At 38.0% G+C, this 61,507-nt stretch overlaps 3 long non-coding RNA genes across 8 annotated transcripts; 2 read left to right on the top strand and 1 right to left on the bottom strand.

Moving 5' to 3' along the window:
* The first annotated feature begins 16,054 nt into the window (after positions 1–16,054).
* Positions 16,055–25,478, top strand: LOC135178176 (uncharacterized). 2 transcript variants are annotated; one of them, XR_010303404.1, is made up of 5 exons: positions 16,055–16,114; positions 16,936–17,010; positions 20,268–20,349; positions 22,583–22,608; positions 25,317–25,478. It is a non-coding gene; the product is annotated as an uncharacterized LOC135178176 (long non-coding RNA). The 2 variants fall into 2 exon arrangements; XR_010303405.1 differs by lacking the exon at positions 22,583–22,608.
* Positions 25,479–28,446: 2,968 nt separating this feature from the next.
* LOC135178173 (uncharacterized) lies at positions 28,447–57,606 on the bottom strand. 5 transcript variants are annotated; one of them, XR_010303398.1, is made up of 11 exons: positions 57,480–57,606; positions 54,596–54,727; positions 51,501–51,626; positions 51,122–51,293; positions 50,141–50,207; positions 48,968–49,127; positions 45,863–46,171; positions 42,880–43,019; positions 34,486–36,727; positions 30,415–30,475; positions 28,447–29,241 (listed from the first exon to the last, which is right to left on the bottom strand). It is a non-coding gene; the product is annotated as an uncharacterized LOC135178173 (long non-coding RNA). The 5 variants fall into 5 exon arrangements; XR_010303399.1 differs by having other exon boundaries at positions 36,625–36,727; XR_010303401.1 differs by lacking the exon at positions 42,880–43,019.
* LOC135178175 (uncharacterized) lies at positions 44,568–57,429 on the top strand. Its single transcript, XR_010303403.1, has 3 exons — positions 44,568–44,712; positions 53,497–53,584; positions 57,389–57,429. It is a non-coding gene; the product is annotated as an uncharacterized LOC135178175 (long non-coding RNA).
* Positions 57,607–61,507: the final 3,901 nt, after the last annotated feature.

Genomic DNA, 61,507 nt, shown 5'->3' with positions numbered 1-61,507 from the left:
ATTTGGTTAAGTTGTGAATTCTGTGGTGCCTAAGGAGCTGGAAATAATTTTTCTCTCTGTTATCTGTTTTGCCAATGGGTGATCTGTTTCTCTATATTGTTGAGCTTTTCAGGTATTTGTAGAAATCCTTATGCTAGCTGTGTATTACAGCTTTTGTCCCTATTCTAGTCTTGCTGCTTTGAGTGTCTAAAGCTTGTAAGCTTGTTATTTCTTTCTCAGACTTGCTGGGTTCTTTTTCTCAGGAAACTATTATTTGGAGGGGCTGACTTATTTCAGGAGACTCCTTTTGCTGTAATTAAAAAACACAGAGAGAGAAACCTGCAAGCTAAGACAAAGTTTCTTTGGTTGGTTTTTTAACATTTGGGAACACTGCCATATCAGTTGACACCTTTCTGCAGTGCAATGTCCTTCTGCAGGTATTACTGAGGGAACATATTCTGTGCCTATTTTTTAAGTCCTAGCACCCAGAGGGACACTGCACTCTGTAAAAGAAAATAAGGCAGATCTGTGTACTGAAAAGGCAAGAGAGCTTGTAGGCAAGAGAGCCGCAACGCAGACGATCACATCAAATTCAAATTTGCTGTATGATTATTTATTTCCCTATGGTGTCATACATTTGTTTTATAAATGTCATATGCACAAAGCAATGATGTGGTCTAGAAGAGGAGGGGAAAAAAATAGCATTATGCCCTAGAAGGAACTGCTCAGCAACCTGTGTCTGAGAGTAAGGCAGCCCTGCTACCATCTGTTGTGTTTTCAGTATGATGGCTATTGCCCTCGTGGTAGGTTATTGCAGGTCTCAGAGGGCTGAGCTCTCTTCAAGCCATTTTCTAGACAATAAAAAATATCTTGCATTTTCTCCTGTCATTGCACAAGCTGTGTTGTAAAGATTGCTTCAATTGCTAGATCACTTATATTATTTTAAGCAGAACTGATTTTGTTTTCATGTTGTATAGGCGCAAGTGAGCTCTCTAAAAGGTTTTTGAAGGGCTACAGCGTTGTGCTTTTCAGTACCAGGACAATTTGCCTGTCTTTGCATGATAGTTTGATATTGTTTAATATTTATTTCAGATATTTAGTCAGGAAAAAAAATCTTCTGATTTTAAAGACATTACTAAGAGTTGAATGTTACAAAACTATAAACCAGCATGCATAGCAGGGCTTGTTTTCAATCCCATTTCAGCCACTGATCTCTCATGATCTTTGTCAGGGCAAACCAGATGTTTCACGAAGAGAAAATTGACTCTCTCTAGTCACAGTATTCATGGCTCTGCTAAGTGTGAAAGTTGCCATGTACTGCTGTGATACTGCTCAGACAGTAATTTAATTTCTTTGCCAAGACTAACAAACAGGAAAGAAAAAGCCTCTATCTTTTCACCTGCCAATATTTGGATTTAAACTGTGGCTTTTTTTCTGTGGCAGAATTCCCCTTCTCTGAGTGAAAGAAAGGAAAAATACATTTCATGCCTCTATGAGGATGAAACACTGATTTTTTTTGGAAGAAAGAATGAATCTAGAACTTCAAGAGTCTTTTGTGACCCCCAGCCTCTAAAATAATGGATGAATGGAAAAGATGTCCTTATCTTCCACCTTCCTTTCCTTGCTTAAGAGAACAGAATGACATTCTCTCTAACCTGAAAGATTTGTTAAAGCTAGTAGATCTCTTGGAGGGAAAAGTGATTCTATTGTCCTGTTCTGGCAGGAGGATTAGGCTTGATGGTCTATGGAGGTCGCTTCCAAGCCCTAACATCCTGTGGTCCTGTGAACACTAAAGTGGGAGAAATTTCTTCAAGGGTTATCTAGCACTGGAACAGGCTCCCCAAGGAGGTGGTTGAATTGCCATCCCTGGAGGTTTTAAAAAATAAAGAGATGTAGTGCTAAGGACGTGGATTCGCACCAGACTTGATAGAGTTATGCAGTGGTTGAATTTGGTGATCTTAAAGATCTTTTCCAACCAAAATCATTCAATGAGACAACCAGCAATAGAACAAAGGAACACAGTCTCAAGTTTTGCCGGGGGGAAGTATAGGCTGGATGTTAGGAGGAAATTCTTCACAGAGAGAGTGATTTGCTGTTGGAATGGGTTGACCAGGGAGGTGGTGGAGTCGCTGTTCCTGGAGGTGTTCAAGAAAAGACTGGATGGGTCACTTAGTGCCATAGTCTAGTTGATTGGATAGGGCTGGGTGCTAGGTTGGACTGGATGATCTTGGAGGTCTCTTCCAACCTGATTGAGTCTATGATTCTGTGGAAGAGACTGATGGGGGTATTTATAGCACTTTCCTTAGATTCCTTCCATTAAAATCTGAATGTTTTGTAAAGTGCACTTGTAAATTTAGTACTTGCAGCTCAGTGCTGTTGAGAAAGTAGAAGGGTTGAGGAAAACCAGAACTTTTCACCCTGACAAACTAAAATACCTGTCTCCTAATCCAGCCTCTCTGTTTACCACCAAATGAATGCTATAACCATTGCATTGATTTGAAGTGTAATATGAAAACCTCAGTACCTCATTTAGCATCTTTTAATGTCATTCAACAGCTGAAAACAAAGCAGTCAGCATTCTATCAGGCTCTTTAAGTGTTTGGCAGACTAGCTTTATAAATAGAATTAACAAATACTTTTCAAGTTTCAGCACAAAGAAAAGTTTCCTGCATGAAAGAAGTAGGTTGTAAGTATGCTAAGATATTTCCTGCTAAATGAGAAATATGAGGTGTTGGGCTTTTGCTTAGGTAGCTTTGAGTTAGAGAGTATAGAGGAGCTAATATTTTCTTAGTCAACATAGGAGACACTTATGCTACTGTAGATGTACTGAAATAAAATATATGAGAAAATCAAAATCACTCCACATGTGGACTCTCTATTTCCCTGTATTTTCTTATGAGCCAGGTACAGATTCCCATTCCACTTTAGCAAGTGAATTTTAGTGTATTAAACTTTTCTTTGCAGCATGAGGAGAATTTCACTTTTGGGTAGAAGAGTAAAGTTAATAAAGAGAGAGAACTATTTCTCCCTGTGGTGGTACAATATGTGTATTTTGAACTTCAACCACTTTCAACTGCAGGAATGATTATCAGGTAGCCACTCTTCCTTCAGACACACAGTGGGACGACAGCGACAGTTCAGAAAACAACAGCCAGCTCCATATCTGATTTCCTTTTTCTATCCTCCAAGACAATAGTTTGGCAGTATGGAGTTGATGAATATAGAGAACATGAAATATCAGTGAGTGAATTATTCTTTTCATTACTTTGCTACTGATGGTATATAACTTAGGTAAAGTTTGTCCAAGACTAGCAAATATGTGATTAAATGGCACTGGTAATATTTTCTAGATGCAATGAAAAATCTGGTGTAGAAGTGATCAAAAACACCTGTTAAATAAACTAGTTCATCTTCTAAACGTGTACCTTTGCAGAAAACTCTCCTGAGAAAAGAGGTAGAAGATATCTAAAGAAGCATATTGGAATGCTCAGAGTAGGATTTTTTCATATTCCAGAATCCAGTCTGGAGGACTGACCTCAGTCACTTTATCAGTGTGCAGAATTATTTAATGGAGTTAAACGTAAAAGATGGTAGTGGGTACTAGCAAAACATCTTCTGTTATGCAGTGTTAAGTAGTCTGGAGATTGGTTTACGTTATCTGAGTCCCTGGTTCTGTCTTCTTGTCAAGTAAGGAATCTAGACACAGTAGGCAGTCATTGGAAAGATGAACAAAAATGCAGTGGTGACTAAGTTTATGTTTTTGTAAGGGCTTCTGCAGTCTTTTGCATTTTTGTCACTGAGGCTATTGACTTGAAAAGAAAAATTAACAATGTGATTTGGAAGGGGAAGGGTAGGGCAAGAGGTGGGGGAGGAGGGGAAAGAGAATGGGAGGAGGGGAAAGAGAAGGAGAAGAGGAAGACAGAGGGAAAAACAAAGCTTTTCTAAAAGCTATCCTGTCAAAGTGACTTTAAGAATCTGGACTAGAAAGCCTTTTCTGTGTTACAGATTTTTTTTTTTTCATGTAATTAAGAAAAACCTGTTTAAAGCAAACCTTCTGAAAATGGCTAAGGGCAACCATCAACTGTTATGTAATGTCTTTGAAATCCATGTTTTGTAATTAATTCATTTTAACTGCCCATCTGTTTATCCCCAAACTCATTTTTTTCCCACACATTCAGTCTTATTTACCCTTTTACCATTTACTTTGCAAAGTTTTTATTCTGGCCTTTTTTCACAAACCTAGTCTGCTCAGAATCACTTCATGTCACTTTCTCTCTTTGTCCACTGTCTGTAGTTTTCTCATTCTGCAGATATGTCCAAGGAAGAGACTGCTGATCTGAGGAAATGAAATGGTATTGAGACTGATAAATGCACTTGCAAGGAGTGAGAGAAGAGACCCTAAGAGTTGTTGTAATTGTACTAGAGGAGAGAGAGAGAGCACTATGTGCTTGTGCACTCTTCCTCCAAATTTATAAAAGAAGCATTTTCAGTAACTCACTGCTACTTTTGTTTTCTGGTGTCACTGAAGAGAAGGAAGCATGATACAGCAATTCATGGTGCCCTTGTTATTGACTCCTATGTGTGTATATTTGTGTGTATATGTGAGTTTAAGAGGAAAGAAAAAGGGAGAGGGAAGGCTTACGGAATTAAATTGTTAGTTATTTTAATGTGTGACAGTGAGGTTTTGTCTGAACCAGAAGTACAACCGAAGGTAAAGATGAAGCAAAACCTTCCACTGACTCATACGTACATGTAAAACTGAAGATTTTACCTTAGTGAATGTTTTCTTTTCAAATGAAAAGATCTTTGCCTTTACCAGAGGTATTATTTAGAAACAATCTATAAAATGTTGTGTTGTTTGGACCATAATTTTTCTCACTTCCCACAAACTATATAGATGCAGTGTTTGGAAACTTTGCTACAGATTTTCCTTTGAGTGTCTCGGCAGATACAGGAAGAAGCAAGTCCGTGTAAGAAGCACAAATCCATATAAGAAGAGTGACCTTTAGTTAGTTTTTATGCCAAATATCATCTCATGTGTGTCTGTACACACTCTATCACTGCTTGAGATATTATGTACTTCTACCCTTTGCCTTCAAATATTTAAACTTTTTGCTCAACAGATTTACTGCATTTCAGGTGCAGACCCAAAGAGGCTTAGAGCAAGAGAGCTCCTGAAGTACATCTCATATTATCAGGACACATCAAAATGACAGCAGGTGAAGTTTTTTCCTTAGAATGATTCAAGGAAAAAAAAAATCCATCTGGTCGTATGTAGTCATTCAATAGACAATTTTCTTTCTTTCTGCTTAGAACATCACCATCTTGGCCATTTCAGAATTATAGCAAACACCTTGTTTGGTACTAGCACTGTACCAAAAGCTCTTAGAGGCAGTTGCACAGTAAAACTGTGCCTCAGTTGTAATTGAGAGGAAGAAAAAGCATCAGTTTTAATAGCTTGGTTTCTTGGGATGGAGGAGGAAAGAAGGTCACTGAAATAAAGTTTTTCTTTGACACTCAGGAAGTACACTGGCAAGTGTAAGCCCTGAATGTTGTCCAAACGTTCAATTTACAGTTTCTTTTTCTGATTATAGGTAGATTCTGCACTTCAGCAATATTTTCAAATCTTCGTGGCATCAAACTGTTTCAAGATGATTTTTCTCCTACCTATTTAGCATTTTTGTCTTTGGGAAATGACACTTCTGCCTTTTGAAGAGGAGGCCACATTTATATACAACAAAATGAGGGGAAAAATATTCCTAAGGTCTATATCATTTCAGATTGTTTTCAGATTTTACAGAGGTAAAATATTCATAACCTCAATATTGATTAAACTGCTATGATATTGCCATTGTTATCCACAGGTTCTTTGCTAGCTTTGCTAAGTGATGTTGAGCATTTCTTCTTGCTAATACTTAAGGCTACTTATGAAGGAGAATGCAAATCAGTTCTGGATCTTCAGTGTAATGACAGAAGAAAACCCTTTCTGGAAACCAAAACTAGTGCATGAGTATCAATTTTGCCAATGGCCACAGCTATCCATTGCCATGCTTTCTTTGCTCTTCTTTACACAAATCCATTTAAAAATCCTACTAAATATCTAAACACAATTCTTCATACACTGAATAAATAGAGGCAAAACAACTGAAAGCAGCTGCATCTGAGCAGGAAGTAGCAGCTGAGAGTGTATAAACTCTGCTAGCTAAAGAAGGAGTATTTCAGTAATCAGAGGGCTGGTTTTGGTGATGTCCCTTTCAGCAATCACACCTGTGTACCCACAGACTCTGAGTAGCATCCCAAGCATGAGTGACCTGTCTCTACAGCTGTGACAGTAAAGAGTCAGATTTGCCATGGCAGGCACAAATAATGAAGAATTTTCTAAAGGGCACAGTGTCAGTCCTGTTCCTGCGTAGACCAAGTGAGACATCACCAAAGAGGTATTTTGGGAAACTCCACCTGCATCTTGCTGTCAATGTGAACTGCACATTTTGGAGTCTATTTTTTGTGCTATAATATGCCTCTTGCGAGTGTAGAAAGAAATTAGTAGCCAGAGGTAAAAAAAAGGCTGCAAGAATGAGTGTTGGAATAATGGCAGGTTAAAAACCATCTCAGAAAACCCACTGCATAGTGAGAGAGAAATAATGCAGAGGTGATTTAAAATAAAAAGTGAGTATTAAAAAAAGAAACAATATTACAATGACCTCCACTATATAGTTCTTTGAACATGGCCTTTTGTTAGGCTTTGGCAGCAGCACAATCAATTTGATCTCAGCAATCAAGGGAAAGAGGCACTTTGTTTCCCCTAATTAAACAGTTTTCTCCCATGGGCACAAGATAAGTCAATAGATTTGCAGCCATGTCAGTGGGATAACTTTGCTTAATAAAATCTAGCAAAAGATTTCAACAAAGTGCTGGACCCTTCAGTTCTTGATTCTCCCTTATACAGAAGCTGCAAGTTACTGAGGCCAGGTGATGCTACTTTGACTCTTTAGGCAGGGGTCTCAGAAAGATATAAAAGGTAAAGGTCACTCAGCAGTGCAGGTGCCAGAAGTGGATTAGTACTCTGCACAAATTTCTGCATGAGTCCATTAATCACATTGAGGGACACCTCCATTATTAGTGGCATTATAATGAGGAAAAACTTGGTACCTGATTTCAGCAATTGGCAATGCTTGTGGAGATTTTTAGTGCATAGCTAATGAAACGTGAATTGTTGGAAATAGTGATGTGTGGGAGTCAATTGAGATGTGGTTATTTCCTTTCCATTTTTGGTAGCAATTAAGTTTTCAGGTGTGATATTAAAAAAGGTGGACATCAGTATGTTCTCCAAGACACATTAGAACAACTATTTTCATAGCACCTCTTAACTTGCTGCTGCAAGATTTACCAAGTGATGGAAAAACTCAATTAATGTTATCTGGGATGAATGAAACCCAGTGGTCTGAGTAGTGATGTTCAGCTTTTCCACTCTAATGGGATGCTGTGAGCAGCAGCACATGCCACTTTTCCAGTCAGCCTGTGAGATGGCATAGTCATGGAAAATGGAAGGTACAAGCAACCTAAGAGGGCCTTGTGGACAAGCTACTGCCTGTGGATCATAGCTTGGAATCACAGACATACACCCTGGCAAGACTATTCATGTGGTTTTGAACTGCTGAATTAATCTGTGGCTTTGATATCAAAGTGAGTCTCTCATTAATGTAGGGCTTGAAAGAGAAAAGAGAGAGTTGAAAAGGCTCTGACGCCACCTTTTCATATATGATGTTAGTTAAAATGCGTCCAAATATGATTTTGCTGAAATTTCTGGCAAAGAAATTGGTTAGCTACTGTAGCCAAATATCTTGCTTTAATTTTTTACTATTTGACTTCTTTTTTTATTTTTTTTTTTGGTCAAGAATTAGTCATGATAAAGACTTAGTGATGAATACATTGTACAAATACAAAAATACTATTCTAAATCCACCTACAGGAGGAGTGGCTTAGCAATACAATAATGTGATGATTTTTCCTCCCTGGTATGTATCAAATGCAGTGAATATTTTGTGCAGATAGACCTATTCATTCTGCCTCAGAGCTGAGTGTGTTTTTAGAACTACCCATATTATGCTTATTCTCTTCTGATTCCCAGTCTTTACCTTCTGCAGCCATTACTATACATCAAAAAGCTGTCATCTCTATCGGTGATGTTGGTCATTAATTAGACTGGAATTAGATAGAGTGTCGTATCTTTGCTCAGTTCAGCCATGAGCTGTAACTGAAAACCTAAGGTAGACTTTAACAAAAAACTGGGGGGAGTTGTCATCGTTGCCCATTAAGATCAAAAAAGCAAAGCTCTAATAGCTGGCTCTTTTTTCTTGAATTCTCACAACCTTCTTGACATGAAAAAAAGCAGATTTACAATGCCGTGGTAGGCCTGATGGGTCAGAAATAGGCTTATACATGTAATAGCTTGCCCAGGCATCTTGTGCTAGTTTGAAGCTAGCTAGAATGTTTTTGTGAGAACAACTAGATTACAGGTTGTAGAAGGGAAACAGTAGTGATGTCTGCTTCACTCATAGGCTTGCTGAGATGCATAAGAACAAGAGTATAAACATAGATAAGGGAATTGCTCTCTGTCCAGGCTCTGGGTTGCATCTCTCTAACCTCATCTTCTGCCTTTCTGATTAATCCACTTTGCTTCCTAACGCCCTGGCCAACCCTCCAGTCTTCCTTGGGCACAAGGCAAAGTCTGAGGTAAGCTAGAGAGGAGTGGGAGAAGGTAGAAGGGTGGTTAGAAGCCCCTCCTGGTTTCTGGGAGGGCTGTTGTGTTTCTGTATTACCTTCTATCTTGTATATTTCTGTATATAGCTCTATATACTGTAAATATCTGCTTGTATGTTGTGCTAAGCTGTAAACATAAGCTTCACTCAATTTCTAGAGCCAACTGAGTCTAGTCTGGGTGATTTCCATGGTGTGTGTGTGGTGGGGCAGGTAACACCCAAGCCATCAGACATGTTTTTCCCCTGTGGTACGCAAGGTGCACACACTCAGCGTGTGCCTGCCGCACGCAAGGCCTTTGCTTTCCCCACAAGCCTATAGTTTCACCTTACATGGTCAGGCTTGGCTAACTGCCATTCTGATTGGCTGTTCTGTGCCCACAGTCCCGTTGGTCTCAGCCTACATGGGTAAGAGAAAGAAATACTCAGGTAAATGCAGTGTGCTCTGCCGTTCTATTTGTGCCTGCCGTTGCCTGCTGCCATTGCTTACTGCCTTATTGTTTGCCTGGAAACTCCACTGCTGCAGGTTTACCAGGGACAGGCTCTAAATGCCTCCATGTGTTCAGCCTGCATAGCCTGCATGACATTGTGCTGAGACTGCACATTGCAAGACAGCTTGCCTGTGCCTGAAAGTCCCCTGCCAAGACGGGAAGTCCTGGAGATGCACAGATCATCCAGAGGAGCCAGGAGACAAGGTCAGACATTGCCTCCTTTCCCCAGCACGCTGAAACCTGGGAAGAATCAGAAGTCTCAGTGGTTGACAAGAAAGACAGAAATAATGTGTACTTTAAAGTGTCTGGAAATCAGAATGTTTAAAGCCCCCAAATTTCTTCCACCTGAAGCCTGATCAGTATCTCCTTTGGCAGAGTGGTCCTTTGGTGTCAGTGGAAAGATCTACTTCAATCCACACACTCTTGTGAATGAATGGTTGCTTTCAACATGAAAATAGTTTTCATCCCTTTTCTGTCATTTCTAGCATTAGATTCTGGAGATGGAGTTCACTTCTGTCACTTCTGTTACACTACAGCAGATTGTTCTTCTACACTTGAGACTTTGTTGGAAGTGGCAAGAGGGCATACATGAAGGACGGCAGAATAGAAAGGTTTGTATTCATCCACCCCATGTTATTGACAGATGTAGGCTTGTTGTGTCTTTAGTGTTGTTGAGCTAGAGTATTCCTCAGATGCCAAAACTGCACAGAAATGAAATGGACTCACAACTGGCATAGTGCTATGCATGACATAGAAACCATCATTTTCACAGTGTGCCATCAATTTTAAACTCTGTATCGCTTAGCCTTACACAGGGGAGGCTTTCTTGAATAAAAATTCACCAGCAATGTGGCATTATTTATGGGATTGTTCACATATTAGGAGAAAAATACTGTAATTTGTGATACTGTATTCAGTATTATTTTTATTAATGTAGATAATTATAAACTCCTAGAGCAGAGTTCAGAAACCTATATACTCTATCAGTTTTCGCATCTAAAGTTTCATAGGCTTCATGTTTACTTTTTAAATGTGAACTTCCCCTTAGTTTTAAAAAGAGTGAGGTGTGTTTACTGTTCTACTTGTTAAAAAAAGACGTTACAATTTTTTTTCTGGCAGTTTGTACAGCTGCCTTGTCTAATTCTTCACAAAGAAGGAGGTATGGCAAGCTTGTAAGTAGAATAATTGTTCAAGAATAAATATTTTGTGGCAAGCTTGTAAGTAGAACAATTGTTCAAGAATAAATATTTTGTTCTGTCCATTTTAGAATGGAAACATGAAACAAAATCTTGTTTTTAAAAGCTTCAGTTCTGGAAAATCTTTCCAATGCTGCAGTGGAAATGGCTAAATGTATTCTCGTAGGCTATCTAACATTTTACTTGAAGAGAAGTTAAACTCTACATTAGTAGAAGCCGTCATAGCAAATGAGAAAACTCGCTGTGTGCAGTTTATCACAGGACATTCTTTTCCCTGCAGGGGATGTTTCAGTAGATGGAACATCTAACAGGTTTCTGTACACCAAATTCTGAAGCTTGACATGCCCCTGCATTGCAGAACTCGGAAAGGATGAATTTCATGGCAAAATAACAGGCAGAGAAAGGTATGCATATTTTATATATCTTCCATGAAAACTATGGATTTTCATAATTAAGCATCCATATTAATCAGCAAGTATAAGTCTTCTCTGTTTGGATGCACTTATAAAATTCTTCTCTATAAAGGTCTCATCCAAAAAATATAGCCCACAGTATGTACTGCTTTTTGTGTGTGTGCACAATCTTCTTACAAATCTGCAATGTTCTTTAAAGGCAACAACAAAAAAATAAAACCTTGCCTACTTGTGTTCCTATTGCCTTCCATTCTTGAAACTGACAGCCCCTAGGTGAATAAAAAGCAGACTTCTTGGTTAGGATTTTGTTACAGACTTGCCCATTCATTCTTCATTTTAGAAACAAAAACCTGAACTCTGAACACACTCCTTTCTGTTAGACTGTAATTTGTATTTGCTTTGCAACACATAATGGGGACTGTGGCTATTATCAGTGTTACATACACTGCTGTCTGTCTCTCTAATTTTCGACTTGTGCCTTTTGAATGTTGCTTTCTAAAAGACAGATTGGGCAGTTACATGACCTCTCTTCTGCACAGAGGCTGTTTTTGCAAAATCTGTGATAATTCTTGAAAAGGACTCATATCCACCTTGCCTAGTTGCATAAATCTCTTGTAAAATAAGTGGTGATAACAAGCTGATTTAGATCCTGAATCTGCTAGCTCTAGGATTTTTTTGTTATGTAGTATGTTGCTTAAATCTGCAGTCCACCTGTAAGCTTGAATTAACAAGTTGAAGTATGTTATGTCTGACACAGAAACACATATGTTAGAAACTGTGGTTCAAAGTGATGAATATTGTCAGATACTGAGTTTTTTACCTCTGACTTCTATATAGGCATATAGATACAATTTCCTTCTCATTGAATTTCCTGACTACTTCTAGCTTTAGTAAACCTTTAGAGTAATGCAACAGCCTTACTAATACAGCTTCCACTTAATACTAATCAGATTTTTATAGCTAATTTCCTCTGCATAGACTGGAAAATAAGACACTTAATATAATCTCAACATGTATTTATAATTTAATTATTCTCTAGACAAAATGCAAAATGTAATAATTCCACAGCTAATTTTATATGCTATCCTACAATAACATTAAACATGCCTTTATTGGAGAAAGCACTTTCAAAATGGTTTGATTTTATGTGCGTGTAGTTTGTGGAAAAAAACCACCAAAGCCCCAAAGTGCAGTGAAAACATATCTGTCAAGCTGGATAATTTTATTTTGGAAACAAAATGATAAATGCTTCTGAAACATTAAATTTGAACCTGCTGGACATATGTGATATGGCTGCTATTTTCTTGGTGTAAGTAGTAGAAGAGAGCAGACTTTGCATCTGAAATAGCAGAGCATCCCTGCTGCTTGGAAAAATCTACCCAGCTGATGAAAACAGAGCCTCTGCTTTTAACAATGTTCGTAGTGTCAGTCCTGAACGATCTCTGCAGTGTTTGAATTACAAAAGGTACAATGAGAGTTGCAATAAAAAAAACAGGACAGTTAAAAAAAAATACTGCTTTTAGCTCTGTCTTCCCCAGGGTATGCATGATCAAACAAAATCAATTTGAGAGAAAACTGTAAAGTTCCATAAAGTGCACTTCAGAATAAAAAAGGTAAAGTGTTAATCTGCTAAAGGTATGTAAGTCTGTAAAGTCCTGTCAATTAATTAGAAGAGATGAAGTATGCAAGAATTCCCTGTTATTGTACAGTGGTCACACTTGAGATGACATTGGCTTTCAGAATTTGCTCACATCAGAGAAAAAACTGTGATAATCCCCAACGTGAGCTGTCCCTGGCATCTTGTATGTCTCTCATACCACATATGACTGATGATCAGGAATAACACTTAATACAAGCTGGTAGAGGTTCCTGAAGAAGGAGATGATTAAAATGGGCTAATTTTTTTTCCTGATTAAGGAAATCTGGAGATTTCTGGAAGATTCAGGGAAAAAAATGAACTTTCAAACGGCAAGTAGCATGGCTACTAGCGTGTTACAGACATAGCACTAATGCCTTAGTTTCCTAATTGTAAGTAGAGTAGTTTTTCCAGAGAATTCATTCCAGAGGCTGGACAAATTTTCAAAGGGGCTGAACAGAATATTGGAGAGAAATTTATTCTATTGCATTGTTTCTTCAAATTTCTATAGAGTTTGGGAACACAGAGTGTTCCTTCTTCATCTTCTGCTATTGCACCCTCTTCTGTTACTTTTCTGGCCTTTGCCTTTGTTTTTTCCCTGTGCTGACAGATTGTTTAGGCTATCACAGTGGTGCAGTGAGGGGAGGTAAGGAAGTGTGGTCTTCAAGTTGCAGGTTTTGTCCAGATGCTAGTGCTATTGAGGAGGAGGATAGTTGTACTATTGTCTAATTGTATATGGGCATATGTGTTTTGCATATAGTTATTACCTTTTATATTTAATGTACTTTTGTATTTAATCTATAGTTTTGTAAATAATTTCTCTTAGCTTCCAAATTCTTACTCAATATGGGGTAAATCTCCAAAGTCTAAGTGGTGTAAACGCACCACATAGTATCAGGAATTATCTATCTAGTACACGTGCTAGAACACAGCCATTTAAATAAAAGAGGATATTACAGTGAAAAATATCCATGATAAAACTGGCAGACCCAGTACCATTCAGTTAATACAATTCATACAGTTGAAAAAATACTTTTTCTGCACTTAAAATATTGTACTATACCTCCTTATTATGCTAAGACAGATAATTAATATGATGAGTAATTGCTCTTAGTATTTTTAGTAAGTATTATTTCAATGCAATTATTTCAGTGATTTACACTGCTTGAAATAATTGCATTGCATTAAATTAAGAAATATTAAAGTTTTTTTTCTAATGTTAGGTGCCAAAGATAAGCAGTAAGTCTGGTTGTCATCTTGTACAAGCTGTCATATCTAATATTTTTTAAGTTTGGCATTAGTTATTTTTTTTGGACAAAGCAACTCAGACTTACCTGAGACTAGTTTACTAATTGTATGCCCTTCAACTGTCTGATAGAGGACAAAGACTTACTTTGTGTAAATATTTACACAATATTAGATGCAGAAGAGTAGGGGTTTTGTTGCTAAAAAATAGCTCTGTGCTTCAGAGGCTACAAGGAGGCTAATCAGCTTGTTCTCTGTTTTCTAGAGAGTAAATATGCATATAGCTTTCTGTGTCATAAATCAGAAAGGGTTATGGATGTTCCATGTGGTTTAGCATGTTAAGTGGCAAAAATTAGCACAAGGAAGTTCAATGGGACATACACATTATTGTTCTCCATGTTATTAGGTGATGGGAAGCAATGGCATTTACTGTGACCTAAGTAGCTGTTGGCTGTTGCTAAAAAATATGTAACCAGTTTCACCATTTTTTAACCAAAATTTGCACAGTGGCAAACCTGTGCATGGGCACAGCCCTGCTCTTTGAATGGATTACAACAAAGGTCTGTACCAACTCAGAGGCCTCTTCATTTCCTCTTTTGGTTGTATCTGTGATGAACTTCCACAAGCTGATATGTTAGATGGGGGTCATTTTCTTCTCAACCATAGATATTTTTTAACGCATTAAATGTATTGGTTAACAGATTCTGAAGAAAGCTTCTGTGAATGTTCCCTGTGCCTAAAGGAAATGGGAACAAGTTGATTCTGTATGAGAATGACTTCTACCTAAATGTTCCAGTATAACAGAGGTGTCTTGGTCCTTTGTGTTTTACAGCACCCTTCATCAATGAAGACTACAATGTTTTAATATTTCTAATGCAAAAGTCTGTTTTCATGATCATCTTTAATCTCTGTTGGGAATAGTAACATGAAATGTAGTGATTCTATAGAATTGCCTGAATATTATACACTGGAACATAAGCCATGGACAGGCGAGAGTGCGTGAGCTCAGTAAGTGCTGAGTTGAGATAAAACAGAAGGTTGGGATGACCTTAGAGAATGGTGTAACAAATATAAACAAATGTAAGTCTGGAGCCTGTGGTTTTTGCCTATCTCTGCTGACTTAGATTGCTTAGACATGATGTACGTGCTGCTGAGAGAGTATGATGAATGCCTACGCTAATTAGTATGCAATTTCTAACACAAAGACACGTAACCAATTGCAGTTCAATACAATTTGTAGCCTTCTGATGAAATGTATAAAAACACATGTTTGGAATGCAATAAATGGGTTGGATTGGCTTACATTAAGCATTGCCCCATCTCTTCTTCTGACGCCTCTGGCATCCAGCCCATGGCAAAGCTCTAACAGAAATTTCCACTGAAACCAGACACTATTTACCTTGATACAGCTATCCTGTTTAAACCCATATCCTACCTTTCAGTTTTCTGCGTTCTTTGCTTTAGCAGTTGAGAGATTTATGCATATAATCGCATCTCAGAAACTGATTTTCGCAAGGCAAAAATGCAACTGTGAGAGCGAGTGCTCAAAAACTATCTCTGCATCTGTAAGAAGCCAACATACAGAGTATTACAGGCTGTATATTTAAACCTTGCCCTCAGTTGAATCACACTTCCCTTAAGAGTATTTACAGATGCAAATTATCTTTAAATTAAGATTTTTATTCAGTGCTACTGGATGTTAAATACTTCCTGCTTCTGCTGCCTAAGACTTATTAGCATTTAGTATGCTAAAGAAACAAGTTTAAAACAAAGTTTGATGTCTGGATATTTGCTGACATCTCAATTAAGGAAGACATTTTGAATTGCAATATCTGTCTTTGTCTTTGATCATATCTAATTGTATCTGAGCAAGTCTGGGACTTGTTTGACTGGATTTGTCTGCCTCAATGAAAACACAGCTGATAATATAATGAGGTAAAAATGTGCCATAAAAAACTGAAGTGTTTCTGCAAGGGTGTAGGTAGAGAAGCGAAATGGCCCTCCACAGTTACCTCACCAACTGAAGGAATTTGAAAATACTGTTTAGATGTCTACAATTTGTCTCATATTAGAGGGAAAGTGTATTCCAAATATGAGCAATCAGAGCGTCATCTGCTTTTGGGACATATAGTTAACAGTGTTGCACAAACAGTTAATATGAATTAAAACACTGCCAAATCTATATTCCAACAAAAGAGATCAAGACTGTTTTTCTGGCAGAACACTGACTCTTAGTAATTTACCTTAATATTCTATTTATATAAGAGCTGTAAGTTTTAGCATATGTGATTAATGAAGGTTGATTTGACTACCCTCTTTATTTCCTGTGCCTTCCACAGCATTATAAAGGTGGCAGATTGCTCATCAAGAATCCTTGACACTTTGTCCAAACTCAGAGGTGAGTTTCTGAGAAATTATAATTACCTGTAATTCCAACAATGATCTTTTTGGCTGTGAGTCACAGTTAGACTGTCCATTGTTTCCAAATATCTTCCTTACAAAATTACACCAAACTAATAAATAGCCTTCCACTACTCAGAAAGATGTTTCCTCTCATAGTTTTAGCTCTGGCACTGCACCAGTCGAATTAATGAAACTACAGATGGCAATAGTTCACAGTGACTCAACTCTATGTATCACGTAGGACCTCAGACCATTTTCTTCATTTTTAAATCACATTTCTATATTCAGTGCTGAAGTACTAGATTGCACTTGCAGCTCGTGCTTACAGATTCAGATCATATCCACTGATCTTATTTTATTCTGAGCTTTTACAAGAGTCTTATACTGTTAAAAGATCATATCTCTTGAACAGATGCTAATTAATCTGAAGCAGTATAATGCTGCTGTTATGTCAACTGTGGTACTTAAGCAATCCACTAACCAGATAAGCAGCTGCTACTTCTGCTATGTCTGAGTCATTGCAAAAGCAAATGCATAAAATACATTTCTGTCATTGACTTTGGTTACTTCATGGAAGATGCTGGTTGGTTGTCATGTACAAGAATATTGGCATCTGGCCTGTAACTCATCTATGAATATGCTGCATCCGGTAGGATAGAATTAGTTTTTCCTTATAGCAGCCTTAATAATGCTGCACTTTGCATTTGCAAGTAAAACACTTGAAAATACATCTGTGTTTTAGCCGTTGTTGAATGGTGTCTTCAGCAGTCCTTTCCAACCCAAGGCATTCTGTGATTCTATGATTTTGGTTTTCAGAATTTGCATTTGGCCCTAGAGATACATTTCTTCTGACTAGATGGATGAACTGAATGGACTTGATGCTCCAGAATGGTATTATCATTTAGTTTCCATCCCTTTCATGTTGTTTGCCTTTATTATAGTTTATTCTTTTTTTTCCATTATTTCCTGCATTTCTCTGGATTGTGAGTCAATTAATGCTTTCTTCCTTCTCACATTACTCCCTGTTGTGATCTAAGCAGTGCGGGTCAAATATTTCTTAAGTGATTCACTTCATTTTGTTCAACTTTATACTAAACAAAAAGCGTTTGTTGATCCGTGCAGAACCCAAGAAGTTGTAAGAGATCTTAATGCCTGAAAATGGTGCATGAAGAATGCTTCTGTCCAGAGCCGAATAACAGGATTACACCTTTGGGCAGTCTCATCTCTTATCTTCTATGGTGAATATAGGATTAAAATTTTACAAACCCTCTTTGGCCTATGTAATCAATGGCCTGTGCTAATACAAGAGTAAGCAAGAAATATCCTAACTCTATTGACTGATTTGTTGATTGATTGAAAGGGGTAGGGATGGCACTCATTAATTTTAGACAGACTAGGAAATCTTTTTCCGATTCTCAGTCAAGCACTGTGAGTTTCTGTGGAAGATGCTCATCTCCACAAAGGTTTGAGTATAATTTGTTCTCCAAGGAGTAACTAACCTTCATATATATTTGCTGAATGTGCACATGCAAAATGTCTGTGAAACAGACAGCAGGATAGTGGCTGTGAACAGTGTGCTTTTCCAACAGAACCTTAAACACACATCTGGCAGTCCATCATGTATTCTGCCAACAGCTGAGCAATACCTGTCCAGACTTCGTACCCTATAATAATGTTATTCTTCTAAGTGCTTGTATAACTGTTTTGGAGTGAGTTCATGGTTACAGCTATTGCTGCCATCCTTGGTGATCCATTTCACATATTAATCACCATCTGTGCAAATACATTGCTACTTAAGTGGGTTTGATGCCTATTCTCTTCTTAGCTTCAGTTCATACCATCCTACTTTAGATGCTGCATCTTCCTCACTGAATAACCCATTGGCACCAACCTTTTTTAGGGTTGCCTTTTCAGTACTTGGCAGAGCCACATGAACTGACACATTTTCTTGTCAATCCCATTTTTTCAAGTGTAAATTAACTTAATTTTCTTAATCTAAGACCTTGTTGCTAGTATCTCAAACATCTCCTACATTGCAAAACATTTAAAGTCTAAGATTATGTGATAGACCTGGTGAAGAAGCTAAGAACAGCTGCTTCAATATATTCTGTTTCCTGTCTGTTATCTATTAGTTGATGTTCTTATCTGAATTTCATGCATCCCTGAGTTGCAACACCTAGGTTCTCAAGTACTGCAAGAGCAGAGGTAACCTTTTTGAACTACCTCAGAGTACCACTTTATGCATATTATTTAACTACCTGAAGGGACATTGTAGCCAGGTGGGGGGTGGCCTCTTCTCCCAGACAACCAGCAACAGAACAAGGGGACACAGTCTCAAGTTGTGCCGGGGGAAGTATAGGCTGGATGTTAGGAGGAAGTTCTTCACAGAGAGTGATTTGCCATTGGAATGGGCTGCCCAGGGAGGTGGTGGAGTCACCATCCCTGGAAGTGTTCAGGAAAAGCCTGGATGAGGCACTTAGTGCCATGGTCTAGTTGACTGGCTAGGGCTAGGTGCTAGGTTGGACTGGATGATCTTGGAGGTCTCTTCCAACCTGGTTGATTCTATGATTCTACGTTGTTTTAGTTTTTATTTTATAGTTTAGAGAGTATTGAATGAAAATGAAGGTTCTGGTATTAAACTGGAACAGAAGATATAGTCAAATCTCTTCTTAATATATGAGGTATGAATTACTATTTTCCTTGTAAGCAAATAACTTCTACAAAATTAAGAAATAACTTTTACAAAATTGAACACTTGGTTGGTTTCCAGTTTATATCTTACTTTTGTTCTCCTTGATTTCTCTGTATAGCATATTTCAATACGTAATCTCCTCCTTTTGATTCTTGTTCTTCACACTGCTCACTCTTTAAGGTTTTATTCTACTTTCCTACATTTTCCCTGCTTGTATATTTTTATTCTCTCTTCCATTCTTCAGTTCCTTTCATATATTTCTGCTTTCTTTTCTATTTTTCACGATATTTAACAACTCTTGTTTTTCTCTCCACTTCTTTTTCCTTGTTGCCATTGTCAATCCGCTTAAAAACATCTTTCATTAGTTCTGTATTGGTTGTGCATTATGTGTCAGGAATACATTTCCACTTTCTACAGATGCCCTGCAAAATTCTCTCACATCTGGGGAAAGGAGGAGACAGTTCTCCAACAAAGACTACTGATATTTCAATGTTAGCTCAACATACTAAGAATCAGTTAATCAATAAATTTTATTCAGCATTTTCTATGTGAGGATTCAGGTGAATTTTATTGCTACCTCTCCATTTTTGGGACACAGTGATAGTGGTCAGGAGATGACCATCTTCCACAATCATAAAGAGTAGGTGTTTGATTAAGAACATTGGTGTCATCACTACATATTTTCATATAATATTCTACAGAAAAGAGCAAAAGCTAAGGGGAGAAACAATGAAAGGTAGTTCTTTTTTTTTTTTTTCAGAAACCCTTCAAAAGTAAGTACTACATAAGCGTCACAGGGGATATTATGGGTACTGGACCAGGCATCAACTACAAAAGGGAAACAAAACACCAGACATGTCCCCCACTCAAAATTCCACAAAAAAGCAGTGCTCCATTTCTGTCTGAGCTGAGAAAAAGTTCTTTCTTGACTGCAAATGTTAAAATATTTTTATCATCAAACGATTGCAGAGCTCTTGTGCAATAACTCACCATTCGAAATTCATGTAGGTAGAGTTCAGAGCAAATAAGAATAAAGCCAGTTTCTCAGTTCTTCACTTAGATGAACATGCTCTCTGAAAATTTGACAGTATAATATTCCCCCTTGTTTTTTGTTAGTCAGTTGCTTCTCATCCATTACTGGAAACCACTACCATTTGAATTTTATATAGCAGAACCTGGTCTTAATTTTGCAAGAAGCCAAAGGCAGTTTTTTAACTGGTTTTTGGATTGTGAATGTCATCTGTATTCACCTGTGGCTAGGCAACTTGGGTTTTCACTTGCACTGTAAATTTGTTGTTTGTTGGTTTTTTGTTAAAGAAAGGAATAATGTGTTCAAGACTTTAGAAATGTAAGATGCCTACAAATATGTGGCAAGTGGCACCAAAAGTCCTTGAGGAACACATATTGAATTGGATTTATTGTACTAAACTAGCTTTACACTTGTTTAATTTTGCAGAATTTGAAGCTGCTGAGTGCTTGTTGGCAATGAACTTCAAGTGTTTCCAAAGGTCAAGAACAATCTTACTTCTAAATGGAAGGTAAGAGAATGACATTTCATTGGTTGCAACTGCAATTTTTATTTAATTTTACTTCTTACAAAATGTACTGACATACTTTTTGTGTGCTGAGCAATTGTAGTTTGAAATCACCACTAAGATTTCCTGCCCTTGACTTGATTTTAGCTGTGGTGTGTGGTGTTCCTTATAATTTCTTTTTTTCCCACATAAAATGACAGCTGTGCTATGCTAGATCAGGATGAAGGTACAGAAGTGGGAAAGCTGTGGAGTTTTTTTTCTAGCTGCTTTTCATGCAGTGGCGAGCATAGTTTCTGATGAATAGGGGAAAGAGGGAAACACACTTGGAGATTGGCTTTAGCTTAATGGTTAGACTGATTATGAAGATGAGTAGATAAGGTTCATGCTTGCCTAAAGAGAAAGGATGTTTTTTTAACACGCCCTGGAGGTAAAAATGAAAGAGTAAGATGTAATATTTGCAGATTTTTGCATATTTTGGTAAAGGAAATTGAGTTTAGACATAAGAAAAAATACTTTACAATGGCAGGGATTAAGTACTGGGACAGCATCCCCAGAGAGGATGCAAAATTTCCATTGTTAGAGATTTTCAGAATGACTATCTGAAGTCCTGAACAGTCTTTGAAGTTAGTCTTGCTAAGCAGAAGCTTGGACTACATGACTTTAAAGGGTCCCTACCAGCCTAATCTATTCTACAACCGTCACTGTAACATTCAGAGCCTTTAAAGACCATGAGAAACACAAATTGCCATGTTGTGTTCAAGTGCCAATTGATGCCAATTTCTTTGTCTCTTGACACCTGCATTGCCCAATAGGAATGTTGTTGGACACATTAATTAGCCTCTTTCTGCATTTAATTCCTAATTAATCTAATGAATCTACTTTTCAGCCAGTTGTTTTCTGCAGGTTCCTTCTTGAAATACACAGTTTTCTTAGACTATCAATCGAGTTAAGGCATCTAACATGTTGCAAAGAAATGCCACACTGGGTCCAACACCAGCTGACACCCATGAACTTTCTTGAGAATATATAGTGGTTGATTTTGAGTATGCCAGGTTCTTGTTTCTCAAAGTGCATTTATGTTGATTACAATTCATCACACACACATTTTATCTATTTGCTTTAATTTGCAGCTTTCTCACAGGGAATCTAAAAAAGTAATTAAGACACTTCCCCCCCCCCATTTCTGCTCCTGGTGACTTCATTCTACTATTACTTGGATAAGATGAGAACTGATGCCCATTTGCATAATCGGAAGCAATTATTTCATCCTGGGTCTTGTGCCTGAGTGTGATATTGAGGGCAAGACCATGCTTTTTATTTTCTAGCATTGAGGTTGCTTGAAGAATCAGAGGCAGAATTCTGTCTTGGATTTTGTTAACACACAGGACTACTGCAGTGACTTTCACTCTGAAAGTAATTTGGTGCAAAGTAGATAGGGGTAAATGTGTTTTTCCACTAGTTGTAAACTGACAGGATAAACTGTGTTTTCCTGCACTCCTGGTTATCTGGACCCGGGCCTGCTCTAGTCTGAAATTAAGTGCCCCATTTCTTATACTGCACAATTCATCAGGGCTCATTAAGGGCACAGGTAGCTCAAATGCTTTCTCACAGCTTCAGAGCTGGACCTGACTTGAAGCTAATCAGATCCACTGGTAAATAGCATGTCTGCACATCTGTCTGTAAGCAGCCATGTCACCACATTCCCTCAGTGTGCAGGTACAGGCAATGCTAAATAAAGCACTGGATAAAAGCTACTGTCCCAAAAGAGGTAAGGATGTCTTTCTTCCCAGAGGAAAGAATGATTAAGACCTCAGTAACCAACTCTTGGTCTTTTCTCTAGAGAGAGTAATTTATTACTTATAGATTATGCCAGATACAGTCTAGATGATCAAAGTGGTCAAGCACAGGTATCCATATCAGTGCCACTCTGATTAATATGGGTACTAGTATTGTTTGGAGAACTACAGGGACCTTTGAGACAATATGAATCTAGTCCAAAGGTACAGAAATAGGAAGTCAAATCATTTATCTGCCTTATTGGACTACCCTTTTCTCATGCTGTAGGCTGAAGAGTCAGCAGGTGGGGAGAGGAACTAAACTGTGTACTTTATGCTGATTTTTGGCTGTTCACTGCAAACAAGACAATATATATAATGGATGTTCTTTTTATTTGGACTAGTATAAAATATGCAGCTACTAAAACCACTTTTATGTTTGAATACATATTTTATTTCAGAATCATCAGTGAAACTTCATAAAGGGGTAAGCTGGTTGCCAAAATCTACATTTCCATATTTGTTTTTGTCATAAACAAGAATGCCTTCCACAATATGTACTTCATATAAATTTTATTTAGTACAACGGGCTGGACAATACAAGTAACAAACTTGTATGGGCTGATGATGCTCCTTTCCTTTTAGTGTTAGAAATCTTTGATGCTTAAAATTCTGGGGAACTTCTCCAGTTCGATAAGAACTGAGTTGGCTTCTGTCCTTTATGTACAGCTGTTCTGGACTAAGACCACAGTGAAATACATTGTAGAAGCATCTGAGTCAGGACTCAGATCCAACAGAACCCAAGCTAACTGCATTCACCACTTGGCTCTGCATTAGGCTTTTTGATGCTTTAATTCCGTGGTGCTCAAGATAACAAATTTTCAGTGAATATAACTAATTTTGGGTTTGATTTGCCATGGTTCTACACAATTCAGAAGTGGTTAACTTTCGTGTGCATATGAGGTAGCCTGGAAGCAACAGAGTACATTCTTTTTTGCACCACACCTTCCCTGAGAAGCCCAGCTGATATGAACCAGCTTTGCATTGAGACAGCTCTGAGTCTTCCTATCCAGGGCATGATTAATCCACCTGGATTTGATTATAAATGGTTAATCTCTTTGGATAAACTGCGGATGATGGGAATTTACTAAGCCTCTGCCACATAAGAAATATCATTACTGAGTGACTCTAATAGCAGTTCATATGATCTAAAATAGACTAGCCCGTTTTACCAGGAAAACAAACAACTAAAAAAATTAAATGGAATTGGGATTTCATCTCAACCCAGGATTACATTTGGAAGGATTTTAAAAAGTGGATTTTAAAAGATTAATTCAAAATAATCTCTATGGTTCAATGGGATTCCAAATGGTATTAATTTATTTTAAAATGTATTTAAAGTCCTTTTAAAAAGCAGTTTTCTTCCCTTGTTGTAAAAACTCTGACCTTCCAGTTTGTATCATACCGTGGGCCTGATGTTACTTGGTAGATCGTGAATTTTTATTTTAATTAGTACTGATTCCTAATTCTGTAAGGGCCATTAACTTCAATTCTGTACCTAAATATACAAAAATTGCAAGTAAGCTCCCCAAATACTACTTTCTGACCTAACCCTGCATCTTGGTGTTTTCTATCTGATGAAATTAGAAATCCATTCTGAAAATACTGGGTTTATATCAGGAAGGAAGGAAGGAAGGAAGGAAGGAAGGAACAGTGTTTGTGTCTTGGGGTTTGTTTCAAATGTCGTTGTGCAGGTACAGGAAGAGTAATGTAAGGTCGTCCTGGTGAGGCTTCTAGCCTCCCTTCCTCATGACTGCTGTGCTCTTTGGAAATGTAGCCCCTGCATTGGTAATGTAAGACCAGGAGCAGCTCCTAGGCCTGGCAGATGGTAGCAGTTGCTGTTACAGGTTCTGCTGTGTGAGAAGTGGATATGCTTCCAAAGCAGAAGGTGTCAGTTGTGTGAGTGCCATCCTTCAGGGTAAGCAGAGGGTGTTGACTGCAGAGGGGGAAGGAAACAGTAAGTGCTGTGCTTTTAGGTGGTGCCTGATATCTGAATGTGCCCGTGTGTGGTTAGGGTTTTTTGCGGAGGTGGTGCAGGAACAGGGAGCTGTGTGGTCATAGCAAGAGCAGTTGGGGATGGGGAAGGATGCGGCAGCAGATCGTTCCTGGATTGCAGTTGTGTTTGAGGTTCGGGGAGTTGGGCATCCTGAGTTGACAAGAGCAGTGCTGTGGAATATGAGTTTCCTAAGTAGGAGCATCATTTTGTCTTTGTTGTCTCCATGTAGCAGGTGTGATACTTGTAAACAGTGGCGGTTTGATAAGTGGGCATTTATGCTATAGTGCAGGGGTTTGACTTGAAAGGGTAGCAGCTGAGACATCTGACTTAGAGGAGCAGCACTGAGTACTGTTATGTTCCACTAATTTGTCAAGGAGTTTTGCAAGAATGCATACAGAGAAAAGCATGACATGGAGGATGAAAGCAGTAATGTGTGGACTGTATGTGGTCCTTCAACATGCAAGGCAGCTTTTGTTGAGTGAAATGCTTTCCAGGGAGGAGGTGGAATCCCCTTATGCAGAGATGTGGTGCTGAGGGTAGTGTTGTAGAAGCAGATATGGGAGAGATTGAGAATGCTTGGATTGGATGAAGGGAAAGAGCGAAATGTTTGTATGAAATGAAATGATTGTATGCAAGTGAGAACAGAGGCCATCAGGGGATGGCAGGGCTGCACTTACCCCCTATGTGGTGTGTGTAGCGTTGAAGAAAACGCAGCAGCAGAGTGTTGGCTTAGATGTGCAGTGGCTGATGCGATCATCAAAGGAACAGGGAAGTAATAATGTGCTCTGTGCTGTGGATTATGAAATTTCCACAGACAGTGTTGTCTTAGTTAGTGTGAGGAAGAGATGGAGAAGTCCCTGTGCAAGAATTGGTGTGTACACAACAGGCAGCGAGGAATGTGCATAGAAGGTGCAGTTGTGGTTTAATCCCTAGCAGTAGGTGATGGAAAGAGAAGACATGGGCAGAGGTTGCAGCAGGGAAAGATAGGGGCTATAGAATGCATACAGAAGTTAAGTTGTGTTTGTCTTTGTGTGGGCACATGTGAGCAGGTAGAGAAGTGAGTGTTGCAAGTGTTCTGAGTTGTTGCCTGTTATATGTATTGCGCAGACATAATGTTTGTTTTGTTGATGTATTAGCAGATCGGGTGTGAGGAAGTGCAGCATTGGAAAGCCAGATCAGAGTGAGCTGTGTGAAAACCAGGCAGCAGCAGACGGCTTGGCACACATGATAATGGAGTGCAACAGACTGTTTCAGGTATGTAACATAGTGGATGAAAAAAGGCAAGGTATAAGTAGTTAGAATAGGGCATGTGAGAAGTGTCTTTGTAAGTGAAGATAGAAATGTACAATAAGTAATGGTAAGGAATGTAAGTGAAGTGATTGATGAGAGGTGTGTTTCTAATAAAAGAAGTAAAGGTAAGAGGAATAAATATAAGGGAAGCGAATAAAGGTAATGTTTTCTATATGCAGTGAAGAAGAAAGTCAGCAGAAGTGAAATGGATTGAAGCAGTCTGCAAGAACCGACGCCATCTATGGATGGAATGAGGTATTGCATGCAGGTAAATAGCATACTGTTACAGAGATGTAGAAAATAGTGACAAACAGTGGTCTGGACGGACCTTCCTTCCTTCCTTCCTTCCTTCCTTCCTTCCTTCCTTCCTTCCTTCCTTCCTTCCTTCCTTCCTTCCTTCCTTCCTTCCTTCCTTCCTTCCTTCCTTCCTTCCTTCCTTCCTTCCTTCCTTCCTTCCTTCCTTCCTTCCTTCCTTCCTTCCTTCCTTCCTTCCTTCCTTCCTTCCTTCCTTCCTTCCTTCCTTCCTTCCTTCCTTCCTTCCTTCCTTCCTTCCTTCCTTCCTTCCTTCCTTCCTTCCTTCCTTCCTTCCTTCCTTCCTTCCTTCCTTCCTTCCTTCCTTCCTTCCTTCCTTCCTTCCTTCCTTCCTTCCTTCCTTCCTTCCTTCCTTCCTTCCTTCCTTCCTTCCTTCCTTCCTTCCTTCCTTCCTTCCTTCCTTCCTTCCTTCCTTCCTTCCTTCCTTCCTTCCTTCCTTCCTTCCTTCCTTCCTTCCTTCCTTCCTTCCTTCCTTCCTTCCTTCCTTCCTTCCTTCCTTCCTTCCTTCCTTCCTTCCTTCCTTCCTTCCTTCCTTCCTTCCTTCCTTCCTTCCTTCCTTCCTTCCTTCCTTCCTTCCTTCCTTCCTTCCTTCCTTCCTTCCTTCCTTCCTTCCTTCCTTCCTTCCTTCCTTCCTTCCTTCCTTCCTTCCTTCCTTCCTTCCTTCCTTCCTTCCTTCCTTCCTTCCTTCCTTCCTTCCTTCCTTCCTTCCTTCCTTCCTTCCTTCCTTCCTTCCTTCCTTCCTTCCTTCCTTCCTTCCTTCCTTCCTTCCTTCCTTCCTTCCTTCCTTCCTTCCTTCCTTCCTTCCTTCCTTCCTTCCTTCCTTCCTTCCTTCCTTCCTTCCTTCCTTCCTTCCTTCCTTCCTTCCTTCCTTCCTTCCTTCCTTCCTTCCTTCCTTCCTTCCTTCCTTCCTTCCTTCCTTCCTTCCTTCCTTCCTTCCTTCCTTCCTTCCTTCCTTCCTTCCTTCCTTCCTTCCTTCCTTCCTTCCTTCCTTCCTTCCTTCCTTCCTTCCTTCCTTCCTTCCTTCCTTCCTCCCTTCCTTCCTTCCTTCCTTCCTTCCTTCCTTCCTTCCTTCCTTCCTTCCTTCCTTCCTTCCTTCCTTCCTTCCTTCCTTCCTTCCTTCCTTCTTTCCTTCCTTCCCCCCCCAATGCAACATCGGTCTCTCTGGTAAGAACATCCTTCATTTTATATGTAACTGCTTTGCCTTAAGAGAACACATATTCTTCTCAGTCTAACAAAACGCACTGTGATTCCATTTAATACAGGTATAAGGAGATCAATCATTTGGTTTTCCTTCGTGTAGTGATAATGTTAGCATAATGTATGTTAAATATGAGTCTTTTACAATGATTAACAAATGGCAACTCCATTTGTCTCTGTTAAGATGCTAAGTGAATACAAATATGCAAAAATTCTACAGTTTGCAAGACACCAACCAGAAAAAAAACAAACCAATTGTTACTGATATTCTCTGCTGACTCCAGAGTGAGGGGAAAAAAACAGCAGTTTTTGAGATACTGCAGTGGAAACATGCAGATTCTACAAATGCAATAACGTAGAATAATGATGGGAAAATATGACTTATTGGGTTTTAAGAGCTCTTAGGAGGGAAAGCTGACAAGGACCATATAAAATGTCTTCTTGTCTAAAGAAGATGAAAGATATGTTTACAATTAACCCACTTTTTACATTATTAATCTTGTGCTGTATTTGCATTTTAGAAACACTTATAAAAACTAAGCAAAAGACAAATGGTAATTTTTAAAAGGAGTGGATGAAGCACCAAATTTTCAAGACATACGTTCTGTTTTCATTAAAGGGAATACACCTGATGGAATTTGTGACTCCTGCAGAGCTGAGTATCTTTGAAAAATTCAGGCTAACTTGAAGGTAGGTTTGGTTAAATGGTTGCTGCGAAAATTAGAAGTCTTCAATTCTGTTTTTATTTTGTGCTCTAAGCATTTGCATCTAATGAAGTGCTTTTCTTGATAAGTCCAAATCTATCAATTACATAGTTTTGAAATTCATACAGATTTTGCCTGTGTTAGACTATGAATTTACAAGATCTGTCCCCTACCACCTGTGGCCTTGCATAAAGACAAATGCTGTGTAGTTGTCCTGGAAGAAGAGGCGTTCATTTTCATCGTTGATTAAGAAATTTCATTCTTTAGTAGGTGCAGAGATCTATAAGGAAAAAGTAATGAAGTGATACGAATCCCACCAAAGAGCAATTCTTTCCTAAGACCAAACATTGTAGACCCATAGCCTTTTATACACTTTTCTTTTTTAATAACATCCTGATTTGCAGATAATTGAAGTTACTTTCTTATTAAACTTAGTTTGATCGTTTCAGATGGCAGAAAATCATAAACCACTATTTTTTTTAATATATATATTCAAAAGGAAATGAGAGAGTGCTCCTGTCTTCTGAATCTGGCATAAAGTCAAGGAAAAAAACCCCACTGTTTAGTTCCAGATGGTATTGAAACTGATTTACACTACCAAATAAAGTGTGCTTCTCATTTGTGGTTGCTTAGATACTAACATATATCATGAACACAGCTCGGTTTATATCTGCATGGATACACTTCAACAAAGCAGGCATTTCTGTAAAGCTGTCAGGAAAACAAACCTGTTACCATATAAGAAGACATGCAATACCCTGAATGCTTTGTTTTAATGAATTTATTGTGCTGTGCTTATCCCAGGCTGTGAGGCAGATGACAGTGATTTATGACTCGCAGAGCAGCAGCCCTGATAGGATGATGAAGTGCCATTTCTCCTTATTATGCCAGCAGAGCTTCTTTGCATCACTTCTCTGTTCATTGTTTTCCCTTGGCATCATCAGTCACTATGCAGTAATGCTGTTTTGGCTGGTGGAAAACAAATTGCTCACCCAATGACTTGAAATCTATCAAATTCCTACTAAACTGCAGCTTGAAACCTCTATTCAAGCTCTTGTCTGAGGCTGATCCATAGTTTAGATCACATTCTATTTCTAAGAGATAGATTCCTTCCCTTCTGCCTTGTTACTCAGAGCAAGATGCATGGCCCTTAATCTTCTGCAGGCAAAGGCTGACCAAGATTCAAAAGCTGTAGAGACTAAATCGTTTTTCTCTGGACCTTCTTTGATTTTGTTACAAAACCCACACAGACAGCTTTATGGAGAGATAGGGAAGCAGTATTTGTCATTCTGGATAACCAAAGATGAATAACATCCAATACACTAAAAAAGTAGCATTACTTCATTGTTTAAAAGAAAATATATAAACCAGAAAGGTGACAGGGACAGGTCTAAAACCAGAAACAATCTGTTGTGTTTATCTGCTTGGCAGTCCCCACCTAAAGTCATTTAAACCATAAAGCCATATTTGTTCGAATGGCTTGATACAATCCACAGGCATGCCAGTTGGCTGCAAAAGACTGAAGGTGCTGAATGACAAATTACATACTTGTCTATTTAATCTGAAAAAAAAAGAGGGGGAAAAAAGGAAAAAAACCCAGAACCTGGATTACAAATCTGAGTAAAAGAAAAAGTACACACTCTGCAACAGCTTTCCTTAACCCAGCTATCTGACAGAACTGATGTGACAATAATGTGACTGCAGACAGACAAGAAAGGAAGAATAAAGAAGAAAATTTTCAGAGTATGAAGCTTGAAAGTGGAAGGGGAGACTTTCAGAGCCACACATACACATTTTAAACTGCTGGGACAAAGTCTTGAAGAATGGCCGGTAATCATCATTAGAATGGCCAGTAATCATCATTATTAAAGCTCTGGAATTGCAGGCTGAGAAGAATGAAAAAATAACTTACTCTGTCAGGTACAGTTCACTATGTCCATACCCTCATGGGAGTTTGAGTAATTTGTGGTATGAAGAATATGCTATGGTACTTGTCATAAGATGATGAAACCAAAGTTACTGCAAAGTCTGAGTTTAGAGGTTAAGTATGAAAAACAAATAATCAATTTAAGTGTTCTAACCTATCCTATGCTCCCATTAACTGGATTTTACTGTTTGCAGCCCACATGGTGGTTACAGAAGTAATTAACATCTTTTCCACAACGAAGGTAAGGAATGGAATGAATATTGTCTGCACAAATTTCTCATAGGTGTGAATAATTATTTGTCATTAATAGCTGGAAATTAAAATAAGAATGAGTATCTAAGAGTCATAGTTTCAACCCTCTGAGTAGTACATCTTAAGTTTGTAGTAGATTTTAAGTGTGTGTTCCAGTCTTTGCTTTTCTAGTCTACACTAGTAATGTTAAGATTGCACTATATCCTGAAGGGTAGGGTGACAGGCACCACAGACTATTTTTGTATGTATCACAGGGTTCAGTCTCAACCTAGGTGACATACGGTGTGTCACTGCTGTACAGAACTGAATATATTGAGTTGATCTAAACCATTTTAGTCTGCAGAAGATTAATCTGTGGGGTGCTGCAGGCTCAGCACAGAAGACTGCGTTCTTGTCAATGCCAGAGCCCTGGTAAGACAGGTCGGGGGAAGATTTGCCCCATTCTGCTCCCACGGTCTCTACCTGTCTGAAGTGGGGTAAAAGCAAAATGAACTCCTTCATCTTGAGTATAATTTTTGTGACCAAATCACAACAGCCAAGCGTGTAAGAACATACCAGTTCCAGTGAAGAGTTCAGCTGTCTCACCAGTCAGGGCAGCCTAGGCATTTCAGACCTGCTGTTGAGTTGGGAGAGACAGGTTATAGCCATCTCTAGCTCAGCTACTTCATCTGGTTAGCTTTTTGGAAATGAATCAACAACCAACTATTTTAGGTCTGATCTTTCATTCTGGTACAACTACCATTTACAGAAAGTCTGTCTCTCAGAATGGCAGAGTTCAGGATGAGAAACACATTTGCTGAAAACATTTGGGGAGATTGTGCAGTGTCCTAAAAGTAACGAAGTGTGGTTTACACTTGGTAAGGTTAAGTGCCATATAATGTTACTCTCATTCTCTTCATTTTAATTATTGGTTTGTCACAGTGATCACAGATCTAGCTATCTAAAGTATTTGTTTAAAGAAATTAATTTGGGCTTTGGCAGCCTCCTCAGGAAGTGAAGTTGGTAAATTTTCTAATTACTGCTTGTGTACTTCTGGTCGTGTTCTGCTGTCCATTCGATTTGCTTTTTATCTTTTTCTTAAGCACAGAAAATTTTATGGGAGTATTTTGCTCATTTCTGAGAAAATTATGCAACTGCTTTTTGGTTTTCTGTATACTTCCAACCTTTGTAAGATTAGCAACTCTGCTAACTCTTTCCTCTCTGGAAATATTTGCAATTTATCCTATGAGTGCAGTGCTGGAAGAAAACACCTCTAACACCTCATCCAGCATTAAGCCAGAACATTGTGGACACTGAGTTCAGCACGTTCATTATATTACAGATCAGAAAAAGCTCCTAAAACAAATGCTACGCTGCAACTACTAAACCCAGACATTGTAACTCTGCAGGTTTGCATAAACTGTTGTTAGAGTGTGTAAAAATAAGTGACCAAAGACTACAAAGAATTGCTGATAATTTTATCAGAAAAAAAAATCCGCTGGGTGGATATCATTTTAGATTTGCTATAAGTGAATCCTTAATATGCAGTTTGCAAAATGATCAAAATAATTTTAGGACAGTTACATTTGTATAAATCCTTCTTAATTTTACTATGTGTGTTCTTTTTAAAACAACATTTTAAAAGCAGGAGCTTTTTTCCCTGAGAATATGCCCCTCAACTTCTGATTACATTTGCAAAGAATACAGGTATTTATCTCTACATCTCTTACGCTTTCTAATAGGCACAGGATACACAGTTCTGTATCATGTTTCTGTTGAAATGTTAGAGAATTGACTTCATTTGGTTTAGATCTTCAAACAACACTTTTTTTCACAAACAGATCTGACTGATTGTTAGAAGGCTTTACTTGGTTCCTTTCTGGCAGTAAGCAGAAGTGGCAGGTCTAAGCCTCACTTCTTCTAATTTACTTATATATTTGTTTTGTTTTACTGTGCTGTTTTATTAATGCTGCATTTTCTGTGTTCAGAAATACGTATTTCCATATAAAAATACCAATTAAGTCCTCCTTGGATATACTTTAATCTCTTCCATTGAGGTTTTGAACATTTAGCAAGGATTTTTCTTAGACCTTGTTTCCAAATCGATTAGAAGCATTTCCTAAAAAGGTGGTTTATGTTGCAAATTTCATGCAAAATTTTATGTTGGGCATGGATTATGTTGGGCAAAAGGTGTCTTCAATTAACAGGAATAATAGTTTGTATCATCAATCTTATCCTCAAATAAAAAAAAGTACACGGGCAGCTTCAAATGCAGTGCCCCAAAGTGTACCATTAAATTATCTTTTCTAAGTAAGGAAATTAGCATGGTAATGTCATCATTCTAGTAATGTTTGCCTGTCTCTCTCCTGAGTGCTTGATCTCTTTCTTGCTAAGTCTTCTGTCATTCCTGTGGCAACTGGGGGTCACACAGATAAGGAACACTCCTAGCACACCTGTCCAGACTGTTAAAGTAGACTTTTTCTGTGGAAAAACTGCCACTTGCTCTGGGGGTGAGTTTTCTATACCCTTCACTTCTAAACTAAGTTGTCAGCAGACACTATACTTAACAAGTCTACTTTATATGCTATTCATTAGATATCCCCTAATAAATGACAAGTCAAATCTGAAAGGTTTCATCAGTGATATGTCAAAACACAGCATGATTAACTCTGAAAACATAGAAGTTACTGCCATAAAGGTTGTCAGCCTCAGTTCATTTGTTTGCTTTTACTTGGTTTGCCTGGCAAAGCCTATCTTTGTTTAAAAGCATGCTCCTGGGACTAACCACCTCATTCATTTCAGTTTCAGAATGACTTTCTACTCAATGCTGGAATCAAATACTTCACATTGCATTGGTAGAGGAGCAGGTAAGTCTTCTGAGAAAGTCACCATTTTCCCATTTGGTTCTAGTAGCCTTTCCTAGTCTGTGCAAGTGTATGATTAATGCTTCATACCATTCACACAGATTCATTTCAGAAGCTAGAGAAGGCTTAGACTTGTCACGAGTTTGGCTTCCTGTTTCAAAGCTTATTGGTAGCTAAGGTTTGAGTAACTTTCCATCAAGCTTTTGTCCATGATGATTTCTCAGTGTGATGTTAGGAGAGTTTAAGATGTTCTGCTGTATGGGGTAGAAATAGTGATAACTGCTGTGAGCTAGGGAGGGATCCAAAAGTCATACTGTGGCATTTCCTACATCTCTAAGTGAAGTACCCTGGAAAGAGCCACATGCAAAAGCCAGAAAGCAAATAGCTGGGTAGCAGAGATTGTTCCCTTATATTCCTTTATTAGAGGTATATCTCTTATAGACACATAATCATATTTACTATAGCGTCAGCCTATCAATGTGCTGTGCTGCCAAGGTATGGATATAGCTTGTAGAAGCAATGCTTTACTTATGCTGCCCTGAGATGGAACAAGGAAGCCAAAACAGGATTAAACACTGATGCATTTCCTTATCCTACCCTTGGCTGACAAAAAATACATCGTTGGGAAACTAAGTCTAAGGTATTAAGGGCTCAGCTGAAGGAGTTCTTAACACCTTGGTTAAGGCACAGTAATCTTGTTTCCTTGTTAGGTTTATTAGATTCTCTTCCACGGTGTACCAGTTCTTCTACATGTGGGGTTAAGAAAAGGCTGCAGACATGTTTCAGGAGCTGAGTACAGTATGCTAGTTCACTTCAGCACATAGAATCATAGAATCAAGCAAGTTGGAAGAGACCTCCAAGATCATCCAGTCCAACCTAGCACCCAGCCCTAGCCAGTCAACTAGACCATGGCACTAAGTGCCTCATCCAGGCTTTGCTTCAACACCCCCAGGGATGGTGCCTCCACCACCTCCCTGGGCAGCCCATTCCAATGGGAAATCACTCTCTCTGTGACGAACTTCCTCCTAACATCCAGCCTATACTTCCCCCGGCACAACTTGAGACTGTGTCCCCTTGTTCTATTGCTGGTTACCTGGGAGAAGAGGCCACCGCCCACCTGGCTACAATGTCCCGTGTTTTCAACACATGCATTTCCTCCACTGTTTAGATCTTCACTGCAGCTAGTCCACCAATAACGACTTGCTGTGGCAGAGAAAAGTGCAGATTTCTGTTACATGCTTTTCTCTCACTTTAAATAGTTGCTGCTACATAGTAATAAGTATTGAAGCTCTTAAACAGTTTTGTTTCTGAAAGATTTTACATTAATTTTTGGTGGTGGGGGGTGGCCTCTTCTCCCAGGCAACCAGCAATAGAACAAGGGGACACAGTCTCAAGTTGTGTCAGGGTAGGTATAGGCTGGATGTTAGGAAGAAGTTCTTCCCAGAGAGAGTGATTTCCCATTGGAATGGGCTGCCCAGGGAGGTGGTGGAGGCACCATCCCTGGGGGTCTTCAAGAAAAGCCTGGCTGAGGCACTTAGTGCCATGGTCTAGTTGACTGGCTAGGGCTGGGTGCTAGGTTGGACTGGATGATCTTGGAGGTTTCTTCCAACCTGCTTGATTCTATGATTCTATGATTTTATAGATATGTTCTAGCATAATTATTTATTAATAGACCCTCTTGTTAGATGTATAGCTTGGATTAATCTTAACCTGGCTGCAGGTACCCACATTGAAAACTTTGTTGTTTTGTATTCCTTTAGTAATCACTTAATAAGTGGATTACCTTGTCGAATTGCTCATCTTTGTCCAGTGACTTAGAGGGAATTTAGGATGACAAGTCTCAACCTTTGAAATAGGAGACTGAAAAGCTCCTTTTAGAGAAGGCTTAGCTTGAAACAAAGGCAAGAAGATAGTTCTTTAATTGTAGAATGGATCTCTTTCACACTCATTCTGTTTCCTTAAACTTTGATTATCTTGCTTGAGTCTTGGCCTTAATTTATGTTTGTCTTCTTAGTGATGGTGCCTGGTAAATCCTTCTAAACATAGTTAACAAGCTAAATCGTCATTGCCATCAATGAGCAGAGAAACATAAAATCATCTTTCTCTAAGCAAATCTGGCCATCAAATCATCTAGACCCCCAACTGCTTTACATTTATATGTTAAGAAACAGAAATGTGATACATGCTGAGAAAATCTGAGAAGCTCTGGCTGCAGGAAGCTGTGAAAATAATGATCAATTTGTTTTGAGAGATGATAAGGGTTTAGGTCTGAGTGTCTACAATGAACTAAAACAGAAGTTACACAATTAAAGCATATGAAATTACACTGGTGTGAAATCAGCGTGAATGAGGTCAGGAAAAATGATTCTAAATTTGTTTTTTGGTTCAGTTGTACTAATAAACAAAGCTGAATTTTCCTGATAATATAAAAGGGGTTGATAGCTGTGTATATTAGGGAGACAAAATTAATTTATGGCTTTACTGCTGTGTGCCTCCACTTTATTGCATCTATCTGAGCCCTGGTCCTTTAAGCACCACTCACCTTCAAATGGTCACCTATTTAAATGACACCATTGAAGCCTATAGGCTCACTGAGGTGGATAATGTTTGAAGGGCTCAGTTCTCAAGTGCTATGACTTGATTTTAAAAAAGGTCCACATTAGATTAAAGTGCATGGTTTTAGCTTTATGGTTTTAAATTTAGTCACCTCTTTTCCTAAAGAAAATCAATCTAGACCAAAATTAAAGTATAAGTACTACTTACAGTGCATGTAAATCCTGTTATAGACATCTCGTGCATCAAAATACCCAGAAAGCATGTTTCTGTGTCTTTGGCTATTGCAGTTATGGAGAGTACTATGTCATCCTATTATTCCCTGGACAGCCACAGATGAAAATGATGGATCAAAGTATTCTACTTATACTGAAAAGACTAGAAGTTAAAAAAAATTCTAATATAAAAGCACAAAGAGTCTTTTTAGGTTTCATCAGGTCACAACGGTGGTAACTTCTACTTCACTGTGTAATGTACTGTCATGTCACCTCAGATACAGTGGGAAAGGATTTGGCACTGTGTCACCTGAGATCATTATGGTCAGAACAGACTCTCACTACCTTAGGAAAAGATAAGAGAGTTGTAGGAAGAAGTTAGGGAAAATTAGCTCCTCAGTTTGTAATATTTCTCACTTGGAAATATTTAGGAGAGCTTTTAAAAATAATCTCTGGTCAAATTAAGCCAATATGTTCCACAAGGTAGTAGGTTCAACCTCTCATTAGAAACAGGTACTCTTTTTATAGGAATTAAAAGTTGGTTAAAACAGCAAAGGCTGCGCTCTAATTGTTAGAATATGTTGTCCAGAAGCAAGTCAGCGTGTGGCTCTTTCTCAATATTCTGTGAAGTTAGAATTTGAATTTTATTGTTTCCCAAGATTTTGAGATATTATTTGCTCATTTAGAGAGTTCTAAACTGAGTATTCCTGTATAAGACTGCTCCTTACAAGAAACATTTAGTTTGTATAATCATTATCAGGACATCAGGTCCTGCTCCTCAGCCCTTTGCATTGTGTTTACGGTGTAAGTAAACCTAAAGTTCAGATAGGACACAGACATTCCCAAAGCTGTCATGTTACATATACATTTCAGTTAAAAATATATATCTGTTTAAAAGTTTTATCACTGCTTTGTCAGGATCTGTACATTTTCCATTCTGCTTGGTACTCTATATAAAATTCATATAGTCCTATATGTAAGTCCTACATGACATGTAATATAAATACAGAAGTAGATCTTGGGGGGTTTAAGCAGCTGTGTTTGAGCTGAACATAAATGGAAGAACTTGGAATGACCAACCCCATGTGCTGTGAGGTGGTTTGGGTGTTACCCGCCCCCCACACTTCAGAAGTACCCAACTAGACCATTCTTACCCAGTCGAACAAAACGTGACCATATGTTCTCAGGATGAGAAAGAACTGGAAGTTTTTCAGGTTAACTTGACATTGTTCTGATTTCCATTGAGCATTCTGGCTTCTGGTGGAGAAAAGATAAGAGCCCAGTGAGAGAGGGAAGAGGAGGAGGAGGGAGGCATGTTTTCTTTCCTATTTGTACCAATACCAAATAACTAACTTTTTGAATGTCAGATAATTCTGAAGTCTTGAGAGAAAGTGACAAAAATTGATTCTTTGCTGTACCAATGGTTTGTAATAACCACAGCAGAAGCAACAGGAAAACATTCATTTGTTTGGTTCAAGAGATCCACTAATCTGCTGATAGGGCCATCAAAAATATTTACAGCTGAACTGGTAGAAGCAGAGATCTTCACTTCCAACTGGTTTGGGTTTGGGTCTGTTTATTTTTTTTTCTCTTTAAAAAAAAACCCACACAACTTTTCTCAGAGTTTTGTATCATCACAGCCCTAATTCATAAATACGTTTAAATTTTAAATATGTTTCTAAATTAATTTTTAATAAGATTATACTCTCTCATGAATGAGAAATGTTCTGTGCTGTGAAACCAGAGGCACTATGAGTGCCACACAGTAATGTGGAGAGGCCAGTAGATAAATACAAGATGACTACTGGTCATGGATTTGATCCTACTAACGTGACATAATTATCAATGGAGTTTAGATTCTATAGGTTCTATGTTTGCATTATATCATCTAATACTTTGTATTCATTATGCACATCTGCAATGCCTTGTAGCACAACTACCACCAAACCATCAGCTTTTAAAAAATTAATGAAAAGTGCATTTGTGCTCTTTAGATTTCAAGAACTACTCCTAATCATCACTTAGATGTGAAACGTGGTCCTTGGTGTGGCAGGTGTGTGTGTGTGGACAAATTAACCCACAAGGAGCCAACCTACGGTCCACAAAGGGACAAGTGACATTTTTGACAAGAAAGAAGGGCACTGTTAGTAGGCTGATTTTTCAAGCTTACACTGTAGAAAATAGTTTAAAACAAATGAATCCAGTGCATAATCTGAAAAAAGTTATGGTTGGAACCAAAGAATTCCTCAGGTCAGAGTCAGTCCCTCCAGGCTAGGGCTACAGATGACATATGCTGACTGGGCAGAAATAAGGTCTGCAGTTTTATTGCTATTGATAGCAGTTTGATTCAAACACATCAAATTGGCTTGCTGTAGTTCGGGACCATGGACATTTCTTTATATATAGCTTTTCTCTGTTTCATGAACTTACAATCAGAGGGGGAGGATTAAAACAACTCAGTTTAACTAGGTGCTTGTGTTTATACCCCTTTGGTAAAAAAGGGGTATAAAAAAAAAGGGGGTTAAAAATAAGGGGTGAAAAAAAGTGTTTTAATAGAAAGAGTTCTAAGCAAGAGAGTCAAGAGAGTAGCTCAGTTCACACTGAAGTAAATGCTGGGGGTTTTTCACTGCTGAGTAGGTCTTCATCACAACCAGAGTTTAAACATTGCACATATTGCCATCTATGCTTACATGTCATCCTCTGTGACCTGACTCCCAGCCTCTTTTGCTTAGATTCTGTTGTGAAACAATATTTTTTTCAAAAGTGCTTGGTAGAAATATTTCAGTCTGACAAATGTGCACTATTCCTAAATTTGGGCTTGGCTGTACCTTCCTGGAGAACAGCCTGAAGAACCAGATTCACATCCTATGTAATTAACATGCTGGCCTCAACTGATAGCCTTACAGACAACACTTCAGAGTTTTAACTCCCTGCTCTGAAGCTGAGAGCCTCTCATCTGTATCCTTAGTTTGTCTGTTCTAGATGCTGAGTTTCCACATACCCAAATGCATCACTGAAACGCTTGAATTGGAAAGAACCACAGAGTTATCTGTAGTCATTATCACTAATGGCCACAGACTTCCTACTCCCAGAACTAAGGCCAAACATAGACTAGGATTTGGAGAAGAATTGCAAGTTCTGACATATGGACAGAATAATCCCACAGCTACAAATGATTAAGTTTTTTCTTCTCTTTGCAAGCAAGGAGGACAAAAATCACATTCAGTAGTGCTCTTTTGCATAAATAACACTAATCAGCCACCAAAAATAAACACGAATTGATCACAAGTATAAGTGAACCAGGTGCAAAACAAAAACCTATTTGTCTCTTCTCCAATTTACTCCAAGATTAGAACGCTTGAAAAATATTTGTCAAAATGTTTGAAACAAATTCCATGTTCTTTCTGGCAATAAATTCCAGACTCTGTCATTTCAAAGTAGAAGAAAGCTGATTAGAATGTAGAATGAATCCTAAAAAGAGTAATACAAGCTGGCAAAAGCCCCTAGTCCCATCTCAAATTTCCAGTTTCCCACTAGTAAGTAGTAAGCATCAAGTCTGAAAAAGACATTAAATCAAAAATCAGAGTCCAGCCTCAGGCACAGAACAGGGATTATGTTAGTGGTGGTAAACTGTGACCTATTTGCAAGATCCTGGTCAAGGTAAGAACTTGCTAAACGTATTGGTGTGTGTGCTGCTTTTCACACAGAGAATTACTGGGTTTTGTTGCCTTTGCAACACAGGGGAAACACATAGATTTATTCTCCCCTGCTGAACACAAATGTTGCTAGTGGTTACCTGCTGTTCTCATGCCAAGGTATTCTGGATGACACCTGTAAAGGGGATTGTGTTATTCCAACAACAGCAGTTCCAAGGACAACCATTTTATCTTTTCTACAATCCCTTTCATGGTTACAATCATGCTACAGCACCGTACTACCTCATGGCCATTAGGCATTTGTGTACTAATCTTATTTCTCTGCTTTTGAAGGAAGAATAGGAGTGCTGCAAGAGACAGTCTAAGGTATCTGGTCCAGTTATGTTACCCATACAGATCATTCTCACGTGGTTAAATTACAAGTATGCTGAAAGAGTTGTAAATTAACTCTCAGTCTGTGATTTTCTGAAACAGGATGAAGAAGTTCAATAACTTTGTACTGTTTTTCACAGTATGCGAGACACACACTGAGCTTTCATAATGCAGTAGCTACAAGACTCCCATTCCTTGATGGGGTGGCAGATCTGAGCCCACTGTATGTCTGAAAATCTCTTGAGCTGAAGTCACATCACACTCTTCACACAAAGAAAATGGAAAAGGTCCTGATCTCTTTGCCCATACACCTTCTCTACTCCTGGGTGTGTGATCTCACAGTTTATTTTATGCCAGCTCTAACAACCTACTGAATTTCGATGTCCATATAATTAATTAAACCAGAAGACATACTACCACAACATGAAGAATGCTGGTATTTTTTGGCCAAGTTAATGAAGTAAATTGAGATAGTGAAGGGTTTCAGAATGCTCTAGAGGAAGGACAAGGGAGTGGGTAGGTCATTCTGGCTTTCAGCAGTAGAGTGATGAGGAGGGAGAAGGCAGGGAAGGGTGAAGGAGAGAAAAGTAGAAATAGGGAGGAGGGACAGAGTGAAACCTTTTTCTTTTGGCAGCAGCCAGCTGCTGCATTTGCCCCATTTATGGAAGTGCAGTTGTACAAAGCAAAGAGCTCAAAACACTAAGTGGATTCTGCTCAGACAGGAAAGCACTAAAAATTTAAATAGCCCTTTACAAACCCCCCACTACTTGCTGCAAACTTCTGCTGCCTCTGGTATCTGTTTCTATCACAATACCTTGATAAAGAGTCCTTCCCCATCTTCTCTGCAGAGTCCTTTTAAGTACAAGAGGGCTGCTATAAGGTCTTCCCAAAACCTTCTGTTTCTCCAGGCTGAACAATCCCAACTATCTCATCTTGTCCTCCTAGGGGTCTTGATTCATCCCCCCCAATCATCTCTGTGGCCCTCCTCTGGACCCACTCGAGCAAGTTGAGGTTTTTCTCAGACTGAGGTCCCAAGAGCTGTACGCAGTACTCCAGATAGAGTTTCATGACAATGGAGTACAGTAGGAAAACCAACTCTTGACCTGAAGGCCACAATTCTCTTGAGGCAGTGCAGGATTCAATTTGCTTTCTGAGTTGCATGCACACATTGCTCTCTTGTATTCAATTTTTCATCCATCAACACCCTCAAGTTCTACTCTTAGGACTGTTCTCAATCCACTTACGCTTACACTGCAGTGAGTATGCCTGGGACTGTCCCAACCCAATACTTCAAAATAAATCATAGAAAGATATTTTTGGTATGGAAAGCTATGATATTAGGCCAGCAGCATCACTGTTAATGGCTACTTGCAAGTTATACACAATTTTGTGTCTGATTTCTTCATCTTGGTTTGTTGTTGTTGTTGTTGTTTTTTTTTTAATAATTTGTCTTCCCTTCCTGCCTTAATTTCTGCAGTTAAAAATGTAACAGCTGCTACTAAGCCTGATTTTGAATGGTTTTGTTTGATTTTACTCATCAGGACAGACTTGTGCTAAAATTTTGGAAGGATGCAAGCTATATTCATTACAGTTTCAGAGTTTATGAGGGAAGCCACAAGTGTCTATGATCCTTAGGTTAATGGTACACAGTAAACAAAGCTTTTGAAGTCTATTGCATTCTGCATGATGAAAGTCATAGTACTTGTGAAAAAGACATTAAAATTATACATTTGTTCTTGCCAATGAAAAGTACAAAGACATGCAAGAAATCAGACATAAAGCTAAAAAAAATTTTGAGAGAGATAAAGGCATATTGGAAAAAGATAAGAACTCAATCATGATCAAGAGAAAAGAAAATTTAGTAATTATACTAAACCAAACATCCACTTCTGAAAGTCAGTGGATCCACAGACACTAGAAAGTGCCCAGAGTTAGTTGCTTCATGCATGATGCTGTTTGTCCTGTATGAGGGAGAAGAGTAAAGCAGTTTCTCTCTAAAAACAAATCAGACAAATCTGAGGTCTCACTACCGTGGAACTAGACATTATTGTTCTGCAGCCTTTTACCCTATATGATTTTGGGGAATGAAAAAAACCCCAAACCAACAGATAGCAGGAGAAGGCACATTTGCGTGATTCCAGTTACGACAAGTGAACTAAAATTGTACAGCTATCAATAACAAAGGCAAGTATATCTTGCTAATATGTTACTTTTCTTAAAGCAAACCTCTACGCTAATGACACTACAAATAGTCACTGATATAGACTTATATTGGACAAAATTCTGTTATTTATCATACCAAATCACTACAGCTTATTTTTTTAAGTACAACATTGAACATTTTTTTAATCAGTTTTGCATAGGGTGAGCAGCAGTAACTGCATTTTTGTGAGTGGCCTTTTGTAACCACTATGTTTTAATAGTGCTGATTTCAAGACCTTCAGTAGCCTGAAACAGACAACAGATATATCAGGATAGTTTAAAAGGGGCCATTGTGGGAAAGGGTAGACCTTTCACATCCAGGAAACTTTAAAGTTAAAATGTCATTTGGGAAAATCCAGGCTTGGATTGTCTTTAGCCTTAGCAAGGTTAGGGTTTTGTATCCTTTTTTGTGGGATTGACATTGCTGTTACACCTTAGATCTTCTTTGGGTGCAGGTTTCAGTTTTGAGATATTCACAAACAGTCTCAGGAGCGATTTGTTTTGTTTGTTTGTGTTTGTTGTTTGATTGGTGTTGCTTTTGTTTAATGTATTGGAAAGCAAAGCCTGTATTGCCTATGAGGAAAAAAAAATGCTTGCTTTGTAACAGTTTTCTCTCTGACAGATGTTTTTGAGGGCTGTCAGTTGGCCATTCCTTAATCCATTCAGAGTGGATTGTACTGATATTTCACAGTGGTCATTATTAAACCAGCTCAGCTTTCTTATGGTAGATTACAGATTGGTCTCTGACCCATCTGTGACTATCTATCTGAATGTATAAAACAGTGGGTTCCTATTTAGAATCAGAGCACTGAATTAATGATGATTCAGAAAGAGGAGCTTGAAAAAGAGCCTGAAAAGAAACAGTTGCTTTGTTGTGTGGTGCATCTTGGCCAGCCTGCAACCTTGCATTTCTCCACCACTGCAGTCAAGTAGTGTACTGCAGGATCTACTCAAGCTTTCAACTTTGCTGGGCAAGCCTCAGAATTTTCTGGTTTTGAATAGGATTATGCTAACTGGAGTTGTGTGCTGTAAGAAAACTACAAGCTTTATTATATAGAATCATATAGGAGAGTCTGGGTTGGGAAGGACCTCCAAAAGTCATCTAATTCACGCCCTCACTGCAGTCAGCAGGGACATCCTCAACTTGGCCAGGCTGCACAGAGCCCTGTTGAGACTCACCTTGAATATCTCCTGGGATGAGGCCTCAACTGTCTCCCTCGGCAACTTGTTTCAGTGTAATAAGTTTTCAGATTAAAATCCTCAGTGTTTAGAGGAAAGAAATCCACAGCCAGTAGCAGTTCTTTGATAGACAATCACAGCTAACATGGAGGGAACAGAACACTGTTTCAATTTCAAGGGCTTCTTGTGCCTCAACTGTTTGATTAAGAGCATAATTTTCCTAACAGCAAAACTTTATTCACATTTCTTCATCTCTCCCAGTTTCTCGAGAAGCTAGTGCTTCAAAAGAAAGATTTTATAATAACAGTAATAAGAAAAAAATCCTCCCACTTTATAGTGCATTTAAAAAATATAATTCGTTTTCACCTTTAACTTGCTTTTAAAAACAGTTTTACCTGAAATTTGCTATTAAAAGATTTTTTTAAAAGGCTAAGACTAATACTGTATTTGGTTATATAAAAATCTGAATCTGTGGCATTTCACAAATTTTGATGTATTATTCTAATGATATAGATGTCAAAGATGTTAGTTTTTAAAGCAATAAATGTATTCCATTCTCCTCAGTGAGGAATGTACAAAAGGCTGTTTAAAGTAAATTTAGAGTTGTTAGAGGAGCAAACATGGAATGAATATGGAATGGTTCATTTTCTGGCTTCCAGAGAAAATTTCTGTCTTCCAGAGAAACTTCTAAATAAGAGATGTAATGCCAACCAACACTGACAATGTAAAAGATACTTTATGCATGCCATTTAAAAAATCAAATGGAAGGTGATGAGACAATGAGGGAATTACAGAACTAGTCAAAAGGTACTTCAGCTGTTCACATTTTTACTAATTTATTGGTGGTTTGGTTTTTACTATGCAGGTCCTGCACCTAGGTTGAAGCAATATTAGATAATTAATACAGGCTGGAGGGTGATGAAACTGAGAGCAGCTCTGCAGCAATGGACTTGGGGATGCTGGTGGATGAGAAACTGGACAGGAGCCAGCAGTGTGTGCTTCTAGTCCAAAAGGCCAATCGCATCCTGAGTTAAGTGTGGCCAGCAGATAAAGAGAGGTGATTCTCCCACTTTACTCTGCTCTGGTAAGACAGCACCTGGAGAGCTGCAACCGGCTCCGAAAGCCCTCAAGACAGGAGTGACCTGGATCTGATTGAATGGGTTCAGAGGAGTGCCACGAAAATGATCAGAGGACTGGAACACCTCTCCTATAAGGATAAGCTGAGAGCTGGAGTTGTTCAGCCTGGAGAATAGAAGGCTCTGGGAAATCTTCCAGTGCCTCAAAGGAGTCTGGAAAGGGACTGTTTACAAATGTATGTAAAGAGAAGAGTAGATTTAGGTTGGATGCTAGGAGCAAGTTCATTACCATGAGGGTGGTGGAACACTGGAACATATCACCCAGAGAGGCAGTTGAGGCCCCATCCCTGGAGATATTCAGGGTCAGGTTTGATGGGGCTCTGAGCAACCTGATTCAGTGGAGAAAGTCTCTGCTCACTGCAGGGGGGTTGGACTAGATGACCTCTGGTAGTCCCTTCCAATTCAAACCGTTCTATGATACTATGATTTTGTCCTTTACTTGATACAGTTTTGTTACTGTATTCTCACTATTTTAATATTATTTCTGTGTCATTGTATTTTCTGATAATCTACAGAGGCCAAGATTTCAAGCTTCAAAGGCTTTGTCAAGCTTTCTGAAGACAGTTGAGAGTATGGATGTAAATAAACTCTGCAGTGCTCAGAGCCTAATGTCAGCTGCACTGACCACAATGTAAATAAACATCAGCAATGAGAACATGGCCTTCCCTTTCTTCAGAATTATATCAGATGGTGACAGGTAGGTGCCTCTGAGAGGCTTTATTTGGTAAATTTAAATTCTTATTCAGTGTCTCTCTTGACAATTTGTTTTCTGAAACAATTTTTTAAGGTTTTTATAGCTCAGAAGTTCCCCTGCAGTTGTTAAAAATGCCTTGTTTCACACATTCTCAGCATGTTTCTGACTTACTGCATGTGTTCATGCACTCACTAGTGGCAGTTTCATCCCATCAAACAATTTGCAGAGACTGGATGTTTCCTCAAAACCAAAATGATTGTGCTTTCCCCGTTTCTGGTTTAGTCTCCTGAGCCAGAGTGCTTGCTAAAATTTAAATGGCCTTTTCACTCTTAGTGAATCTCTTATATTTGTAACCCTGAGGTGTGCTAGCCATGGGAACCACAATGGATTTCTGACTCACCTACCTCTGTCATAGAGCACACATGTTTGTGCCTGATCTTCACAGAAGGTAAAAAGAGATATCAAGCAACTGGCTTCTCCATTTTCATTATATAATTATTTTGAATGAACTCCTTCTGAGTACAGAGCACTGGTCACAGAACAGTTATTTCCATCTCTTTCAGCAATGATACTAGAAGTTGAAAGTAAATTATATTGATTTCATCTTTAAAGAACTCCAGACAAGGAGTAGAAATGTAATTCCCCCTCCGCTTTCCTGTTTTTTGCTTGCTGCTTCTTTTTATTTGGTTGTTGGGTTATTTTTTTCTCCTTCCAAATTTTACTCCACTTTTCAGGAAGCACTGAAGCTATTTCGCTTTCTCTGGGAGATGGAAGTCTATCCTTTTTACTCACTAATAATCAGTATTTTGAAATGCAAATGTGATGAGCTATGATTATGTAAATTCAATTAACTCTTCCATGTTTAAGTTGATCTCAGAATGACAGATTAAAAGATAGAAACTGAAAACTAGAGCAGAGTTACCAAGTGCAAGGAAAATAATGATTATAAGAAACTGAGTGATGTTTTGTTCATAGCCTGATGCAGTCAAGTCGTTAAGAAATTGCTACATTATGGAACAACTATCTGACTATGCAGCCATTACTAACCAGGCTTGTACAATATCTTCACTAGGCCAAGGAAAATGGAGCACCATAAATCTTAACAGCCATGTTCTGGCCAAAGCATGAGCAAGAGAAGAGAAATAACTCTTACCTTTCTGTACAGATATCACCATTTAATAGTGTATATGTCTCCAAACATTTGCTATGCAGAAGATGTGGATGTTTCCAGCTCTCTTTTCCAAGACGACAACCCAGAAAGGTCAGAGGTTATAGAAAAGGATATTCGACATGGTCAATCTTCTGTTAGCATTTGATTCAGTCAGGAGGATGACACTTTAATTTCACTGTGATGCTCTTCTGTTTCACACTCCAGTGACAGGGTTTCTTTTTCTTCTTCAATAGCTGATGCAATGCAGTCTAGTTCACTGTGGTAGGGCAGGTCATGTTCAATCAGAGTGTGCTGAATGAAAATGAAAATCAAAGTATTATTATTTACTTCCTGGGGAAAAAAAATACAATTCCAGAGGTAATAAAGAGGAGTCCAAAATAATTTTTGTACTTTTTTTTTCCCTTTTCTGTAGGTAATTTTTCATTGCTTGAAGGTAGATAGCATCTGTAGATAATTTTTCATTACTGGTAGGAGATTTTATTTTAGTCCCATCAGATTGTCAGTACCACAAAACCAGTTTTTAATCAACCTTGATTGCAGGAAAGAGACCTGTCTGCTCAATCATGAGGCATGGATCAGCTCAGGATTTGTACCTTCCACATGATCCGACTAGGAAGGCAATTTACTTGACAGCTCCTTTTCCAAGAGCAAATTGCCAACAATGGTAGTGCTCTGTAAAGGTGTTACAAACTCTAAGAGTTTGGGAGTCTCTTTCTCTCATACACACACACACTTCATTTTCCTTTCCTACTCATCCTTTGTTCAAAATTCTATCTGACAGAAAAAGGAAAAACCTGTCTGTAACTTTAGTTTGCATTAGTGGTTCAGTATACCTGGGCAGATATAATTTATGATCTACAACTGCAAAATTTTAGGTTCAACATGTTGTAATTCTGTCAACTCAGTTTAACTAAACTCTTTCTTTTGAGCTATGTGATGGTGGTTTTATTAAAACTGGTACAGGAAAGAAGTGTCACATATAGAATAGATGCACATCTTTGTGAAAAAAAGAAATGCAGATAAAAAGTTCCTGGTTAATAACTTATTGGGAATTGTGTATGTGCCTTAATGAAAAGCCCAAGAAAGAAGGTGGCATCAACCAGTAGTCTCAAGATTTGGCCAGATCTGACATGTCTGCAAGGGCATAAAGAAGACTGAATAGCAGTTGAGAAAAGTTACTTTATGATCAGTTCTTCAGTATAATAGAAAAGTAAAATTAATGAATTAAGAGGAAAAGGCACTGACAGTCCCTCAAGGAGTGCATTTGCTTGTGTGAATGAGTCATAGCACTTAGAGGAGCAGGAGTCTAGATGTACCATTAATTCCCTTTATCTTTGCACAAAGAAAGGATAAAATACAAGGGAGAGATTATTCTGCAGAGGTAAAAAGAATACCAGAACCCACAGGACTACGTATATTTTTTCAGAAAGATAGTTCAGAGGAAAGAGTGCTACCATCTATTTATTTTCCTTTTATTATGTTACTTTATGGAAATATAAGTGAGCAGCATAGCCTCCAAATCTAACATCATAAATAGTGTGAAAATTTAGAGTTGCAGATAACCTTATTACCTTGCTCTGTCTTTCTATGCTCTTTTTTATACCCGGTTCTCTCCCCTCCCCTCCTCTCCTCTCCCCTCCCTTCCCCTCCCCTCCTCTCCTCTCCTCGTCTCCTTTCCTTTCTTTCTTTCTCTCTCTTTCTTTCTTTAATTCAGAATGTATGTGCCTTTTCCATTTATATCTTCACTTGCCTATTCTACTTGATTTAGTACTTATCACAGTTCTGTATCTAGATGCACTAGAGGTCTGTATCTAGATGCACTAGAGGTCTGACAAGAGGGGAAGCAGGCAAACTGCAGTGCTTCAGCGCTCCAGCTTCCAGGTCACTTATATTAGGAGATTCAGGGAACACCCTGCCATGTAGCAAAGTGACACATCTTGTTTCTACTTTTGACCTAGGTCTGCTTTGACTCTCACACAGGTTGTTCTGTAAAAAGCAGTTGTTTGACCAATGCTTGATCCTGTTATATAACAAGAATTCACATCCACCACAGGAACTGCTCAGAACCAGATCAGGCAGAGGCAGGGGTGCTAGTCCAGGCTGCATTTGAATTACAGATTTTGGAGATGATAGTGAATAAAATGACAGTTATGAATGCAATGTTAGATAGAGTTGTGAACGGTGCTGCAGGAGGGCTACATTGTCTTGGCACCTGATATTTTTTCTGTGCCTTGAGACACAGAAGAGAGAGAGAGAGAAAATAATACTGGCTTTGGTTTGTATATTGCTGGGAAGAGCCTTATGTTTCAAATCTCCTTCAAGAAATTCCAATATTACATTTTGCATTAGCTAATTCAGTTTTTGCAAGTCCTACAAGTGCTTATGTATGTAATCCATACAGTTCTGTGTTCATTACAAAGAGTACAAAAAGAAAGAGACAGCAGATACACTCATGTACAGAATACCTTTAGCTCACACAGTGATTTGAAACCTGTGATCACTGTGAATGCACTTTTGGAGGTGGAAATAGCTGTTCTTTTCTTTCAATAGCAGAATACTACAAATAATATACTTTTAATTATTATTATTAATAATAATAATAAAGAATTCCCTCTTTGCCCCTGAGTTTTATTGCAATGAACTGTTTCATGCCCTCTGATTCTAGGAGCAGGATACTGAAGCCTGCAGATCACTTTCCTGGATACGTCTATTCTACCCTTGCCCTTGTCCTTACATACAGGATATCCTCAAAGTACTGGTATCCATTCTATTTTTAGTATCTAAAACAAGATATATGGCCAAGGACATCTAATTTCACAGTCTCTCTCCAAAGTGGTGACATTTTGTTCTGATCTGCAAGAGCTTACCTGATTTTCAAGAACACTTTCTCCTGCTATTGCCTGTAAGCATGTTATTAGAAACTGCGGTCTCAAAAATGGTAAGACAGCAAAAGTGAGCAAGCACTGTCTCAAACTCAGGGACAGAGACAGATACCAATGGGGGTGGGAGTGGAGGGGGAACCAAACTTCTTGTCAGTGTGGAAGTCAGTGAAAGAAGAGATGACCTCTAATTGCCCAGTCCACTCACCTCTTTGCAAGTCGAAAACCATCTCTGGCACTCATTTCCTTTCCCAGTCTCAACATCACCAGTCAAAACAGCCCTCCAGCGCTCTGTCCACTGACAAACACTCCTGTCCCTTTCACTTTCAGCTGCCTCTGGAAATGTTTAACGTGGCACTGCAAACTGACTGGTAAAAAATTCAACAGCATTATTTACTATAGTACTTTGATGCTTTATTAAATGAAACCATCTGTTCAGGAATGTTTCCCAACGTTGTGGGCTAGATCTAGAATTTACAGCTGCAATATGGCTTGTCTGAAGGAGTTTTACAACAGAAATGCCACACAATGTATAACAGATATGTGAGACTCTGGGTTAAGAGGGATATTGATAAAGTTCCTATTTCCTACTCTCCCATAAACAGAATCAGCTAACTTCTTGATGGTAAAGATTCAAAACAGTTGCATTTTTTTTCTCTCCAGTCTCATAGGTATGCTCTATGTGCTCTGTAAACTTGTGAATTGAGAGTGTTTCCTAAACGACTTCAGTGACTCACAGGACATTGTGTATACTTGTGGCTGATGGCAGAATGTATTGTAGGCAGATTTATGGGCATCTTGTGGAAATATAGGTAGCAGACAGAAGTAACAAGGTGGCATTTCATTCACTTTTTCTTTTATACTGAAAGAAATGGGAGTTTTATAATGAGAAGAATAAATTTCGGCCTCTTCTTCAGCTTCTGAATTATTTATTGCCTCAGGGTGAAACAGGAGGCAGCCATTAGATAGAAATCAGCTTTCAGGTTTATTCTGAGGAGGGTGGAATTTAAGACATGTATTTTAGAACAGCTCATATATGAACATAGCTAAATTATGTACATTTTCCTTTAGCTGTGGTTACAGTTTTACATACTTCAGTGATCCCTGAGCACCGTGCCCAGTGAGCGCACAGAGTCAAGAACTACTTTTAACCTTTAATGCACTTCTATACAGAAAGAGGTGCCAGGAGAATGCAAAGGTAGCACACACTTTCAGAGGAGCTGTATGGTTTTATACAGTTTAAACCAAAGACAAGTTGAACGATTCTTGGTTTTGGTCAACTTTCAGTTATCTAAGCAATGCCCTCTGTCCATGTTGTGATTAGTGCTTAGTTCATTATAGAGCTGGTCTAACATTGGCATGCTCATTAGTCTTAGGTTACCTTAAGCTCCGCTCAGATGATCCCACTTCCTCTTCTCCCACTTCCCTGGTGAGGAGGTGATTCATTCCTGTATTATGTTAGTGCATTATGATTCTTTACTCTGAGGACCACAATTTCCATATTGCTATTCTTTGACTACCACAATTTTCATATTGTGATTCTTTTAGTGAGGACCACAAGTGTAAGCAGAAACTCTGAGAGCTGAAAGAATGTTTTAGCTATCCTTTTACCCTGTCCAAATAGGACCTTTTGTGAGCAGTAGCCTGAAAATATGTCCTTCCAAGATTTATATAGAATTATTCTTTTCTAACTATGCTCAAGTTAAACTCAAGTAATCTGCATTATATGCAATACGATGGGCATAGCCTCAAAGACTTCCATCTATTAAAAAATGCCTGTGTACTTGAGACAAATGTTTGTATGTTTGGATACAGAAAATTCCTTTGACTCAAGTCTTCTGTTTACCATGACCACCAGGAATATCTTAACCCTAAAATGTATTACTTGCTGAGTCACAATGCCTTAGAAGACTAGTGAAAAAATGTATGCTATGTGAGTAGGCATTACTTAGGTGATACATAATATAGTTACATACTTACTAGTGCAGCAAAGCTAACTAAATAAAACTGGCTTAGAATAGGAGATGAGGAGTGTTTTCTTTTGAAACAAATCTAGAAAAGAACAGTCCAAACGTATACTGATGCCCTGGTGTTGAAGTTAGCATCCTTGGATAAAAACAGTACCTGCTACTCAAAACATCCACATAGAAAAGTAAGAACCAAGAAGCTTTGTATTGGGTCTTGTCTGCAAACTGGCTTTGCCAACATAAAAATTAACAGGGAAAAGGTAGCAATTGCTTGGGGTTTTTTCTGACCTTGTTTCAGAACAGATGTACCCAAAAATTCATCCTCACTCCACGTGCAGCACAAAGATAAGTTTTTTTCCTCATACAGAACAGGGTTATGGAGAGGATTCACTCACCACCTGGAAATAGGATGCCAGAGGTTGTAGCAGTATTAAGAAGTTAGGGTGAACTCCCTGCTCAGAGCAGGGGTAGCTTTGAAATCAGTTGTGTGGTTCAGGGATCCTCTTCTACAGCTTTGAAAATTTCCAGGGGTGATGCTCTGTAGTCACAGTTCAGCACCCAGAAGGCCTGTAATGTAGAAACAAAGTGAGATTCTGGTATGCAGACCCCAGAACCCATAACATGTTAAAACATATCAATTTACTGAACTGGGTAGACCCCATTCCATAACTCTGAAGTTCACAGTTGAAATGTAGCCACAATATTACTTTGAGAAGTTCTTGCACTTTCTTACCACACCCCCATGTCCCCCATCCTTCCAAATCCCAGCCTTACTTCCAGAAGCCACTCCATCAGTAATGTCAATGCATCAGTCTGTGGCAGCATGCTGTGATTTGATAAACAAATTCCTTGGGTCAGGTCAGTCCACGCTGGTGTTGTCATATAGGTGGCAAATGACATCTGGTAAATGAAAAAATGAGACACAGTATGGGAGTAGATAAATCCTGTTGTAGATTTAGGTTATTTATGGGACTAGATAGATCCAGTTGTAGATTCAGGTTATTAATGTTATTTTAAGCCACTACATTACTATACACTTAGTTTTAGAGGTCCTTTCTAATGATTTAATTCTAAAGAGGTCAGGACTTTTTGCCAGCTTTATTTTACTAGTGTGTTTTTACTCTGTATTAAATAGCATGACCTATTTATAAACCCCTTCTAATTTGTTCTTTTTTTCTTTAATTGGTGGGCCTGTTATATTTTACTTTTACCTTGGTTTTGCCTTTCTATCTTGGGATGCGAAAAAGAACTGCAGCATAGACTCAGTCCTGTCTGTCTTCCTCAGGCTGAGATTTTTCACAGTGTTAACATAGTTCAAGTGGAGATTTCAGGAGACAATGTATTAAGCTCTTTGGCAATTGAATGTCTGCCCGTGGTTATCTGCTGCTAGTTTCAATTTCAGTTGTGGTTTTACTTCCTTGTTGCTTTTGAAGAAAAGCATCCTACATGATAGTGATGGCAATATTTTAAGACATGAGATACTAATGGAAACAAAGCATCAAGAAGGCAATCAAGTGTGCATTTTTGGATGCTTTAACAAGATCACTTGTCCAAAGGCCATGTTGAAAAAAAGCATTACAAAATAGCAGAACAAATACAGCTTCTGCAATAATTTTAAGATGTGTTAAATTTAATGGTTAACAAAAATAGAACAGCAGACACAATCTTTTTGTTGCAAATATGAAGCTGAAAGCATTCATTTAAAATATGCTAACCATAATCCAGAAGCAATTCCAGGCTAATGAGGATATTTACTTTAATAGTGAAAACATTGAAAAAAAGCATTTGATTATGTGTGTACATACACAGAAGCAGCACTTCAATCAAAATGTATCCATATAGATGTGAATTTGAGATTCCATTACTAACAGACATAGAAGCACTTAATAAGCATTTAATCAAAACAACTAGGTAAAAATTACCTCACTCTCCTGAATATAAGACTTAGACTATGCAGTTCAGCCTTTGGTTCTGAATGGTCTTTGCATTGCATTTTGAAATGAAGATAATGGAAACATTTTACTATCTTTTTAGAGATTTTAGAGAAATAATTTTTGTTCATCTTGGAATACAAGCACTTTCTAACTTAATAGCAAAATCCATTTCAGACTAAAACTAATATAAGTTATTAATAATATAGCTTTGTAAATGAGAACAGTATATGATTTTTATATAAATAGGTATTTATGAAACTGGTTTAAAAAGTTCGCTTGGTTCAATTATGAAGTATGAATGAACATGGAAATTGTGTCTGCATAGCTGTTAAATTATTCTTTTTGCTTATTTAATGCATTAATGATGACTGTCATTAAAAAATGCTACCACCTAGTATTTGCAGTAGCATTTGATGAGATCTACTATAATAGGAAATAACTTTAAACATGATGTGTATTTATGTACTTAGTTTATACATTAAGGAGTCTGTAACATTTGTGACATGTCCATTTACCATGTGTCTATCTACCTAAAGTTGCTTTTAGAATTTGATTGTTGGTCTGGAAAAAATGCTCTAAAATATAGTCAGAGTGGCCAGAAATTACTCTATGTATTAACTTTCATTTCACAGTACAATTAATACCCTGGCAGCTGAGTTGAACTGTTGAACCTGTATGAAAATCAAGGGGATTGCCAAATCTTTTAAAAATAATATGAAAACCATTTAAAAAATCATAATTATAATTGCACTACTTGGGAATCTCAGAAGAGCAAAAACTAATATACTGCCATGCAATCTTGTTGTTAATTTTTTTTCATGTGTTACTCTTTGGAGACTATTTTGTAGGGCAAGAACACGGAATAATTGCTGATAACCTTCAAGCCTAGCAGTAAACTCTGAAAATGTCTCATCTTCTCTATAGGTAAGCTCTTTAAGTAATCTCTTTTACTAGAAATGTCTTTAAAACTTCTGAATTAGACAACCTGTTGAGTTCAGAGTGGTTTTTTTTTTTCACAAAGCAGTGCAGGGAGAGTTACTTGTTCATGTACCCCAAAGTTCACAGGCCAGACTACTCTACAATAGATTATTAAATATCTCAAATATGTGATGAGTTAGAACTTTCTGCAGACATAATTTCTGAATAGCTTATTTACATCATGACACTTTGATGTGATTATAGAGACATAAGGAAATATCTCAATTCCCCAAACCAGCTCTTATTTAGATATGAATAATTAAAAACTCATGAGACTGATGAGGGGTTGGCTTTTTAATCTACTAATCAGAGAATGCACTTGAGGGTTGGGAATTCTTATTTCAGTTCCCAAGTTAATATTGTAAATATGTGTGAGTTTTAAGAATTGCATGAAGAAGAATCTTGAATCTGCTTTTGTCCTCTCAGGTGAAGTAGAGATTTTTTACTCTTGGTGACTATTTAATTATTCATTGAAAAGCATAACAACATCATCAGAAGAGATGAAGAGAGGATGCCTGAATGTTCTTTAACCCAGTGACTAAGCTTATTGCTAGAACTAGAGTGTGAAATAGGCATGTATTTGAGGTGCTCAGGAAAAAAAGCATCATTGCCACATTTTTTGTTAGGGCATTCCAAGTGTACTGACAGGACTCTAATATTGACCTGTGTCAAATTTTATCCCAATTGGAAAATAACTTCTTAGCTTTCATTTTGCCTAATTATGGTTTTTGCAAGGAAAGTTAAAAGTAGCCTCTTTGTTCCAACTCCAAATGCTTTCATCAGTGCTGCTAGTTTCTTGGAAGCTGGCTCAAAAGAGGATGGCTGCAAAATGTTGAGATGAAGCTTTGTATTAATGAAAGGATATCTCAAAGAAACAGCATTTATGCTTTGTTATGCTTCAGTTCAGTAAAGAACACACTATGTTCATGCCAAAAACAGCTCCTGACTACTTCTTACCAGGTGCAGAGACAGATGGACCGTGGGAAGGCAAAATTACATGACTCCTATTATCTTGTTTGGTTTTTGTTTCTTTTTTCATGCTGAATGGTTAACTGTCCCATGTGGCAAAAATTTTCAATCCATGCTGTGCTGTAGAAAAGACCAATACTATCAAAACTGAGTTATAAACAATACTTAATATCCAGAAGGAGGAACATTTAGATAGCAGTACAAGGGCTGGATGCAGCTTAAATGAGAAGGTTCAGCTACCAATCATCCTTCTGACAGCCATGGCTTTTTCTTAGGGCTGTGCTGTGCTATATGAACATCTAAAGTAATATTTCATTCTTATAAATTAAGAAGTTCTATTTCATGTGCACGGGGGAGTCTCATGAGAGAAGTTCCACTTAATTTCTTATGGCTCATTCTAGTATAAAAACTATCTTTCTCAACTTATAAAACAGCTGACTATCAAGTTACTCTTCAGAGGATACTGTACATTCTAATTATTTTTTCCACTGAAAACAATAGTTTCCATGCATTTACTGATCAAAATTTACCTAGAAGATGAAAATAATTATATGAATCTTAGGGAACACCTTCTATGAATGTGAGAAACATATCTCATGCACCATGTTATAACACCCCCGCATGAGTAATTTATCTCCCTTGACAACACTGCCATCATAGTTGCATTTTGCTTCATGTTGCTGTGGTTAGACTATTACTTGCACTCAAGTAACTACTTTAAAGGCAGTTCATATATGGCTACATGTACAGCTCTACCATGCACTGTGCTTGTGTTTTGGTAGCTGGAAACATGATCACAGTCAAGGTACCTGCAGTCTTACAGATAACAGCATTGTTAGGAAGTTCCTAACAACTGTCATAGATTGACAGATTGCATTGTGTTGGTAGGGACACTCAGAGGTCATTTTGTCCAATCTCGTTGCAGTGATCAGGGACAGCTCCAACTAGATCAGGCTGCCAAGGGCCACATTAAGTCTGATGTTGAATGTCTCTCCTGAAATCCATGTGATGATTGGATAGGAAAGAGTAGGATGGCATGGCTGCAGTTTATCTCAATTCAGATTATGTTTTGCAATGCCAGATCTAAGTATATATGTTTTTATGTAAATCTAAAACTATGAAGTGTGTTCTTAATAATATAAAGTGTTCATCTAGCTCTTCATGTCAGCAGCACTGCACAGGGTTTACTGACTATTTGGCTCTGTGATGCAAAAGGATTTCACGTTAAAATGCCACTGCAAATAGTGATCATGGAGAGGAAAGCACTCTGACAATCTGAAGACTTTTGACTTTCTCCCCTTAAAGTCTATTCAGAAAACATTGTAGTTCTTCTACGTAGATGCAATCCAAAGAGAACTGAGTGCTGAACACAGCACATGCAATAAGCGAGGAAGTATAATCACCACTTAAGAATAAGGAAATGTAGTCATGTAACGACTGAAGAAATCTATGTGCTTCAAGTGTGAAACAATGTAGATATGAACATGCTAGACAAGTAGAGCAACATTCTGAATAATTCTTTGCATATATATGGGCTAATATTTGTTGTAAATTACCTCTACTTACATTTATTTATATTCTGTTGATTGCATACTTGTCAAAGAAGAAATCAAGATTCTTTCACCTTTGTTTTTATAAGAATCCTACTAACATCAATGTTACAGACAGATCAGACATTTCTATTTCACATTTCTAACACATAGTAATTTTGTTACAAACCTTGCCTTTTTCTAAGTTATTCATACGTTACCTTATGTATATACAATTCCTGTGTTATGGAGTTGTGTATATTCTCTGTAAGCTGCCTTAAAGCATGAAGATGTGTTGTTTTCTTTTATTAATATCATGCTATTTTCTACTAGCTCTTAGAAGAATGTGGGACATGATGTTGGTGAAGGTGGTTTAGAAAGGACGCTTTGGAAAAGGTCATAGTTCTTCTCTGCACAAGGATAGGCTTTGGCTGTCAGAGTAGAGATTCACAACAATTATTTTCCAATTCTTGAAGTAGGAAAGGATGTAACCATGCAGACTCTTTAAGCTGTGAACTAAATGTTGTGAGAGTTCTAGTTAGAGTTCAAAGAATAAATGTAAAAGAAGTAGTGTTTCATCTGAGAAATACAGTCCATAAGACCATATAAGAAACTCACAGCATTGAAAGTATGCCTGTTTAGAAGTGATGGGATTATACTTGTGTCACTCACCATTTTTTGATGCCTTGAGTTAGAAGACTTGAAAAAAATGTTCAGTTTGATAAAGCTGTATACAACCTGAATATATTGCTGTAATTTACTGGCAGCCCATCACCAGGTCATTCTCTAATATCCACTAAGCTGCTTTGGGATTTTAGCTTGTTACGTTTGAATTTAGTGTACACACAAATGCAGAGCTACATTTCCTATCTATTATTCCACAGTAATACTTCCGTTAAGATTAGTCTCCAACCCCTCTGTCTGCCAGCAAATTGCTGTGGTACCACAAGCAAGGGACAGAAAGGTTGATGAATCATTTACTCCTTGACACTGCAGTCCATAGGGCGAAAGCAGTTGTCAATTCGCTGGCTACCTCACCTGTAACTCAGTTCCTACTTGTCTGTAACTACTGCACTACTAAAGATTAGATAACAAACTGTGGTGTCATTTTCTTGCCTAAAATTTTGATGAGGTTTGTGCAATGTGTGTGATATTTCACAGGGACTCCAAGAACTACATGAACCAAGAACTAGGTGAACTGAATTTTTTTGGTGGTGATTACAGTGTGTTGTTCAAATGTGCATTTCTGCAGGTGGAAGTCTCTATCTATACACAGCTGAGACATATAAAGGATTCTTTGACTGAGAAGGTCACAAAATGAAGATAGGAAACAGCTGTCTTACCCATCACCACAACTTCTGCAGAAGTTAGTTGCTGGCACAATTTCTGATGGCGCAAAATTTCAAAAGACAGTGACTGCCTGTATCAGGGTCCATGACATTTGCTTTAGCAGTAAAGTTGATACGTACTTTAAACTGCTGACAAGACATAAATACACAAATTAGTGTGAACATGACCCCATTTTTGAGCACATATTGAAAAGGCTGATAATCACTTTGCACTTGCTGTGTTTACCTAGTATCTAGGAAAATAAGTATTTACTGTCATTTGCCTGGTTACAAAAGCATAATGATGCTTTTTAGGAAGAGATAAACATGTACATTTAGATACTAGTACAAGAAATACAGTACAAGAAAGATGTAGCCATGTGGCTTCAGGTCCAGTGAAGAACTATAAGAATGACTTTCTTACCCATTTTTTGCACCAACAGTTTTCTCAGTTTGTATTATTAAAAAAAACAAAACCAATGCTGGCAATTGAGATAAAATATTAATTAAATTGGCCTAAGAACACACACACACACAGAGTAGAACACACCAGTTTAGAAAGAAAAAGAAGAAGAAAAAAAAGAAAAAGGAAAAGGAAAAGGAAAAAAAAAAAGAAAAAGGAAAAAAAAGAAGGAAAAAAAGAAAGTAAAAAGGAAAAGGAAAAGACAAAAGGAAAAGAAAAAGATACAGAAAAAAGGAAAAGGAAAAGAAAAAGAAAAGAAAAAGAAAAAGGCAAAGAAAAATAGAAAAAAGGAAAAGAACAAAAAATAAAAAGAGAAAAAGAGAAAAAGGAAAAGAGAAAAAAAGAAAAAGAAGTGAGAAACCCCACAAAATTTTCACTAAACTTGAAATATCTGCTCTAAGAACAAATCTGTCAAATTTTGTATCATAAAGCTATGCAAATAATGATGGCATCTATTTTAAACATAGAATTTTGTAACCCAAATTGTATAGTTAGGTTCTGTAAAAACAAAGCTATTCAGCTACAATTTGCTAGGTTACTGTAAAGATCATCTGTCATAGAAAGAGCATTTGTCCAATTTGATAGCGGATCATAGGATGTGTGTTTACAAAATTCTCAGCTAAAAACATAGCTATATATCAGCATACTATAATTACCTGACTTGATGACAGATTCTTCCAGAGAAAATTACTCCGATTAAAATGGAATATTTAGAGCATGTTATTTTTTTATTAATTATTTCTCCTAGTAAAGAGTTGAATTTTGGAAACCTGCTCCAAAACATGGGGTATTAAGCACACTATTATCTGTTAAGAGAAAGGAATCTGTTAAACTGTATTCCGTTTGCTGCAAAAAATAAAAATTAATGCATTTCAGTACTGACTTTTTCTGTGTTGTCATTTACTTTGTCTGAGTCAATTAATTCAAAGGTACCTGGACTTAACACAAGGTGCCTGAAAGTTGCTGCATGTGGTCAGTGTTGGAAGCTGTTTACAAATTCACGCTTCATTGGCAGCTACCATATAGCATAGCAAGTACCAAAACCGGAGCATTCTAACTTTCAGCAATGAGAAACTTCTTGCTCTCTCTATTCTGCACTTTGTATTAGAATCATGGAATGGTTTGCATTGAACCTCCTGCAATGAGCTGGGATGTCTTCAGCTAAACCAGGCTGATCAGAGCCTCATCCAACCCAGCTTTGAATGTTTCCAGGAATGGGGCATCTATCACTTCCCTGGGTAACCTGTTTCATCACTGATTGCCAGCTGCTGTTCATTTTTGTTGCTGTCTGCATTTTATTAATACAACTGTTCAGGGGATCGTGCCATAAAATGTAATTACAATTATCCCAGTTTAAAAAAAAAACAAATCAATCCCCACAAATTGACTTAGATGAGCTGAGTGCTCTACTTTGCAATGCCTGAAAATAATATTGTCATTGCGAGAATGACACAGGCAGAAGGGTGGAGGGTTGAGTATGGCAGGGAATGAGGAGGATGGGAGAGAGGAAAGGGCAGTTTATTGGAACATCTCTTTCCTAGACAAAGTGTATCTCGCACCTATATGCTCAGTTTCCCCTGTGAACATACTGAAAGGAAAGTTTGCATTGACAGAGCTCTCTTTCTCTCTGTTAGTCACTACTTCATAAGCTTTGAATGCCTTTTTCCCCCACACTGGGAAACTCTGACCTTTCATCTTGAAAACAAATGCCTGAGAGCCCGCAAAGTGGAAAGTGATTGCCTGGCCAGACTGTAGTGTTTGATTCTAGATACCTCAGACACTTAAATGTGGCATACCTGTCCTTGGCCTCTTATTTCATGGTGGCCCTAGTCTTAATTTACAATGAACAATTAGAGGTTTTTACATTTATTTTTAAATGTGGACACTTATGCATGTAAATATATTTCATTTTGGCCCTCTTTAAGAACTAACCAATTTGGCAGCTCTTGCAGGGTCTCAAATAGTGCCAGGGCTGTAGAGCAAGAGTGTGTCTTCAGTATCAACCTAAATCAGAGGCATGACAAAGGTTTGCTGCAGTACAGCAGCAGTAGTGAAATAACTTTACTGTCTACTCACTCAGTACTGAAGACAGTCATTTATCTGGGTAGCTTGTTCTCCCACTTACATTATCCTGATTCTTTTGTGTGATTTCCAGTGTCTTAGGTCTTGACAAAATCCTGTCATTCTCACTTCAGTTCTCATGAATGAAATTTGTAATTTTCATGTTTAGTTCTTCTTACTGTTCTGCAGAGAATAATAACAAATAATTTAGCTCATATGATAAAAACAACGTGAAGGTAGTGTGGTCACAGTAAGTGTTCATGTGCCACGTTCTTCTAGAAGCTATGACTAATAACCATAAATCAAAGCGGACGCTCAAAACTACAGATAGCAGTGAGGGAAACAGCTGTCAAATCTGTTCTCTGAAAATAGATCTCCTAGCTTTAGTCATGAATTACGTCAGAAAGATGTCTTGGATTTTTCTCATGTACCCTTAATATCAAAATGGAATACTGTTAACACCTTCCAAAAAGCAATGTCTTTCTCAAAATAATGCATTTTAGGTAATTGAAGAGGTTGCCAAAAGAGAAAGCCTTTTTTTTTTCTTGCAGAGAGGAAGCAGATGATCAATAATTCTTCCTATACTTTTAGCAGATATATTTTTTATGTTAGTTTATTTTCTTTCTAAATTTGTTAATTTCTAAATTTAATTGTCTGAACTAATACAGAAAGTGTACATTGAAGGAAACAGAATTTCTCTTAAATTTAAAAGCACTAAAAGACTTTTTCAGACACATATATTGGAAAAGTTTCCAAAAGAATGAAGTTTGCTTCTTAACATACATGCCCAAATCTCAGAAGCTTGGCAACGTGATGATCCTATTCTTTACCTCAATGATTTTTGACAAATGGCATGCATTTATCATGAGACATTTACTGGCATAAGTGTGGGGGAAGAGTAGCATTAGTTTTGAATTTCCTACTTCTTGACATTTAAATTATACCATAACATCCACATTATTCAAAATCCCTCAACATAGTTAAAGCAGGTCCTATCCACTGAGAAGAGATAGTTGAAAAATGATAACAGAAGAAAAAGGGACCTAAACGGTTTGATTGCAGTGATGTGTAGCTTCTTCAGTCATTACAACATTATAGCAAGGTTATGAGGCAGTCCCAATTTTAATAATCTTAATGGGTCCAGGTCCTGAAGTCCTTATTAAATTACAGTCCAGTTGATTTGTTAGACTTATACCTAGCCTGTATCTCTGAGATAGAGGAATGCATGGTAATGAGATCTGTCTTGGGAGTTAAACCTGATGTTGCTGGTAGTGTCACTACTAATAGTATGTGTGGCATAACACGTAAGAATGTTCTCTATGTGGAGTTTTTAAGTGTTACACTATCATTAACTGCAAATTTCTGAAGCAGTGAAACAACTTAGCTGCCAATTCCACATTACTGTCAACTATACATAAGTGCCCAACTGAAACTTCAGCACATAAACCAATAAATACATAAATAAATTCCATAGGAAGAACAGAAACTGATTTTAAATTAAGGAAATATTAGAAATATA

The sequence above is a fragment of the Pogoniulus pusillus genome, chromosome 9 (assembly GCF_015220805.1).
Source record: "Pogoniulus pusillus isolate bPogPus1 chromosome 9, bPogPus1.pri, whole genome shotgun sequence".
NCBI lineage: Eukaryota > Metazoa > Chordata > Aves > Piciformes > Lybiidae > Pogoniulus > Pogoniulus pusillus.
Note: the sequence above shows the minus strand (reverse complement) of the source record. Positions and strands in the feature narration are given on the sequence as shown.